The sequence below is a fragment of the Melanotaenia boesemani genome, chromosome 19, assembly GCF_017639745.1.
Source record: "Melanotaenia boesemani isolate fMelBoe1 chromosome 19, fMelBoe1.pri, whole genome shotgun sequence".
In the NCBI taxonomy this organism is placed as follows: Eukaryota; Metazoa; Chordata; class Actinopteri; order Atheriniformes; family Melanotaeniidae; genus Melanotaenia; species Melanotaenia boesemani.
The window spans coordinates 25,121,499-25,193,587 of record NC_055700.1 but is presented as its reverse complement, the minus strand read 5'-3'; the positions used below and the strand labels follow the sequence as shown (position 1 = coordinate 25,193,587).

At 39.4% G+C, this 72,089-nt stretch overlaps 2 protein-coding genes across 6 annotated transcripts; one reads left to right on the top strand and one right to left on the bottom strand.

The window, feature by feature from the left end:
• Positions 1-44,473: 44,473 nt before the first annotated feature.
• On the bottom strand, positions 44,474-52,356 carry LOC121630481 (zinc finger protein 260-like). Of its 4 annotated transcripts, none has more exons than XM_041970784.1 (5): positions 51,753-52,356; positions 50,684-50,861; positions 50,514-50,609; positions 50,276-50,335; positions 44,474-46,187 (listed from the first exon to the last, which is right to left on the bottom strand). In XM_041970784.1, exons 1-5 carry the CDS (start codon positions 51,975-51,977, stop codon positions 44,875-44,877), a joined length of 1,872 nt encoding a protein of 623 aa, XP_041826718.1. In that variant the 5' UTR covers positions 51,978-52,356; the 3' UTR covers positions 44,474-44,874. The 4 variants fall into 4 exon arrangements, with proteins under 4 accessions (XP_041826718.1, XP_041826717.1, XP_041826716.1 ...); XM_041970783.1 differs by having other exon boundaries at positions 44,475-46,190; positions 51,753-52,355; XM_041970782.1 differs by having other exon boundaries at positions 44,475-46,187; positions 50,276-50,338; positions 51,753-52,354.
• LOC121630482 lies at positions 51,477-71,592 on the top strand. 2 transcript variants are annotated; one of them, XM_041970787.1, is made up of 5 exons: positions 51,477-51,494; positions 69,106-69,543; positions 69,752-69,952; positions 70,123-70,243; positions 71,183-71,592. In XM_041970787.1, the coding sequence occupies exons 2-5, from the start codon at positions 69,253-69,255 to the stop codon at positions 71,188-71,190; spliced, it is 621 nt and encodes a 206-aa protein (XP_041826721.1). In that variant the 5' UTR covers positions 51,477-51,494; positions 69,106-69,252; the 3' UTR covers positions 71,191-71,592. The 2 variants fall into 2 exon arrangements, with proteins under 2 accessions (XP_041826721.1, XP_041826720.1); XM_041970786.1 differs by lacking the exon at positions 51,477-51,494 and having other exon boundaries at positions 69,067-69,543.
• The last annotated feature ends 497 nt before the right edge of the window (positions 71,593-72,089 follow it).

The following is a 72,089-nucleotide window of genomic DNA, read 5'->3' as shown; positions in this document are numbered from 1 at the left end:
GAGGACTACCTGGACAACAACAACAGCAGGCAGGTGTGGCAGGGAGTCCAGCAGCTCACTAATTACAGGAGCAGCACTGGAGCTGCTGAAGGAGATGCCACACTGGCTGAGGAGCTTAACTTCTTCTTTGCCTGTTTTGAGGTGAAGTCACCAGAGGCAGCCACACCATACCTCACAGCCCACATCAGCTTAACCCTCAGTGTTGAAGAATGTGAGGTTAGGCGTACACTGAGGGCTGTCAACCCGAGGACAGCCGCGCACCTGATGGTGTCCCGGGACAGGTGCTGAAGGACTGTGCGGATCACCAGGATTTTCAACCAATCCCTGGCCCAGGCCACAGTCCCTTCATGTCTGAAATCCTCTACTATAGCCCCCCTGCCAAAGATACCTCACACTTCCAGCCTGAGTGACTACCAGCCAGTAGCACTCACACCAGTAGTGATGAAGTGTTTTGAGAAACTGGTTCGTAGTCACATCACATCACTCCTGCCTCCAAGCTTCGACTCCCACCAGTTTGCCTACAGGGGGAGCAGATCCACAGAGGACGCCGTGGCCACAGCCCTGCATGCTGCTCTGTCCCATCTGGAGTAGAGAGGGAGCTATGTCCAGATGCTTTTTGTGCATTTTAGTTTGGCATTTAACACCATCCTCCCCTGCAGACTAGTGGACAAACTCTGAGACTTGGGGCTTCCTGACTCCACCTGTATGTGGATTAACAGTTTTCTCCAAGGCCGCAGCCAGAGGGTCAGACTGGGTCAACACACATCTACAGCCCTCAGTCTCAGAACCGACTCCCCACAGGGCTGTATGCTGAGCCCCCTACTCTACACCCTCTACATCTATGACTGCACCTCCTCTCACCACAACAACACCATAGTGAAGTTTGCGGATGACACCACAGTGGTGGGGTTCATCTCTGGAGGGGATGAGTCGTTGTATAGGGACGAGGTGGAGCAGCTGTTGATGTGGTGTAAGGAGAATAACCTGCTCCTAAACACCACATAAGACCAAGGAACTGGTTATGGACTACAGGAGGAATAAAACGGACATTTTACCACTTCACATTGGGGGGGGGCCTGTGTAGAGAGAGTGGAGGACTTCCGGCTCCTGGGGGTCTACATTAAGGAGGACCTGACCTGGAGCACTAACACCCATGAGCTGCAGAAGAAAGCTCAGCAAAGACTCTACTTCCTCAGGGCACTGAGGGAAAACGTCAACCAGAGGCTGCTGCTGTCGTTCTACCAGTGCACCATAGAAAGTATCTCAACATACTGCATAGGTGTTTGGTTCTCCAGCTGCACTGTGGTTCAGAGGACAGCACTCCAGAGAGTCAAAAACACGGCCCAGAAGATCATTGGATACCCTCTCCCCACACTGGAAGAGCTACACAGTTCCCGCTGCATCAGGAAAGCACAGCATGTCCTAAAGGACACATCACACCCTGGACACTCCCTGTTTGAACTGTTACCATCAGGAAGGAGGTACAGATCTATCAGAGCTAGAACAAACAGACTGAAAAACAGTTTTTATCCTGTGGCTATAACCGCACTAAACAACCTCAAATGATTTACCATCTGTTTACACACTGCAATTAAATACTACCTCTGTTTACATACAATATGTGCAATATAAATGAGTATAAGGTCGACTGCGTGGAAGATGTTTTTTATTTACTTAGCTGTTTTTATTCAGGCTTTTACGGTTGAATGTTAAATGTATGTGGCTGCATTGCACTTTGACTGTTGGGCACTCTTTAATTTAGCTGTTTATGTCACATGTTACAATGACAATAAACATCTATTCTATTCTATTCCATTCTACAAAGTGGTTTAGTTATTAAGATAATTCCCTCATGCCCTTCAAACCACCCAGGCCCACCGCTCAGAGTGACACAGACAGGCAGTTTGTCTGTATTCAACCATTTTTATGACGTTTGTGTATTCAGTGTTTTTCATTTAGATCTGCTGCTACAGATCCAAATATTATTTTATAATCGTTACATAAAAACACATCATAAAACATAATAGTACTTGTTACGTACCCTTTGTGTCTAGGGGTGGAAAAGGGAAGTAGCACACGAGTTAGATCGAGGGATATATATTAAAACCCAATTTATTCACAAAGTATATACAAAACCAATAAAGCAATGGGTCAACAAAAACTATTCCTGGATATCCCCAATGGTAAAATGAATCAAAATCCAACAAACCTAAAGCTCACATTAACAGAAAAATACAAATATAACTAAAGGTGTCCCAAGCAAACAGGTTTCCACGCACACACTGGCAGTTAACAAATAGAACAAAAAAACAAAAGCAACTTAATATTACAATCAAACCACTTAATATATCAACCTTATCTTTACTTAACTCCACTCAGGAAGGATGTCATAGTCCAAAAACAGACAACAAACGAAACAAAAGAGCCAATATGTGAGAATTATCACTAATTGAAACCACCAAAAAGCCCACACAGCCTGTCCCAATCGTACACAGCTGCCCCGAATGAGGGAAATCCAGAGTATTTGATGGCGAAGCGACGTCTTGATTGGGCAGCCACTGAAGAGCCGAAGCAGCGAGCGTCCAATCCTGAAGAAGGAAGGCGAAATCCATGGAGCAGTCCCCCAGCCAGTTATTGGGAAGCGCTGGCACAGTCCAATTTACATACACAGCTTCAGGCTAGCATGCCTGGAGCCGTAACAGGACTGCAGTCATAAGTTGAATTAACTCAAATTCTTCACTGAGAGGCTCTGGTGAAGACAATGAGGCTGAGGCCTCCTCTCTAGCAGCTTCTACAGGTGCCTGTTGTGGCTGCAAAAATGTTCTCAGCTCATTTGGACAAATAAAAATTTAAGACAGTTTTATAGCAGTAGCATTAAAAAGCAGTAGCCAACCCGTCCAATAAACAGAAAAGCAGTTGAGTAAATATAATTACAAACATTATTAGATTGTATTAAAATTTTACTTTATGTCATTTTGAGATTATGACATGCATGCTATTTATTGCATAATATAGGTGGTACTTTAATTATTATGCTGTACAAATATGCTGTTACGGTACAATAGCATCTATCTTAGCTAGCGTTAGCCCACTGTCGATGTCAAAATGAACAGTCACACACACATTGCCTTAATGTTAATTAACTCAGACATACTTTTGAGCTTGTTGTTCCTCCTCTTCCCTCCTTCATTTTCTGTGTGCAGCTCCTGACGGCTTAGATAGTCTTTTCATTATAAACCTTTTTAATGGTTTTCTTGTTGGCAACACACGACAAGGTGACGTCGTCCATCACTATTATCAAATTACTCTATTATGAGCCAGGATGCGCCACTCCCCTCCCCCCACTCTTTTACCTTACCAGCCCCCAGCAGCAGGTCAGGCGAGGAGGTCGTCATCATCACAGAATATTGTAGCTTATTTTAGTTTTTATAATTTGTTTTGTCTAAAAATTGTAAAAATTTTCTGGTTATTATTTACAAGGAAATGGAAAGCCGTGAAAGCGTGGATACATCCTGCCATGGCTCAACTCAACTCAACTCAACTTTATTTATAGAGCACTTTACCACATCAGTTCAACAAAGTGCTGAACACTGCAAAGAAGCAATAAATTTAAAAGTAAAATAAAATGCAAAGTAAAGACACAAACAATAGCAGTAAAAAGATAAAACAATAAAACAACAAAAACAGGAAAGCAAGAGTCTCCTGCTAGATCGAAGGCCAGATCAAAAAAATAGGTCTTCGGGCAGGTTTTAAAAATGGACAGCGACCACAGAGGCTATATCCCCTCTGAGCTTCAACATAGACCTCAGGCTTCCTCATCAGCTGATCTGAGGCGCCGGGCTGGCAAATATGGAAAAAGGAGCTCAGAGATATACACTGTAAGAAATAAAATTTGCTTTTAGTTCCTCCAAATGTTTTTCCCCAGTTAGGTCAACTGATTTTTGCCAAAAAGTAGAGATGACTGAAAATTAGGTTTTTATCCTTTCAACTAATCTGACAATTAGTACTGTCCACTCAGATATGTGGGTTTGACCAACTTGAACAATGTAGTAAGGGGATTTGCACATGCTCAGAACACTGCCCCTGCACAGTGTACAGCAGGGCCAGACCATATTAGCATTTAAAAACAAATAAAAGAATCTTAAAAGAGTTCTAAAATACAAAGGCAGCTGGTGAAGCGATGCTAAAATAGGCATAATGCAGTCTCTCTTACAAGCTCCAACCAGAAAACAAGCAGCAGCATCAACTCACACACCATGTTCCTTTTCCTAATCTTGTTTAATCAACACAGAAAAACAAATCTAATCTAAAACCCAACTGACCTCACTTGTGGTAATTTTAACTCTTTGTTTGAGAGTGTTAGTTGACACTAGTTAAAGCATTCATGTTATTGTGCAGTCCAACATACATTAAACTGCATCCCACAAAAGGGCCCTGGAGTCAAACACTGTTATTTGCACTGCAAGGCCACCGCAGCGCTCTGACTTCTTTGACAGCGGCTGCATTGCAGGAGGCATTGTTAAATGGAAAATGTAGATTGCAGTGAGACATACTGGTCTGTTGGCCCCCAAGGACTGAACACTTTCTATTCTTCATGGACTTTTATGTATGTGGGATGTATTTTGGCTTTTATTATTATTCTTTTTTATGAATGGCTTCATGAAGACATAGGAAACCTTAAAAGAGGGATTCTTCCCTCACAAAAAAAAAAAAAAAAGATGCTTTTGGTTTTTCCTGAGGAAAATGGCTGCATCAGTTCAACTGAATTCCAGGATGGTCCCAGTGGCCCGTCCTTCTACTGCTGCTTTCATTTGCATTTCCCTCTTCGCCTGCATCTGCATGCTTTCTGAGTGAAATTAGCCCAATGTGACGACTGATGTGCCACCGGGACCCCGCTGATAGCTGCAGGCTTCCTTCCCAGCAGATAAAAACACAGGCATGAATTGTTATTATTTTTATCCTATCTTCCGTCTTTTAAACCGGCTCCGAATATTCAGCCTCCTTCCCCCCATGGCTTGTCAATAGAGGAACCAAGAGCCTGCAAATCTGTCTGTTTATATACATCACATCAAGAGCAAATATTAATACTCAATTTCCTAGCAGTGGGCCATCCTATAATGCATTTATCCTCTGCAAATAGCAATGTCACACTAACTCTAGGGAGAGGCGTCAGCTGAAATGTTATGAATAACTTGATCAAATTACACAGTCGGAGCAAGAGGGGAATAATAAGGCTGATGCTGTGGTGCTTGGCAGCCCTAAAAGGCCCAGTCAGGTTAAGGCACCCAGCCAGATGCCAAATGAAGCTGTTAGGAAATGCTTCAGGTGTTGGGGGTTCTCCTTCAGGACCCTGCATCTGCTGACACATGAAACATACAAAGTCCTAAAGTGCTTAAGTACAATTTGAGGGAAGCTAAATTTGAAGCAAACTATTAAACAAAGTGTTTTTTTTGTCTTTCACGAAGCTTATGCTTTAGTTATAATTAACTGGAGGAATCAACTAGTGACAATAGCAGCAATCATGTCACAGGAGCAGATAACTTTCAGTCCTTTTAGTTTCTCCAATGAAAAGTTTACAAGGTAAATGTTTATCTTTATTTTAAGCATTATTGTTATGTAGGGAAGCATTATTTCTAAAAACAAAGAAAGTTCTAGCTCCTTAGAAATGACTCATGAGACTGTTCTTTGAAAACTTCTCTCTCCCAGATTTATATTTAATCTTTTTCATGAGACTTTTGGGACTTAAATTTGGTAAAAGCAGCTCTTCGATATTATAAGTCACAATTATGGCTGCTCAACCAGGCTTTTGTTGGTTTGTTTTTTAAATGCACATCAGTCTTGCATCAGTGGTCTCATCAACAACAATCAGTATTTTTTTCCCCCACAAACCTTCGCCAGGACATGGTGTGAGTTTGATGGAGTCTCCACTCGTTTTCTGGTGGAGCTGCTCCTTGTTTGTCAGCCAGTATATTCTCAGCCTGATGCTTCACCAGAAACGGACCCAGCTTTTCATTTTTTATAGCCGGGTAGCGTTAAATTTCTGCCAGGCTCTTACCCATTGCTGAAGATCTGGGAAAGACTTTAGCCTCAGCAGTTCAGGCAACATTACACAGACGGAGGGTACAGGGGTCAAACTCATAAACTGGTGGGGACAACAGATCACACCCACATGAAGTAAATTCCACCATAATTGATGTATTACAATTGATTCCTGTTTTGTTGTCGAATTCCACCTTTCCATTTGTGTTTACTGCATGGCAGAAATCATGAGTTCTACTGGTACCTGGATAGTTACCTCAGAGCCATGACACCTGTCAGAAATCAGGAACACTAGGATTTGATGAAACTGTCTTAACCCATAAGAACCCGAGGTGACATATTTCTCACATACAGTTTCTGAGACATTTTGCTTCAATTTATGGTATAAACTTTGCTGGAAATCCTGTTGAACACAATCTGATACTTGTCTTCTGTCCCCTAATAGATACCCAGAAGCAGAAAACTATACTATAATATTTTTAATATATCACATGGTAATAAATGGTTGATCATTTATTAACACTTTGTTACAGGGCCAAATAAAGACTTCATATTTAAAAAATTGGACTTTTCTTACCATTTTTTCATGGGTCAGGCCTTAATGGATTAAAAAAAGATTTAATGAGCCAATTTTTCTTAAACTTGAGATAATATGTAACTTGTCTGTGTTGTTTTTTGTCATTCTGGACCCCCAATGTAGTCTTTTCCAGCCATAATTTCAAACCAACACATAACATGGTGTACAACTGTGGATCTGATTCAATCAGAAAAGATCCTCCACTTCTCTGCACTTGTCATTGCATTCTGAGCTCAAGTAAGGGAGGGAAAGAACACAGAATATGCAGAGAGACATATGGGGAGATAAAAGTTCCATACCAAGACCCAAGAAAGACCCAAGAAATGTTAGGCACATGGTGCTACCAAGACAAAAACTTTGTCACACGACAAATTTTGGGTGGCACACATAATTTCCCCCTGAGGTTTCTGAAGTAAGTTTTTATTTCTTCTCATGTTGTCATTTAATATCTTCACTGGTTTGGATGCTAACCAACTAGCGCTAGCATGTACCCTCAGGTATTATCACTTTGTACTACAAGATGGAGCCAATGCGAGATCTAGACTAGCCTTAAGGCCCATTTATGCTCTCTTATATGTGTAAATATCGACGTCAGTTTCAAGCGTTGTCATACAATGTTGTCCTCATACTTCCTTGCATCTTTTGCATTGCCATGGTTGTTAAATCAACCTACTAAATCTACTAGTGGGCAGTGCTATGTTTAGAGTTCAATCCTGCGAGCTGATGTCAGCTTCAGGCACCATTTGACAGCGGTAGTACTTCACTACAAAGTTGTTTCCAAACGCCCAACACACCCTAAATACTCGCATATAGTCTTTCTTCAAATGCTCGCACAACTTCAACAGTTGTTGTGCTCATCTTCATTCTTTTTCTGTTTGTTTGTTTCCTTCCTGATCCTCATTTTCTTCTCTGGTTTGTTTCTTTCACTGGTCGCATATCAGCCATTGTGCTCAGCACTGCCCCCGCGATTTCCGGCGATATTGCTCCGTCTTCTGCATCAAGCGATAAATAACTAAGCTCCCAGAAAACAGACCAAATTACGTGCGTAACCGTGGCAGAAGACGGACGAACTGGTCAGTTTTGTTGAAAAACTTGTATGAGAAAAATTAGGAACTGTCATAGTATAGGATGCCATTCATGAACCTTCCCATAAATGAATTGTCTTTATCAAGAAAAACAATTTAGCTGGCACTGATTTAAACTAACATGGTGAAGCTTTACAGTCATAATAATTACACACACAAGCCAAGCTAGTGTAGCTGAAACTGGGGAAAACTAACATCTCAATTCAGCAGTTAATTGTCATCAGTATCTGGTTTTCTTGTTTTGTAATTTACAGACGTGAATGGATGTGTGGATGGATACTGATCGATACCTCCGATACCAGCTTGTCTATACCCAGTTCATAGGAACTACTTTTTCTTCCGCCCTCCATTGTCATGTGGGAAATAAGGTGCAGCATAGTGGACAGTCTGCAGCAGTCAGGCATGGAGCTGAACAATTATGTGTTTGGGGAGACATAGACGTATCGTAGCAACACCACAAACATCCTTAAACATCTGAGAGTCAATCATAACACAGTATATAATGAAATTATGGTGAGGAAGAGAAGGAAAGACAGGTGCTGCAAGGGAGAGTGCTTTGATGCTGTAAGCAGGTACTATCAGGTATTAACTACTATAGGAAAAGAGGGAGAAAATGTGGAGCTGTGTACAACTAATGCTAAAATTTAAAGTGGTTTTCATCTGTCTGCTTGGTTTAAGCTTTTGTGTTGATGTTCAAACAAGAGTTCCCCTCGTTCTTAAGACTATTGCAACCATGTTGTGTTATGTAGAGTAATAAATATGGTTGTGAAATAAGAAAGTGCTGCAATAAATATCTGTATGATTTCAGCTTGGGGTGATATGTGTCCCAGAGATCAGCTCACATCAATTCAACAGGCCTAAATTTAGTGATTTTTAGAGGCTGATTGTCATTAAATATTCAGTATTTAGCCATTATGAGTTTTTCAAAATTAAAAATATGTCTTTTTAATACTTGATAGATAGATAGATAGATAGATAGATAGATAGATAGATAGATAGATAGATAGATAGATAGATAGATAGATAGATAGATAGATAGATAGATAGATAGATAGATAGATAGATAGATAGATAGATAGATAGATAGATAGATAGATAGATAGATAGATAATAACATCAATCATTCTCAATCACTGATTTTTTTATTATTGACAAACATGCAATTAAAGTGACATTTATATATTTATTTATATATTTATTTATTTATTTACTTTACTGGTAATTTCAGTTTGAGACACAAAGTACTCTATAAAAATGTAACTATCAATTCTTTTCCTCTTAGCTCTGCTTTGAATGTGATTTTCCAAACACATTAAGTTTTGGTACAAAAATATCGGATCTGTCTCGCAGATATTGGCTTAAATTTTACTTGGTGTCAGGTCGGAAAGACAATCTGTGGTATCAAACATCATAAACAGAGATCATGGAAAAGCCGTGGAAACAGGAAGCTTCTAGCTTTATATCATATCTCATTGCTCAAAGACTATCATGCAACATACGAAAACTCTTTTATCCTATTTTATGGTTTTTAGGGATATTTTTAGTCATATTCATTAAGCTCCTTTTTAACTCAGCTTAATTAGATGTTTTAACTGCAACAGGTTTCTGGTTTCTGATGGTGTTTTTATGTTTTATTTTTAATGCTTTTATCTATGATCCAGTGCAATGTTTGGTTCTGCACTGCGTCTCTGGAGTTCCATTTGAATGAAAATAAAACAGTGGTTCTCAAACTTTTTTTGACTGTGCCCCCCTTTTGGAGGAATAAACATTCCCAGCCCCCCCAACCCGTCTTTATATACAGAACAAAGGGACCTGGTATATATATATATGTATATATATATATATATACATATATATATATACACGCTCAAGTCACTTTGAATGTGACTCAAAGAAACAGTTTCTAATTGCATGTTGCCTCGAGTTGTGTTTGCGACCAAAATACTGAAGACATTTGAGAATGTAAAAAACCAAGATGTGCTTCATTAACTTCTTTGTTTTTATTATTGCAACTAAAGGCTTTTAACATACCTCAAAGCATGGGGAAGATCACATGTCTCAGAGAAGAAGTCAACATCACATTGGTCCAAAATACTGTACAGACAAAAGGGTATGAAAATCCTTTGATCACAGTTTGATCACAAAATCTTATTTTTTTTTCTTTTTTGGAACAAACCAGACCTATAAAAAATGTTTTTCTGCACTTAGAGGGGTGGACTGCATAGAACTTTACCCATGGGACAGATGTGGAGAAAACTTAGGGTAATAGCTGTTGCAGCAGCAGATTAATGGTCATGGTTTCAGAAATTCATGCAACAAACAGAGAAACATGAAACCAGATGGACCTCACCATTAAGCGCCCCCCTTTATCTCAAACAGGGAAGTGTCTGTGCTGAACCATTATGGTTAAGCAAAACAGTTTCCTGAAACTTATTTTTCTCCTCACACTAATTCAATTATAAATCCAATATCTTTTCTCCCTATGCCAAATGTCAAGCTGTGCCAGAGATATTCCTGACTACGTGCAGAATCAGTTGGTTTGGCCAGAACGATGTGAACTGAGGCATGCTGGGATACTGCTGGCCCAGCTAGAGTTCTGCATGCAGACTGAAAAAGAGATCAGCCACCTAATATGTCTGACCTAAAACAAGGGAATTTAAGGTAGATACTGTACTTAAAACAACTGTCGTCATTTGTGTCTTCTCACACACTGCAAAAGAAAATATATAAACTTTCAGTAGCTAAGTGCTTAAAATAACTTCCCTGCAGTGAGGGCTCAATAAACAATGTTAACAGTTGACAAAAGATGGGTTTTAAAATCTGTTTCCAAGTACGCTGAATTAAAGAGGGAATATTTCATTTTCAGGTCAGTCCAAAAACATGTTAATGAAGTTCTGATGGATGGCTGACTTTTATTTCCCTCTTACCAGTGAGTATGTTGCAGTCTGGTCACTTTTAAATTTATTTTTCCATTTTAACTCAACCATTAATGACACCAACCACTGATCAGCTGCTTATTAACACAAAAATCTAATCAGCCAATCACATGGCAGCACCTCAACATATCTAGTCATGTAGACATGGTGAAGACGACTTGCTGAAGTTTAAACTGAGCATCTGGATTTAAGAGACTTTGAACGTGGCATAGTTGTAGGTCTCTTTCAGAAACTGCTGATCTGCTGAGATTTTCACACACAACAATCTCTAGGGTTTACAGAGAATGGTCTGAAAAACAGAAACACTCCCAGTGAGCAGCCCAGGTGTTGCGGATGGCCTGTGGTCCAAAAAGGCCAACGCCACCGTGGTTGTTTTTAGATCGGGGGAGCAGAGTTAGAACAGTTAGGTTTTAAAACAGTTTATTCTCATTCAGGTGAGCAATCTTCCAGTCTTTGTCCTTAAAATGTTCCCAAAGATGTCCATGCATGCAGCCTCTGGCAGCGTTCCGGGCGGGTACTTGCCGACACTTCCTCTTGCGTCCACGCGCCTCTTCTCCATCGGAGAGCCTAGCCCACCAACAACACCTGCATGAAGCAGGACCCCCACCCCACGCAAAACACAGTGAAAATAGTCTGAATTGTTTGTGCTGTGTTAGCGCTGGTTTGTGCTGAAGAAATTTATTTGTACCGCTTTTGTTTTTATGATATTAAAACATAGTTTTAAGGCCAGTCTAAGTTCACCCAACCCCCCACAATGTCCAAATCATTTAGGTGGAAACAACATTAAAGCATCATGGATGCACCAATACTGATACTAGTATTTGGTATCTCTCAAAAACCGTGTACTCGTACTCTATTTTCAAAAAACTGGTCAGACACTACAAAACCAAATCAACGGGCATGTTTTTTATAAAAATCCACTAACAAATAAACCACTAAACCAGGCTGAAATGACCGGGGCCGACACCTATGTAATCAAAAGCGACATTATTGCACTAAAGCTGACCACAGATCAGTCCTGCTCCCCGAGCTCAAGACATCCTTCCAATAACTTAATAACAAACTGGACAGAGTCCAACCATTGCTAGCTACCACAACAGACTGTCGACACTACAAAGAAAATGCTGACACTTTTACCAACGGCTGGAGGAGGTAGAAACTTTATGCGCTTTAAACTGATAACAGGAAGCCAATGGCTAAGCTATCTGACCTGGAGGGGAGAAGCAGACGGTCCAATGATTGGGCTCTCTGAGGGAATTGAAGGTGCACAACCTACACAGTTCTTTTTGAAACATCTGCAAGAGGCCATAAGGAAATCTTGTCTTCCGACTTGTTTTCCTCTGCTTCCACCACTTCCAGAGAAGGGAATGGCTGGTCCGGGAGGCTCGGAAGTGAGATACGAAGCTTTACCAGGGTCATCCGCTCCCAGATGGCCCCCGTGTCCAGCTCTGGTTAGTAATTGAGGCAGAGCAGTTCATCCAAGCATTTGGTAAACCCTCCTCACTCTTTACTTGATAGCTCGGAGGTTAAAAATGTAATCAGACCTGAAGATGATCACTGCTTGCTATACACAATTATAGCTACCTTAAATTTAGATGTCAAACACAATCATTATTAGTATCCTCCATTTTTATTTAACATTTTTCATTTAAATTTTTTCTACCCTACCTAACATTTTTGTTTAATTATATTTAACAAAGTTATTACTCATGCCATATAAAACATCTGAGTTTGGCATTATCAAAAATAAGCTAATTTTGGGCAGGTAGGTGCTTTGTCATAGTGGTGAACAAAATCCACCAAAAACCACTTTATCCTCTGTTGTGTCTCACAGACATTAATGGATTTTTCCTCGTGAAATAAACTACGGTCGAGAGAAGTTGCTGCATAGAACGAATTTTTATTAACTGGCTCGCATTTTCACAAGCAGGCATCAGCTTCCGGCTCCACCAACAAAAACATCTCCTACTCGTTGGGTGTATACCGACTTCCAGTCTTACAGTGCCCCCTTGTCATGAACAACAGTACAGCACTTACAACTCAGTACTTGCATACTGAAAAAACATTTTACTCTGTGTTCTTTCAAACATCCTCCTTACTCATGAAGATTCTGACAGTTTTCGAGCCTTACATTTAGAGGACGCTTGCAGGATGACCCACAACTGAACTGAGTGAACTGTAACAGGACTTATTAGTACTCACTATCAGCAAGTACTCAATGTTTGTACTCGGTTTGTAAAAATGTAACTGCGTGATGCTATCATGTCATTATGGAGCAAAATCTCTGAGGGATGTTTCCATTACCTTGATGAGTCTATGACACCAAGAATTAAGGCAGTTCTGAAGGAAAAGGGGGGTTCAACTGGTAAGGTGGACCTGATAAAGTGGAAAGTGAGACTAGCTTTCTTTCTTGACTTTAGCTGCAGCAGTTGAAGAAAAATGTGGCTAAAGATCCATGTTTGTGATTGGTCAGCTGATGCCACCATGTATATGATTGTAGCCAGAACTTGACTTAGCTGTTAACCAGCATTGTAACACTGTTCAGCCTGATCTTGAAAGGATTAGTAAAGCCAGGTAACAAACAGGAAACCTTTATATTGTGACTTTTTGACTTCACATTTAGCCAATAAATGCCAACGCACTAGATTATGTGTACATGTGTGATGAACAGTTAAGACAAATGAAGGAGTCTCTTAACGACTTGCCTCTCTTCCCCATTGTTACAGACTGTCACAATGATTGCAGCCTGCTCCTCATTGTTATTCATGAGCTGTCTCAACATGTGTGAGGATGCTTTATTGCTACTCCGCTATTCTGACTGCAATGACTCTGTGATGAGGCTGCGTAGCCTGTAGTCAAGTTCAAAGAGTAATTTGCTTGAGTGTTATTTCAGTAGAGTGCAGTGGCTTCTCATCACAGGCCTTTTCCTTCCAATAATGCCAGGATGTTGAGCTGTGGCACTCCTGGGCATGTGCATGTGTGGTACCTGACTGAAATGTGATGAGGTTGCTGTTTAACACACAGTTACACACAGAAACCTACGTACGTACACAAGACAAATGAAACTTGAGCATGTTTTACCGCAGACATTCATCAGTCCAGTGTGGACTGACATGTTATCAATTAGCTCGTTGTTTATAAAATATGTTTTTCACTGAGTTTGTCCTATTTAACTCTAGTCAAAATATACTGGCTACAAAAGCAAAAAAACAAAACACAAAAGATAATGAATTAATTTTAAAAAAGAAGAGAAAAGATTAACACAGAAATGTGCCTGCTTAACCCTTAATTTACAATTATGTAAAAAGAAACAGACACAGAAAAAAAATTAAGACAAAAATAGCTAAATGGAAAAACTGAGGTAAAATATAATTAAAAAATAAATTAAAATGAATAAAATCATTGACTGTATATCTAAATAAACACATAGATAAAAGTACTTAAATATATAAAATGAAATAAAACACAGAATTGGTTTGTTGTCAGTTTGTGACATTAGGTGTCAGGAGGTTAAATATTGAAATAAAACCCGGAAACTGGCCTCAACCTCTCCCAGGGGTGGCGCTAGTGGTGTGGTGGAGGAAAAGGACAGAAACATCCTTCCAGACACATATGGATTCTCACTGTCAGCAGTCTGTAGTAAGTTTAAAAGTGGTTTTCTAATAAGTTATTCTTTAAAAATATTAACATCTGGCCTCACATTTCTGGACAACATTTTGTCCCTGTGCAGGTACAACTACTAATGTTATGAAAAAGTATAATGTTAGCTTGAAGCTACAAAGACATGTTCTACAAGAATGGTTAAAGATAAAGTGGGGAAACCATATGTCATATGCCATATGATGTCATTGCTCCCACCAAGGTGAAAGTGATCGCTGCCAAAAAGAGAGCTCCATGGAAAAATGCCACGCTGGTAAGAGCTGAAAAAAGAATGTCAAAAAGCTGCACGAAGGTGGCGGAAAACAAAGTTGCAGGTTCACTATGAGATCTATAAAGAGAGACTGAGGATTCATAATCTGGAGCTGAGAAATCCAAACCATCTTTCTTTTCTGACATCATTGCTAAGAGCAGCATTAAAGCTTGTGCCTTGTTCGTCACTATTGACAGACTAAGAAATCCTCCAGTGTCAGTAACCCCATAAATTCTATCCAACCGAGCCTGTAATGAGTTTGCGTCTTTCTTTACTGATAAAATTCACAAAATCAGGCAATCAATCAGTGCTTCCATGCCAGGGGCAGGACATATGTCCTTGTGTCCATTCAGAGACACAGACACCATGACACATTTTTCTCTAATCAGTCCTAAAAAACCTGGATAAGATCATTGACCATCTGAAAAATGTATCAGGAATTTTTAATTCAATAGAGAGGGGTGATTTAAACCTTTTCACTCAGCATGAAAAAATAACCATGTATACACTCGCTCCGATCACTTCTGTGGTGTGTGTTGTTCAATTACGTAGAGGTTACGTGAAGTAAAGAGTTTTAGAGAAGGCTTGAAACATGGCGGCAGCAAAACAGAATGGGACTGTAGAGGATACGTTTTTGCTAGAAACCAAACGAGTGAAGGATCATTGAGCATTTCGAAAGTCAAAAGCTTAAAAAAAAAAAAAGTTCTTCCGAAGTAGTATGCACTGCACAAACCATGAATTTTGAGCACTCTGTAAATCAAAAGCTAGTTATCATTTTACCTGCAGGTAGGGCTAGGCATAAGCTAAATCTGATTATGTAAACACAAAATAATTATAAATTGGACTAATGTGGACCATGTAATCAATTTAGTTTAACTGGATTATCCCTGGATTACAGTGAAATGCATTGAATTGCATAATAAATTATTGGACTGTATCTTTATTAGTGCCTTGAGATAACTTTGTCGTGAGTTGACGATTTACAAATAAAGCTGAATCAGACTGAACTGAACCACAGGCTAATCTTAGTTAAATGTTATGTACTTGCTGGGAATCAATGCATTAATATTCACATAGAGTGTAACACATGCAGACAGATGACCTAATAGTGTACAAGTGTCAGAACTGTGACCAGAGAAGAGTAACCGTGTTTCATCCCTGACCATTCAATCAGTCTGGGCATAAATATTGCGAAAATCAGGCAGAAAGACGGTGGACTAGCAGAAAATTCACTGAGCTAGAAAGTCACAAGAAGAAGGGGGGAGAAAAGGGGTGAGAGCGTTTCTATGAAATCTCATAATTGCGCTGCGGGGAATTTTAATCAATTAGAACCGCAGAGCTAATTAAAGGCGGCATTGTGTTTACTGACTCTGAGCAGCAAGCTCACGGGGAGGAAACACAGAAAACACACACATACAAATACCTCGCGGTGACTCAGTTATGCCATACACATGCACTAAATCCTGGCTCGTAGCATTTTGCCTTTTTTTTTATTTTGCCTTTCTTTCTATTCTTAGAGCAACCAGAAGCTTTAAAAAAAACTGAAAACTAGCTTCCGGCGGTCAGATCTCTTCATGAACACAAAGCCCAGTCACTCTTTATCTGTCAATGCTCAGCAGAGACAGTTGACCCTCTCCAGCAGCCGGGTGCTGAATGTCTAATGGTGTCTGACAGTGTCCAAATGGACTCCCATACAGTTCAGAGAAGGTCATTTACATCATTTAGCGCTTCTGATGAGATGAATAATAAATGAATTACTGCCGTGATGATGGGAGCAGGAAGGAAAAAAGAGAGTTGATTGAGACAGGAAGCTCAAGTGTATTAAGGCGATGCAAACAGGTGCCATGTTTACTGCACGTGCTCAGAAAGGGGGCCTCTTCCCAGCTGTAACATTTTTCTGACATCCTCAAGAGTGAAGGTAATTTCATTACCCGGCATCCAAACCTTTGCATGCTTGACTAGTAGACGAGAGAAAGGAAATCAATAGACACCATTACCTTGGCTCTCAGTTAGGGTGTAATAGATATGCTGTGCATGTGTTGCAGTGTGCTGCAGTGTAAAGCAAACCTCATTTACGGTTGACTAATGAAGATTTAAGAACCTACTGTTTGTCCTTTTTTTTCTTTTTTTTTTTGAGCAGCTGTCAGGAGTTGATTACATCTTCACATCGTGGAAGGAGTCCTCGCTGCGGTATAATGGTATCGTCTTACGTTTCACGCCTGTCTCCTCCACCCCGGCTGAGGGCTGGGGGCCAGAGTGTGACCCTGCAACCCTGAAGGATGACAGGAGGGAGGAGGATGAGGTGATGAGGGAGGAAGTGGAAGAGTCAAATGGGTCACTGGAGGGAATCACGTCAAATCAGACCACCAGACTCCTCCATCTGCTATCAGACCTGCGCCAGTCTGCTTCTTAATTAAAATAAATTGCTAAAAATGAACCGCGGGCCTGTTTAACTCTGTCACTGCCATTTTACAGGTATGTAAAGGTGCAAAAGTTAATTAAAATCAACTCAGAGAGCTCTTCATTATCATCTATTGGTATGCTGATTCATCTCAAAGTACCACCTCTGTGCTTTTTATTTTAGGTTTTTAATTCAATTCACAACAAAGTGATCTCAAGAAACTTCTAAAGACACAGTCCAATTCAGCCAAAAAAATCCATTATATGATCACCGTTAGTTCTGTTTATAATAAAAAAATTATATGCATCAAAGGAAACCAATGGATTGCATCACATCTTTTCTTTGATTCAATCCACCCACCTTTCTCAGTATGCACAAGGTGGTCGACAACAGTAGAGAGGAAGAAGAACCTGAACTAGGAAGGCTTGCTATCTGCCTCGACCTACTGAAGATGGAAAAGAGGAGCCACCAGCACCATAACTCTTAGCCAGGGAGACCTGCTGAGAAGAAAAACAGAAAAAGGTAAATGACAACAATAATGTCATAGATTTTTATCCATGGAGAACAAACAGCAAAGAGAGAAAAGTAGAGTGAATCATGGGGCATCCCCAAGCAGTCTAAAGGTTAATTTATGATCCCTTTATGTATGTCTGTGTCAAATATTGTCGAAATTTCCTGTGCATCCTTTACGTTGGTAAGGCTATTATGCAATAATTCCACTGGAAGGCAGTGCAGAGTTTAGAGTTCACCTCTGAGTTCCATCCTCAGCTCAGACAATAACAAATATGGTAACAGTGGAATGAAATTACTCATTATCAGAAAGAGAGCTTAAACCAGGCAGCGCAGCAGGTGGAAATGATATGTACGGCAATTTCATACATTAAATACACATTCACTGCTTTTTCTTCTTTGTTGTATTTGCTGGTTGCACATCAACTATACTGCGCAACTCTGCCTGGACCCAAAAAATGCTCATAAAGGATGCAGAAGGTGCAAGCCAGTGTACAGAGCTGGGCCAACAGGGTTTGTACCTTGTTCCCATTATTCACAGAAAAGAAGTCAGACAGACTTAACTCAGTCAGTCAGAAAAGAAGAGGTCATGTCCATCTGTGTTACAGCTTACCATGACAGCAGCCAAGAACAGTTAGTGCAAGCTGGGCGAATAATTTCCTCATTATATCAACTGCTAATTATGCCATACAGCTAAATGCTGCTATTAAACAAGTTCATCTGAACTAATTTAAGCCATAAACATTAAACAATCTGCATTTTATTAGCCACAAGCAAACACATCATTATGTTATTACTTAATTAGAGAGAAAATCCATCATTCAGTATAACTGGCAATAACAATTACATCTGTGATGAACATGTAATTTACATAAACAGGTAGAAAATATGATGTACTGAAGCTTTTTTTTCTGTTTGTTTTTGACAGTTTTTAATGTGACTCAGTGAGATGATGTAATATAAATCAGAAAATTATTTTGGGGAATATTACATCCCGTGCTGCTGCAGTGATTCATATAGTAAAGAAAAGCAAAATATTTGTTACATTATAGCTTCTTGCTGTGAGGGGACGGTGCTGACAACCACAGCACGGTGGAGCCCTTCAGGCCTCCCCTCCTCCAGCACCCAAGGCTGAAAGCTGCCTAAAGTTAAACGGATCTCAATATGAGTTTTTTGTTGAGGAAAATTAATGTAAAAGTAAAAAACTTTTAAAAATAAAAAAGGTGACTTTTTTTTTAAACCAAACTTGATGCTATTTACGCAAGAGAAGGACCTGATAACTGAGGGCTCTGCTTTCCATTTTACTAGAAACTCTGGGAACCAAAAGCAAACCTGGAGCACAGACAGCATCATTATAAGAAGCAGTGCACTGGGGGAGCAACTAGTGTACCTGATAATATTAAACCCCCAGATGAGTCAGAAAGGTGGCTGACCACAGAATAATCTTAATTTCATAATAAAACCTGTCATTGAATAGTGGGAAAATGTGGCTGAGGGGATGGATCTGGCATGTATGCAGTCTGTTGTAACAGTGGTTTTACGACCAGTAAAATAATTAAATCCCATCTTGACTGTGACTTGTTCTTGAATAAATAAAGGGAGAAATGATAATGTTTGGATGCAGTCTACTCAATTTGTCCATTTATATAAAAGTAACAAAATGCTTCATAAATTATTAAATGTTATTAAAAAATCTGACAAAAACATTACCATATTTTTATTATTTTATTTTAATGAACTAAACAGCAGAAGACAATACAAACAGATTTTGTTCAAATATGTCAGCACCTAAATGTCTAAATGTCCCGAGTGTTCGTATGACTTGATAATAATTTCTTAAGTAAAGCCTTAAAATAAATATGTAAGAATGTTTGGTGGATCTGGCCCATTGACCCGTTTCTGCTCATTTGTTCTTCAGGTTTTTTATATCTTTACTATTTTTAAAGGAATGTTTTGAGGTTTTTGTTCTTGTGCTTTGGTGCTTTTCTTGGTGTACCTGTATGTTTTCCTCTAACATGCTTCCTATTATTTTTGTATGTGCTCAGAATTTTAGGCAAGACTGACAACAAATAAACCTTTTGCTGCAATCTGTTAAGAAAAATTGCATTATTTACAACTATTTTGTATAATTGTTTAGAGCATGTGTTTTGTTTAGTTGTAAGGAAGAAGATAACAGTTATTTTTACCCACCGAAGATGATGCTGTGCAGTCCATAGCTTTTCTTCTGTCAACATCTGCACAAAATTCTTCTGCACATCGTCTGCCACTTAGCGGCTGGTTGGGTAAAATTAGCTGCTGTGGTTTTCACTGACATTTTTGACAAATGATCTGATCAATAGAGCAGATTGGATGTTTCAGGAAGAGGGCTTTAAGGAAACGGAGCCCTTAATTCAACACTGAAATGGAAAGAGTTATGAGTGGTGCTGAAGTAATTTACAATATGAGAAACATTTGTGATTTCAACACAATATTGTAGTAAATCAAATTGATTCCACCTAAATTATGCTGACTACAATCAGAGTTTAAAGCATTAAAGGTACTTAATTAAAAGTACTCTGTTTATAAATTTATATCCAGGAGTCCAGAGAGTGCAAACCTGCCGCTGGAACCCAACTAAACACAGTGCAAACTCTGAATTATGTCTCCTTTTAGTTGCCTGTCCCTGTGCTGGTCTCCAGGACGTAAGGCTGCTGACAGTTTCGCCCTGCAGTGGAAATCAATACGACTTCTTTAAGTACCATGTGCGCGCACACACACAGCCCTGCAGTTAAAGGATAACCTTGAGACAGATCCCACTATGGGGCAGGAAAATAAATGGAAATTGTGAGGAAAACAGTCTGTGTGTGAGAAAAGACACAAAGGATGCAGAGAAAAAAAGTAGTTTTCCCTCCTGGCTCAACAGGCTACAGAAAGTTTATAATGGAAGAGCAGGTCAATACTAAAGAAGCAGAAAGATTGTAATCATAGAAGGACAAAAAAAAAAGACAAAGAGTTTTGAACTTTCTCTTATTCTGAGTGGCCTCAATGCTGCACTAATCATGTGACGCAAATTCAAATTAAACCCAATGTAAAATTCAGTCATGGAGGTTTTCTGCCCTTGAACCTAAAGTAAACTATTTAAGTACTAAATGTTTAAAATAACTTTCTAGAAAGCATGTACTTCAGGCTGTTAGCAGCTTACACAGCAGAATTACAAACTGGGTTGGCTGTGAAATCATTACCTCGGTCACCTGCTTCACTTTCCATCTTCACAAAATGTCTGGTTGCGTATAAGCTGGAACATCTGGGAGGTTGTAAAGTTTAACATATTTGCTACATGACTGAATGAGTCATCCCTAGCTCTAACAGATAACCTAAGAAGAGCCTGTTAATAAAACTCAGCTCTTGCCAATGTCAATCCAGAGAAGCAGGAATCAGCTGACATCATAGTACATAAATTAGAACAAATAAAGCACAACCATGAATCTCAAGAGAATCTGACCACGTCGCAAACGTTGGTGGACTACAGCAAAAGTAATTTACATGTATCTTGGAGGCTTCACATATAATAATATAAGAATTTGTACTTTATTAATCCTGATTAGTAAATTCGGTTTTGCATTTAACCCATTTCTAGGTGTAGAAAGCAGGGAGCTGCCATGTTTCTGCACCTGGGGAGAAGTTGGGAGTGCTTTGCTCAAGGGCACACAGTGCTTCACCTCTGTTAGGACACTGGGGACTCGAACCTGGGCCCTCCAGACCCCAGCTGACCTCTATAACCACTAGCAACCACGCAAGCTATAAAGCAAGTCCTACATCTGAACTTAGGTGTTTTGACAAGCGAATATTTTTTTTATATATATCATCAACATGCAAGTGCCAGAACTGCACATGAAAGGACTTTTACCACCACCCAATGTTTATTTTGAGGCAACTAGCTTACATGAAATGAACTGCATTATAGTAAACAGTTGTTATTGTTATGGGCTAAAATTTGAGCTCAAATGCCACAACAACACATTTTAGCTTTAAACCACATCATAAGGGAGACCCCATTAACTTTTATGTGCTGACTTGTTGACTTTCCATCAAAAAGGATCGATCATAAGTGTTGATATAACCAGTCTTAAAAATGATCTTCGCATGTTACCCCACCCACAGCTCGTTTGACTGACAGTAAATTAATATAGCCAAAGAAATGCAGTCACTGTGAAAAATCATTATTAACAGAAATGTTTAGAAACTTTAGGTTAAAAATTCCAGGAAAAATATACTTATGAAAAAGTGAGATCCACGACTAAAAAGTTAACAAAAGATGACGTTCATAGGGATGTGAAGGTCAAGGTTTAAGTCATTTATTTTGATTCATTGTAAGTTTTGTTGTTTGACTATGCAGTGCTGTCATGTGGACTGGGTAGCAGGGATTTTTTATCTGATGCCATATCAGATTTTGAGCCCCAGTCTCCTGGGTTGATGTCAGTTTAGTGCTGCGGGTCCTGAACCCATGAGGTCCCAAGATATTTTTAGGGATTTGCCAGATCATTGGAAAAAAAAAAAAAAGGTAAAAAGCCTACATTTTTCAAATAAATTCGGGATTCTCGTTAAGGCTTTCAAAATTAAGGCATTAATGCAAAGAGATTAATCTGTAAAGTTAGCATGTAATTTTTTTTAAATGCATAATCAACAAAGCTTTTACTCATGCCATATTAAAGATCTAAATTTGTCCTCATCACAGCAAGAGAAGCTGAGTTTGTGCATGTAGGTGTTACAGCAATGAACCGAATCCACCAAAAATCACTTTATCCTCATTTGTAAAGTTTCTGGTTGTTTTCCAGCCTTACATTTAGAATCTCCAGCAACCTCAGCAACTGAGATAGGAGAGACCACCCCTGGGTCCCCCAACTCTCCTCCCTCATCGGAAGACATGGCAATGGGATTTAGGAGGTCTTTGAAGTATTTCTTTCCACCAACCCACAATGTCCCGGATCAAGGTTAGCAGCCCCCTATCCCCACTGCTTCCCCTTCCTGTCATTCCGGATGGTAGACCAGAAACTCCTCAAAGCTGAAGTCGGAAGTCTTTCTCCATGCCCAACTTTTTGCCTCAGTGACCGCCGAAGCTTTGCGTGCAGATACCCTTCAGCTGCCTCTAGAGTCCCACAGGCCGATAAGGCCTGGTAGGACTCCTTCTTCAGCTTGATGCAATCCTCACTGCTGGTGTCCACCAATAAGTTTGGAGATTGCCGCCATGACTGGCACCAACAACCTCACAGCCACAACAACAGAGGTCCACTCAGTTTTCATTCAGATAAAATATCAGTGTGACGAAAACACAATCTCCACACGAAGCTAATATCTATTGGATTTGCCACAGGGTGATTCTCAGAAACATCTCTAAAAAATAGATTTATAAAAAGAGAAATACAGAGAGAGAGACTTTGTGCATACTGAACATGAGGGATATGGTCGCCCATGAAAACAGAGTCCTAATTGTTTCCTTGGAGACAGGCAGAAGCTGCCCATGAGCTCAGGCTCTGACATCCATGCTTTTCTAATTAACACAGTACCTGACATTCTGAGCCTGGAATAACAGAAGAAAATACAGCATCGGGAGGGTTTTCTTTTTCTTTTTACCTCAAAAAAAGGTTGACACTCAGGCAGACAGAAATTTGCTTCTTCATTATCCTTCTGCAATTTTTTGTTTAGCAAAGATACTCACCAACCACTTTATTAGGTACACCTATTCAATCCCTTATTAACAGATATCTAATCAGCCAATCACATGGCAGCAACTCAGTGCATTTAGTCTTATAGACATGGTGAAGACAACCTGCTGAAGTTCAATGTGAGCATCAGAATGAGGAAAAAATATGATTTAAGTAACTTTGAGCATGTCATGGTTGTTGGTTTGAGTTTTTTAAAAAATGTTAATCTACTGGGGATTTTCACCCACAACCATCTCTGGGGTTTACAGAGAATGGTCTGAGAAAGAGCTTGGATGTTTAGATGGTAGAGTCAAAACGTGGTGGAAGCTACATGAAAGCATGGATCCATCCTGCCTGGGATGCATGCATGTTGTGTGTGTGCATGAGTGCATTTGAGAGAAATTATGATCAAGTGTGTGTTTTTATATTTGGGCGTGTGCAAAAGCTTGTTTTAATGTGCCATTTTTATTTATTTATTATTTATTATGTAAAGCACTTCGTGCTACTTTTTGTATGAAGTGCTTTATAAATAAAATTCGATTTGATTTTTAATGCGTATCAACGCTTCAGGCTGCAACTGGTGTAATGGTGCATGGGATAGTTGCAACGTTGCATGATTTAAACACTTACCTCAGTATTATTGCTGACCATGTCCATCCCTTTATGTGTTAGTGTGTTTTCACATAGGGTGTATGTAAAGCGTGAAGTACTCATAGTAAGTGCAACGTGCATGCTCCCTGCTGCCTTCTGTTTGCAGCTTTTCTGCTTTCAGCCAACACTGCAGGGTAGCTCCAAGGCTGTGGGTGAAAAGAGGAGCTGAGAGTCTCCTCCGCACCCAATAGGCAGACCTAATAGAAAAGGTAGCCTTAAAATTGTCCACTCAACCTACACCTGGGCAGGTAACCACTTCTGTTGGGTCGTTCCATCTCTGCCATCAAAACAGAAGAGATAAGTCTTCCAAAATGAAACTGACAACATGGCTCATCAGGATCTACCTGGACTTATATGGCAGGACTGAGAGGTCCCATAGAAGGACAGCATTGATTGCGGCTGAACTGAGGCGCTATGACATAGACTTCGCCGCACTCAGTGAAACCAGGCTCTTTGATGAAAGGTCGATAACAGAGGAGGGATCAGGTTACACCTTCTTTTGGAAGGGCAACCCTCCAGGCAAGGCAAGTTTATTTCTGTAGCACAATTCAATGACAGGGTGATTCAAAGTGCTTTACAGAGACAAAACATCAGCACACAGCAGAAAATAAGAAACACAATTTACAATAAAATCAAAAGATAAAAGAAGAATAAAGAATTTTAGATAAAAACATGATCACGTTTCAATTCAAGCTTAAAAGAAACATTGCAGATTTACACTTAAATAAAAACAACTTTTCAAATGCAGCAGAGAACAGGTGGGTCTTTAACTTTGATTTAAATTAAATAAACTTGATTTGAAATGTTCCAGACATGTGAAGCTGAATGCAGCTTCTCCATGTCTGGAACTGACTGGATTCAGATGACCTGAGGGTTCTGGTAGGTTCAGACTAAGTTAAGGGTCACTGATGTATTTTGGACCTAAACCATTCAGAGCTTTATAGACCAGCAACAGAACCTAAAAGTCTATCCTCTGACAAACCAGCAGCCAGTATAAAGATCTCAGAGCTGGACTGACATGGTCCACTTTCCTGGTCTTAGTGAGGACTCGAGCAGCAGAGTCCTCACTACATCTGCACGGTGTGGGCCCAGCAGGCTGCTGCCAAAATTCACTGAAACACCTGAGAACATCAGTGAAAAATTTAATCCTATGACAATATTGTGCACTGTAGGTAGTACAACATTCAAAGCAATTTTACATTTAGGAACAGTAGTCTGAAATTGTGCCATGATTTGTAGTGTAAACTTTGCAGATTTCTGAACTTCTGTCCTTTTTTACTTCTGAGAGACTTTGCCTCTCTAAGGTGCTCCTTTCATGCTCAGTCATGTTACAGACCTGCTGTCTGTTAAGCCATTTAGCTGCAACTATTTACTACTACTTAGTGCCACTTCCTTTCCCAGATTTTTTGCTGCTCTCCTCTATATTATGGAGCTATGTTAACAAATACAAGATTTACTCACTTTTCATGTAATGGTAAAATGGCTTAAACTCAACATTTGACAGTTCTGAGTATAATATTGATTTATGAAATCACAAATCATTGCTTTCGGTTTTTATTTTACAAAGCTTGCTGACTGTGTTTCTTTTGTATTTTTTTTAATTATTATTTGACAAAATAATGTTTGTAAATCTGTCTCTTTATAGATTTTCTATGTGTATAGTGTAATATATGAAAACTATTTTATGTAGACTGTCACTGTCTAATAAAGAATGCAGCGAAAGATTTAATCAATTTTTTACTGTTCCATACATATTAAGCTTTTTGCTCTGTTTCTCAGATATTTATGTATATCCTTTGTATTCTCAGGCCAGCCTCTTCTCTTGTTCCATTACTAAAAGTTGTGCAACTCTCAGATTCAATTTTATAGCTCATGATCAGTGGAGCTTCTGCTCTCTCTTCTATGAGCTTCCATGTGGCCATGGCAACGTTTCACTTTAGTATTGATTTTACCATTTGAACACTTTGCAGATCTTGTTATGCCTTATTATTGTCAAAGCAAAATGTCTTTCTCCAGCCACTGGACTGAGATATTGGTTTAGAGCCGCACAGGCTCTATTTAGGCCTCAATCTATTTGGGCCCCCAATGAAACACTCTTACCCCAGTTCATATCTTCTCAAGCTAAGCTCCTTGCTCATGCTGAGAATGTGGTCAGAGAAAGAAATGGAAAATGTGATCTTACAGAGATTTCAAAGAAAGTTTAGACTTAGTGGTTCAGAGAAAAAAAAGGACTTTTGCCTGTTATTATTCCCTTATATGGCTTACATACATTAAAACAAGCGGACCTGACAAGAGCGCATGATTGAGAGTGGGCATTCCTATTAACTCAGGCTGTCGAAATTCAGTAGTGGAGTTAGAGGAAACAAATAAGTCCACTCAAGATGGAGAGACGGAGAAACTTTATTAAGAACTGTGGAGATAGAAGCATAATTAAATACATGGTGACAGGTCTCAGGAAGTAATTTAGCAAAGGATAGTGACTCTGGAAAGCCTTTGCTGCTTCCCAGAGTTGACTCACTGAGGACAAAAAGCCAAATCTGCTTTCAATTTGAACGTTTTTAGAAATGATTTGTGATCTGTGCCAGTGCACATACCTGCTGCAGCATGAATGAATCATACAGGGTTGAACATCAAAAGTCAGTCAGCTTCAAAAGTGACTATTTCCTAACAGTACTGAACAGCTGTCTTACGCAAGCCTGTGAATGTTAATGTTGACTCCATGTATGATTGTCAGGCTTTTATTGGAATACTTACTTGGGTCAAAGATTGTATTGCCCTTGGCCACCTGGAATCATTTCAAAACATGGACGTCATAAAGCTGTCTCCTCTGATCACCTCACTAATAAAAAAAAACAATTTGTTTACATTTCAGTCTGGCCGTTTTACAAGTTTCTCAACAAGAGATTATCTCATATTAAATTCTATTAAATTCGTAAGGAAATGTGGGTGAACGTTGAAGTCGCCTGGATGAACAGTTTTAATATTGTGCATCTTTCATTATCTTGTGAGGTACTTGGATTCCTGAAAGATTTGTAAGATGGCTGTGGGAGAATCTATCCTGTTAGGCTTCAAACATTGAGCGGATGCACCTGAATAATTAATCATGTAAGAACTAGATAGAGCTTCTTCATTAAAAAAGGAACAAGGAACAAAGGTGGAGGGATTTCATGAATGAGAATTGGCTGGCTTAGATGAGACTTTTCAACTACTTGGCTCTGCTGATCTGAGTGGTTTGAATAAAGTGGGTAGATGATAGTGGCCAAGTAGTGTATTCAATCAGAGTTTTTTTCTTTTTTTTTTTTTTTTTACAGCTTCCAAGAAAAACCTGCACTGCACAAGAAAAGAAATCTGGCTTTATAAAATACAAAAATAACCAGCAATCCCCGAGTTTAAGATAGTGGTAAGTAGTACAGATGACACAGCAGAGCAGTTTAGTCTGACCTGCTCCTGTTGAGTACCTGGGTGTCACAAGGCTGAAAATAAAAACCTTTCATTTGAACAATACTCTTTAAAGCTGTTTAGTGGGAATGCTAAGTTATAGAAATTGTAGGTAATAAATGTGGATAATGTACTGCTAAAGTAGATGGATGGATGTTGTAGTGTGTTGTGTGCAAGTGGTGTTGATATTTTATTTTCCTTGTTTCAGGACATGCCTCCAAAAGCTATTTATTTTAATGTAAGCCTAAAGAGTAATAATGAGGCTTCAGCACATAGTTTAATCTTCTGGTTTGTATAGGGTGAACAGATTTGAGTTAGTAAAACATTTATTTAGTGGTGGGGGGGGGCATGATTAGTGGAGCTTCAAATGTAGATACAAATGTGTCTACATTCAAGGCAACTGTAGTATGATGAAGATGTAACTGGAGTGCCTGGGACAGCTCCCTTTCTGACTTGTGATTAACCAGGACGCTGATGAAACAGTTCAGCCTAACAGGTGGTGTGTTTATTCTGGCACAGAATGATAAATAGCTCAGCAGAATGAAAAAGAAAGTTGCCCGTGACGAGGGCTCCCCGTTAAAGAAATCTGCCACACATTACTGATTTTATACTGATTTATTCTTATCCTGATTCTATCAATTACCTCGAAAGAGAATGGTCTTAACGAAATACCAGGACATTAGCATGTGTTCTTTGGTAAGCAGGAAAGGCAGTAATCAGAGGGAAAATAATCTCATTTTCGTCACATAAGAAAAAGATGGAAAGTTCAGGAACATCTGAACAAGAGCTTAGGATTAAATCTCTAGAAGATGCCTACAGGGCTTCTCCAGAAGAACACATGCTCAACAGTATAAGGAAAGCTAAATTTGAGATGAACAAAATAAATGACAAGAAAAATTTGCTTGTAGAACTTTGAACATGGCAAAACATTTGGAAGATTTCTGACTAACCAATTAAAACCAAGGAGAAAAAAACATCTCCTCTGTTAGGGCCACCCACCACCCTGGGGAGGGCTCGACACAACACCCGGGAGGGCAGGGCCAGTCCAGAAAGCAACCCACCTAGGGGCCAGTGCCCCCGGTCAGGCACCCTAGAGATCACAATGCCTCAGAATCTCTCTAAAATTCACACCTCAGCACAACCCATCCTTCCCACCTTCTTATCCACATCCATGCCTCCATCCCACTCCATCCTACTCCATCCAATCCCAATCCACACCCCTAATCCCATCCAGCCCCCAGGCTTCACCTCCAGTCCACCCTTGAGGGAGCAGCCCAAGCGGGCCAAATCAACAGACAGCCATACACACCTCCACTTCATCCATTTTGTCCATCCATACCAACATCCAGATGCATTCACCCTTAAGCAGTGTTCAGAACAGACACCCATACATGCATATGCATATACAGGGTCCATGTACCCCCCCTCTCGGAAGCACAGTACAACGGGAACTTTTGGGGCAGACAGAGCTCTGGCGTGATAACAACAACAGACATGCATCGCCAAAACGGAGAAAAAAAGCACACATATATATATATATATATATATATATATATATATATATATATATATGTGTGTGTGTGTGTGTGTGTGTGTGTGTGTGTGTGTGTGTGTGTGTGTGTGTTTTGAATATATTCTTGTGTCAACAAGTGAATTTTTTTGGTTAGCAGATGTGATGTGTCATAACACGAGTGAGTTAAAACTTTTTTTTATGCACTTTTTTTATGTCTATTAAAGATTTTTATTGATCTACAGTTTGGGTTCAGTGCGTCAGACCCTTTGGACCATACTTGCTCCAATATAATTTCTCATTTTTGGGGTTTGAAAATACAACTGCAGATTTTTTTTTACCTGTAATGTGGTCTTCATTTGATCATTAATAATGTTTTTCTAGTGGTTTGCACAGTAGATGAAATGCCTTTCACAGGCAGGGGAAATGAAAGCCGACTGGGAATTAAGCTAAATGACAATCAGAATGTCAAATTTGATCCCCGTTCAGCTCTCATCTCTAAGTGAACCCTTCCCTTTTTTTTCAGTCTCCTTCTCAAGTCAGTAGTACAGCTGTGTCTCTTCCCCCTCAGGATCCATTTAGAGGCCTTGTTTTGATTTCTTCACATGAAATATCACTCCATCTTTAAAGGCCTGGGGGTGGCGTTCCCCCTCTCTGACCTTTACCTGTCAATCAATAAAATGAACCCTCCTTTCATCAGAGGGACAGAGAGGAAACATTAATGCTTCATTTGATGTGGCAAATTTGCTATAAAACCATTAATTCTAAATAATGTAAAAATAATTTCTTATTTTTTTATACTTTGCCTAAAAATGCTGTGTGTTTTTAAAAAGAGTGGTTCAATAAAAAAATTATGTTTTAAGAGTTTCCTTGAGAGGACAAGTAGGGGGTATAATTACATATTATCTGTTTAAAAGTCTCATTCTACTCTGATAAGCCAACTCCAGTGGTCTGACGCACCTACCAATCTATATGACCTATGCTGAAATTTAACAAAAAAATGGGGTTTCTTTGGACGAAATGTTCATATACACCCACAGATGCGAGGTTAGCCGCCAACATTTTTAGAAGATTTTTAAAATCACATCTAAGGTCTTCAGAAAGTATGATACTAGGGTTGAATAGCTTCAATAGGGATACATGTTTGGAGGCTATAATCCTTGTTGCAGCCAGCCAGATTCAATTCCTGGCCTACTACCCTCTGATAGGTGAAATTCAGCAAGTTTCACAGGAAATGACAGGTCAAGGCTGCTGGAATCACTAGTGGTATCACTAGTTGTAGTGTGTAGCAGATCAGCAGCCTCACCATCTTCCTCCTCTGTCACAGGCACCTCCTCATGTGGGTCATCTCCAGTCAAGTTGCCACTGGTATCATGTTTCTTTATATAAGGCTCTAAGCAGGACATGACATGGAAATACTTCCATATCCTCTGATCACCAGCCGCTGAGCTACTCTTCTTATTTTTGAGTGCTTTACAGGTCCTCGTGAAAGTATCTCAGGTTTTTCCAGCGCTTTTTGACCTCTTTACCTGTGAAAACAAAGTCTAAACAAGTCAATGCCAAACTTTCATAAACACATATTCTGAACATTAAAAAGATCATTTAGATTAAAGTCAATAAACATTTGGTACTATATTACTGCTTTTCACTGTACCATAATTTTATATTATTTAATGCTTTTCCATATAGATTCCTTACAACAGGAGATTCCTTTGTCACTATTAGGTTCAACTACCGTGTGAGAAACTAAAGAACTGGAAAGATTGTGGATGAAGTCTCGTAGGCCTGAGTACATGCCAGAGCCAACAACGGATGACTGGAAAGCCATTGCAGAGGGTTTAAAAACAAGATGGAATTTCCCAAACTGCATTGGTGCACTAGATGCAAACTCCACTGTCTTATGGCTCCAAATATATTGACTTCAAAGGCTCCCATTCTATTGTCCTTTTAGCTCTAGCTGATGCTCACATCATGTGTAGGGTCACTGATGTGGGAGGATAAGGGAGAAACAGTGGTGGGGGAATTTTGTCAGAGTCTCCCCTATGGAAGTATTTGAAGGCAGGCACACTGGGTATACCTGAAGACACCCCAATACAAGGAGCAAAGGACTGCCAATGTCTTGTGGCAGATGAAGATTTCCCCCTCTGACGACACATCATGACAGCATATCCAGGACAGCTACAAATAAAAAGAGAGGTGCTACAACCACTGCTTACTGCACTAGGAGAATAGTCGAAAATGCTATGAGCATCCTTTCTACTCAGTGGCAAATGTATCGCCGTGTTTTAGGTATCTGCCCAAGAAAAGCCGATTCTGTCGTAAAGGCAACACATGCTCTTCAGAATTGCATATGGCAAAATGGAGCAGTAGAGAGAGGAATTCCACAGTCACCACCCACTGACAACATGAGAGATGCTGGTTTGGAGCCCAACTCAAGCAGAGAGGCGGCTTCAATCAGAAAAAATACTGTGATTACTTCAACTCACCAGCTGGTGAGGTGCCATGGCAACATCAAGTAGTTTCAGATTCATTTTATTTCATTTTCCGCTGGTATGGATGATATCTTGAGGACTTTTCACCATTTTAACTGCCATGTTATTTGGGAATTCACTGAGAATTTATTCAGAAAAGTGACTCCACATTATCAGTTCAAGGAGTCTTTATTATAAGCTAACAAACGTTTAACAAGTCTCATTAGCTATTGTTGTATAATGTATCTAACCAATGAAATACCTGAACATGGTTTATTTCATGTTTACCTTTTACGTAATATGAATTAAACACATTTGTACATTATACTTTTATATGTGTTATTTGACTGTAAAAGTTTTACACATTTATTATAAAAGTTACTATCGATCGTCATATATGGTAAGGTATTTATAAACTAAACAAAGTTTGAGATGTTAGTCGCGCAAGTTCCATAGGAAATTAATAAAGAGCGACGTCGCCTCTCATGTGTAAAGCCCATAAAACTGCAAAATACAGCTCATGATTTGGTGAAGGATACAGTCTGAGCAGCCAATGAGAAACTGTCCCAGGATGTAGACATCTGAAAGGCTGGCTATATCTGCACGGAGGAGAGCCAATTTTGCATAGATGGAATAATTTCAAGAAACGTAAGCATCCCTACAAACCCACTGAAACACCGTAGTATATATTACAGGCCTGTAAGTGGTGCTGCAACACTGCCACAGAAACACACCAAAAGCAGAACATATTTTGCTGTCAAACCATTTCATGCTCAGTCGCTTCTGCAAAACTGTAATCCACCATTATTTTAGCTGTTGATGGGATTAGAGGATGTGTGTTAGAGAAGAGATAGCAATATGACATTAGTTCAAAAAGATGTGTCTCGGTAGTAAACATGCAAACAAATGTATCACTTGATCACATTTCCAGGCTTCCAAAATGTGTGTTCCACATGGATGTAATGTCCACACAATTCCAGGAGTTGTCTGAACTGCCAGATCCTGGATCCATTGTCCTTTTGGCCAGATTGTTCTGTTAAGGTTTGCAGGAGGACAGGCAGGAACCAGGAAGGAGCAGACAGCAGATTCAGTAAAGCTGTAACAGGTTTGTTTTAGTGAATCCAGAGTCCTTGGAAAGCAACTGAGGCGGGGGTGGTGGCAGGGCAGCAGGCCAGAACGACAGCTTGAGCTGGGTCCTTCATACTGGAAAGTGGCACTTTTCTGTAAAGGTAGGTAGAAAGGACAAAAATGTTACGAGTCAGACTGTACACAAAAACTCAAAAGAATCTCTTAATGGCCTGTGTTGTACCACCAGGGTAAGGCAACGATCTGGCGATGAGGGGACTGCAGACTGGCTCTTATGTAGGCTGGCAAAGCCAAACAGCAGCAGGTGAGTGGCATCTCCCATTACCACCACCACCACCATGCCCAGTAGGATCTCTGAATCACAAGTAGCAGAAACAGAACATGACAAAATAACAGTAAAATATAATCCTGACAAAAACTATTTCTTATTAGCTTGACTTAACAAATTTTTCTACAGCGCCTGATTGGAATGTTTCAAAAAGAAATCTGGAAAGAGTCACATAAACCCATTTTTATTTTTTTAGTGTTTAATTTCAGATTTAACACATTTAATTTAGTCATGCCTGTGTTCATATGTAAATAAACTAGAAATCCATTCCTTCCAGCGCCTTTCATACCATGCAGCCTCTGCTCCTCAGGGGCAAACTGACAGAGATGGGAGTTGGATCACATCTAGTGGCATGTATCAGAGACTACCTGACTGGCAAACCTCAGTCTGTATGACTGGGGGTCCGACACGATGACCAGCAGCACAGGAGCAATGCAGGGAACTGTGCTCTCTCCAGTCCTGTTTACTCTGTATACGTCTGACTTTCAGTACAACTCAGAGCTCTGCCATGTACAGCAGTTTGCAGACGACATGGCCTTCGTGGGCTGTAAAAGTAGTCAAAAGCAGGACGAGCACAGAGAACTGATCAAGGACTTTGTCACATGGTGCAACTCCAACCACCTGCTCCTCAACACCACCAAGACCAGGTAGATATTGGTGGATTTTGAGAGAACCAGGCCACACCCAGAACCTGTTCTCATCAAAAGTGACTGTGCAGAGGTGGTACACACCTACAACTACCTGGGAGTGCGGCTGGATGATGAGCTTGACTGGAGTGTAGGAAAGGACAGAGCCGTCTGTATTTCCTCAGAAGGCTGGCATCCCTCCACATCTGCAAGAAGCTGCAACAGATCTTCCCAGTTTGTAGTAGCTAGTGCCCTACTGTATGCAGTTGTGTGTTGGGCGAGGGGGCAAGAAAAAGGATCCCACACGCCTGGACAAACTGGTGAGGAGGGCAGGCTGTAGCAGAGCGACGGACAATGAACAAGCTCCTGCAGTCAAACTGCAGTAAACACAGTTTTGATGGCATCCAGTCTATTTCTGAGTGTAAACACTAGATTTATAAAGCATTTCAGAACTAGATTTTTATTTTCTGAACCCTGCATGACTCTGTCATCTTTGCAAAGCTGCTGGAAAAATGAATTTCTCTTAGAGATCAATTTATCATCGAAATCCTCCAACAGATGTGCAAAACTCATGTTCTGTCTATTCCATTTCTTTCATTTTTCTCAACAATGTGGAAAATGATAAACGTTACATGTGGACTGTAGAGAGACCACGTTGTGAGCCGGGATGTCAGGCAAACAAAGCAATGAACGGGTAAACAATGTCTAACGTCCTGCTCTGTATTACATTAAAATTCTTTTTAAATTCAATTAGACAGAAATCTGTATGTAGCTGAACTTCTTTTATTTTATTGTGCATGTATAATAGAGGCATAAGTCACAAGTCTGATCACAATATATGAATTCAGATAACACGATGTTTGCTAATATCACAAATTTTGCCATGATACGATTTCGGTTTGATTTAAGCTGACAAGACATTTATACAAGACGTTATGATTACTGCATTAAACTGATGAAAGCTAAACACATCTCTATGACGCCCACATCTGATGAATTAACACTTCCTGAAACTGATTTGAAGCGTACACATTCACATCTGCCCTGAGCTCAGATTACAGTTCAAGCAGCATGTTTGATAATGTTGCATAATGCAGTGATGCAAACACACTAAACTCTCACATTGTACCGCTAGCAGTTGACGGCCGCCTGCTGCTGCTGCTGACTGATGGGTCGCCAGCGTGAGGGGGTGCAGAGAGTGATAAAGAGCTCAGCAGAGTTTTAATTAATGGTGTCTATCCAAGGTCAGAGTCATCATGTCAGTGAGCAGTGGCCCCAGAACTGATTGATCACATTCTGCTCTCACATTCGCAGTCAGGTGATATGCATCGATCTGGGTCTGTGGCCTGTCCAACACTCAAGATACCACATCCAGCCAAACATATATCCTCTTACCTATCTTAGAATTCATCCATACATCTATTACTCCACACACAGACACATCTAATCATTCATTGGGTGGAGGTATGCACTCCATCAAGCCATCACATAATATAGCAGTTTAGTTTTATTCATAGATTGATTTACTTTATAAATAAATGACAGAATTATAACTTAAAAGGAATTAGGAGGAAACCATTTTTACAACACTCATGTCTATAGACAAGTCCCTCCAGAGTCTCGGACCTGGTGATTAAATCTGAGCCTGGATCAAATGATCAGGAGGAAAGCACATCACAATGATTGCATGTTCTCACCTACAATCCATCACCCTGCAGTCAGTGACACTCTGTCATCACATTCCACAAGCTGACCGTCAGGGTAGTGATCCCTGAAAGCGCCTTCCATTAATCACAGGGAGACGACACACTGGGAGCCATACTGGACATGAAATGGAAGATGCTAAAGGTCAGTGTGGTGGGCAGCAGCAGGTCCGTCAGGTGGAATCGGTTGTTGCTGATTCTAATATTAAGTGAAGCAGTAACTTCACTCTGTTTGTGGGAGGATTAATTCAGTCATATGTCGCTCTGGCTTAGCGGCTGCACAGTACTGCATGACAAGTAACACCCAAGATTCATGAAACATTATCCCACGAGTAAAGGATGGAAAATCACTAAGTTTTTAAGTAACTTTATGGGCCGGTTGTTGAAAAAATTTTATCTGGAGAAAAGCTATCCGGATTTGATAATCCATTTTTTAGGATGGTGGATCGCGTAATCCGGTTGTTTAAAGCAAAACAGGACTGGATCACCCTGATCCAAAATCCCGTTTTTCAGGATCACGAAATCCAGATTTCCAGCATGTAAATCAGTGTGTGATGCCAGCCATGTGAAGAACAACAGGTAGAAGAGCTGGTTTGCATGCCTTGCAAGTGGAACCACTGGGACCGTGTAACATAATACATGCATAACCAGGCGGAATCGCCCTCTCTGTGACAATGTTTTCAGGTTAATATTTTCCTGGGTTCAAACTCGGGTCTCCGACATGGGAGACGGATGCCCTGCCAACTGAGCTAAACAGGGTCTGACCTCCTTGTGGCAAGGAGTAAGATGTAGAAGATGCAAGTGAAGAATTGGGAAGTGCAGGTTCCTCTGAAGGTAGTGAGGAGGTTGAGGAGCAGAAAGAAAAGGAACAGGAAGACAATAAAAGGCTGAGCAATGCAGAAGAGTGTCTGCCACATGAACCGGGAAAATGATCAGAGAGGCCATTTAGAGGTTGAGCTGAGATCATTTTTATTACCTTAGTCCTATACCTTGGGAAAAATTTGCATGAGAACTATCGAACAAGTCTACATAGGGGCTTACCAAGAAGGTTTGTACATAAGGCCCAGAATTTCATGCTAGGCCCCTGATTGTAGATTATACTGTTTCATTTAAAATTTAGATGTAGCCAACTCATAAACAATAGTTACGAGACTAAATGTTCTGTTTAAAATTGGAGAAGAATAAATATTCACACCAGCATGAGAGCAGGAAGTTTCAGAAGATGTGAAGCCCTTTCTTATATATTTCAGAAGAAATGGGAGAAGGGTTACAAGAGCAGCTTTATGTCTCAAGCATGAGCTAATAAAATCCTACAAGATTTTCATGTTGGATAGACATGTCTGTATATAACTACGGACTGATGACAATGACAGAGAAGGGAAAGATTTTTTTGTTTGCTTCTTTATAGTTCCCATGGTCCCTGCACTTACATCCTTCTGTCTGGGTATGCACATATGTACGGGACTTTTCCTCTGTATGCTGTTGAAGAAAACCTAAATGAAAGACTTTCCAACCTTAAAACTGTGATCCTGACTCGTTTGATAGCACATCAATATTTATTAGCTTTTCTGGAGCTGTCCATGCTCTTCAGGCTGAGAAACTGCACTTTACAACGTTTGCTTCTGGGATGCCACATGATGTTGCAGCCGACTTTCGCTAGCAAGCGAAAATAAACATACCGGTCGTTTTGAACGCGCACCATGGCTGAGAAAAAAAACACAAAAGAGAAATTATCGGAGGAAAAGAGCAAAAGAAAGAGAGAAAGATAAGACAACAGGCTGATCCCATCTCAGGTTCCTTCCCGCCTGAGAGGTGATGTTCCATGTCCCTAGAGCTAGCTTCTGCAGCCGAGGATCGGACCACCAGGGTCCCGTCTTTGGGACTCCCAGCTCGTCAGCACTCGACCCCCACAGCCCCTCCGCAGATGGAGAGCCCACAGGAGGTAATCCTACATATTTCTTGTTTTCCACATTTTTTTTTAAATAAAAACACTAAACTGCAACATCTTCTCAACATTCTCTTTTTCAGCAAGAAACAAAGTAACTTTTGCTCTGAACCCTTATGAAACGATTTACTTTAAACTTGAGCTTTGTAGAATTCTTACATGAATTTGATAAGAATTTTGGCTGTCTGGGCAGTTTCGTGGTTTTTCACAGTCTCCACCTTAAAATTATTTGTCCTAACAATGAGGCGGGGCGGATCAATCCACATATCAATAGTATTAGTAACAAGGCTAGTATCAGTATCGTTCGATACCAGCATGAGACTGATATTTTTCTTACAGAGGGCTTTGAAAGCAAAAGGCCAAAGAATGTGAATAAGAGCAAACCAACAGCAGGTTTTGCTTTTGTTTAGGTAATTTGCAACGTTGACATAATTTTTCTAGAACAGTTGTGTGTAATAAAAGGGAATAATGGTTATTTTTATATTTTTGTTACAGTGTTGATGTTATTTTATATTGTTTACAAACAAATTTCAATTTCAAGCTAAAAGTGTTGGTATCGGTACCAGCGATACCTGCCCTGAATCTACATGGTATCAGACCAATACCAAAATTTGCGCAGCCCAACCCAACGATGAAATAGTTTGATTGGTTGTTGTTTTTCTGTTTGTTTGTTTGTTTGTTTGTTTTTTCTCGCTTGGTCTTCTTTCATTGACATTTTCCCCTGCCTCCTTTCTTTTCTTGTAGCCAGCCTTGTTTTTTACACTGTCCACTCACTTTTTGTTTACATTACCACATATTACTTACTTTGGGCAAAGTAAAAACACAGCAAATGGATGTATAAGACATTCATGGAATAGTATTTGTGAGTTTCATTAATCAGTAAGTTTAAGTTGAAACCCACCAAAATTAATTTTAACTGCATTTGGTAGATTAGCGGTTAGCGAATGCTAATTTAGAAACCTTTTTGTAGCATGAAACAGCCCTTTTGCCTGTTTCTATCCTTATGATTCCACTGTTTGTGTGTGTATATATATATATATATATATATATATATATACAATATTTATTCCATAACCCTTCCTCTGCAATGAACACTGTGTATGCTTGTAGAACACTAGTTACTGGGGTGTTTTCTTTTTTTTTTTTTCATTTTACTGTATTTGTATTTAATATTAGTATTTTATATTTTCTTAATCTGCATTTCCTACTCTGTTTTTCTGTAGTTGAGCGGTAGTAATACAAATTTCCCCGTTGTGGGATTAATAAAATCTTATCTTATCTTATCTTATCTTATCTTATCTTATCTTATCTTATCTTATCTTAATTAAACCATGTGGGCTGACAAGCAGAAAGAACACACAAGGGGAATAACTACATAATAAAACAGGGAATACACAACTCAAATCGACCAAACAAAACCCCAGAACCCACCGACCACAACAGAGTAGTGGGGGGCCTATCCCGCCAGCTAGGCGATAGACAGGGTACACCTTGACAGGTTGCCAGTTCACCAGGCCAATAATAAGTCAAATTTCACCACTGGGGTGCAATGTGTCATAAGCTACAGCATGCAATGTAGACTGGCTTGATTATTTGCAACAATTTGCAATTTGACCAAATCAGAATGTACTAGTATAGCACACAACTCCTAAAACAGCCTTTGTCACTGAAAAATCAGTAAACATTAGAAATATATTGTCCATGACTGGCGGGACTGTTTACGAAGGCTCGCCGCTGCTGACCTGCATAAATAACCCCTTACATATCAATAGACAGTTTATTGATATGCATATGTTGCTTCAAATTTCCAATACACACCACTACATCAGTGGTACCATCACCCATGTTCTAAGCACTGACGCATGAGTCCACAGGTTCCTCATGCAACGCTGCCTGAGGCCCTGAAGGTCATGCACATCGAACAGTGGTTTCTGATCTTGGCCTTTACACACTGAGAGTTCCCCAGACTCCCCGAACCTTTTCAGAATATCCTGCACTATGGATGATGAAAGATCTAACTATTTAGCTAACTTGCTCTGAGAAATATTTTTTTTAAAGATTTTCTGACAGATTTTGGCACAAAGTGGTGAGATACAGTCCAACAATGTTTGGAAGTGTCTGCCAGTCCTGCAGCTTTTCAAGATGTCCATGCTGCTGTACACCTGATTTAAATAATGGGTCGGTAAGAGTTTGGTGCAGACCTTAACAAGAACTATTTCATTTTAACCGGGCGTGTGGCCTTTGGGACTGTATGTAAATTACTGTGTTTGGTTGCATCTAGGTTATTGGCCAGCTGTCTGGATTTCCTCAGCATGTACCTGGCTGTGCCATCACTCGTCCGCGATTGTCTGACGTCCACCTGGAGCTCCACTGTTTAAGCAGGCTGCAGACAATCATTCAGGTCAGCTGTGACTGTTCAGAGCAGCTTGCCATTTGAAGTCTGCGGACTTGGGTTGTGTTTTGCTGAACTGTGTATCAGCTTGACCCGCTTTGTGATGGCTTTGAAAAGCCTTAGGTAGGCTGATGTTGGGTCTTTGTTGCAATTTGGTTTTGTTAACAGCTTTAGACCCTAGGTTTGATTGTTGTATAGTGCTTTTGTTGGGATTTATCTTCAGAACTGCCTGAATTGTTGGTGTCATAGATCCAACAAGGTGGTGGAAATCTTCCTCAGAGATTTTGCTCCATATTGACATGAGAGCATCACACAGTTGAATCTCCCGTTCCACCACATCCCAAAGCTGCTCTACTGGACTGAGATCTGGTGACTGTGGAGGCCGTTGGAGTCCAGTGAACTCATGGTCATGTTCTAGAAAGCAGTTGGAGATGATCTGAGCTTTGTGACATGGTGCATTATCCTGCTGGAAGTAGCATCAGAAGATGCTCCACTGTGGTCATAAAGGGATGGACATGGTCAGTAACAATATTCAGGTAGGCTGTGGTGGTTAAACCATGATCAGTTGGTACCAAGGGGCCCAATATGGGCCAAGAAAATGTCTTCCACACCATTACACCACCAGCAGCCTGAAACATTGATCCAATTCAGAATGTTCAGAAGACCAGGAAACATTTTGCCATCTTCTATTGTCCAGTGTTGGTGAGTCTGTGTGAATTGTAGCCTCAGTTTCCTGTTCTTAGCTGACAGGAGACACCAGGTGTTGTCTTCTGCTGCTGTAGACCATCTGCTTCAAGGTTGGACGTGTTGTGTGTTCAGAGATGGTTGGAACTAGTGGTTCGACCATCGGTCTTTTCTCACACCTGATTTGAGGTTGGAGAAAGTTTAAGAGCAAAGCAGAAAGTTAATTCTTATCTTAGGATTACATTTAAAGTAACAAAACTACTTTATAAATGTCGAAAAACAGAAGGAAAAGAAAGACAGCGGTCATCTGGTAGACAGTCTTTAAAACTGTGACAAGGCAAACATTTACTCCAACTTCTCCCTGAATAGAGTGAGAGTGCATCAAAACTGCACAAGAAGAGCTCAAATATGAACCTGATCAGAACTAAATGGAACCAGATGGGTGATCTGGTGAGGGATACAGATGTTAACATCACATCTTTGTTAGTTTCAGAATGAAACAGCACTTCACATCATTAAGACCGAACGCGTCATAAATAATAAACTTCCTGCAAACAGAACTTCAGCTCTGCCTCAGCAGGACGTTAATCCCCATGAAAACACTGGATTCTTCACAGCATTAAGCACAGCTGTCCTGAAGGTTTTACTGGATGCAATAAACTGGTATTAGGACATGAGGTCTGCTTAGTGTTGCTCCATACAGAGTTTTTGGAAGTTAGTAGATGCTTACAGGTGCGTAAAAATAGAAGACTTTAATCTAGGTTTTATTCTCAATCCTGGTCCTTGGGGACCACTGCCCTGCATGTTTTGGAGGTGTCCATCTTTAACACACCTGACTCAAATGAATGGCTCGTTAGCAGGCTTGCAAAGAACCTGAAAAGCAGTTCAATTAATCTGAATCAGGTGTCCTGGAGGTGGACAGAACTAAAACACGCAGGGCAGTGGTCCCTGAGGACCAGGACTGAGAAACACTGATTTAAACAGTCTGCAGAGACCAACTGTGACAAAACATTTTTTACGCCGTGCACAAAGCTGTAAACTTGACTTTTCATACAATGAAAGTTGCTGTCACAATTTATTTAGTTATTTATTAGTACAGAAACTTTTAAAACAGTTTCAGCACGTCCATGTTTTACTAAGATTATTAAAATAATTCTGGAGTGGGGTTCATATGTGCTTGAATTGATGTTGTTTATTGTCTTGATTTTAATGGAACTGAAATTCTTCTTTTTTCAGTTTATAGCCTTTTTCAGTTCTTTAAATGAATGCATAAATCTCCCAATAAAATTATAATAATCTCTCTTATTATAATATATATTTATTGTAATTACAATATATTGGTATAATGTATAATAAAAATAAATATTACACTATATAATAATTATTATACTATGTTATTACTTTGATATTTTTTGGTATAACAGATATAAAATAATAATGAATACAAATACATTAAACACTTTATTTATCCCAGAGGGAATTTAAAAAAAAAAATTCCTTAAACTGATAAATTAAAACAAGCTACATAAATACATTTGCTTAGCATAAATTAATAATAATAATAAAAATAATTTCATAAAAAGTCCTGAGTCAAACTAAAGGTCTTATAATGCCTTTGTCTTTGTATAATACGTCACTAAATATGTTTAAGTTACCATCATGTTGCCCAGAAAGAAGCAGAACTACGTTTATTTGTTGCTGCATGTTGATCCTTTACCACCATCTAGTGGTTTTACAACACAATAGCTCTACAAAGCCAAGTTTATTAATTCTAATAAATAAATAAATAGTCGGAGCATCATTCCCACCAGCAAAACTAATTTCAGTCCTTGCAGCTTTTCCTCTTTTATCTCCTTTCACCAGTTAACCCATATGAGCCAGTGGTAAATAAATCTGAGACCTCAGTCTAACTGAGAATCTGGAATAACCTGGAGACTGATCCACACCAGCAGAACTGTCCTGACTTCAAGGAGAAGGAACAGTTCTTAAGAGAAGAGAAAGTTTTTAAATTGATCATTTAAATGCTGTTAATAAAGCTGGTTGTAGAAAACAAAACAGAAAATGAGGATGTTTTGGTTTCTAAATTTAAGAATCACTTGTTTTATTATTTTCTGTTCCAAGAAATGATCTTCTTTTAATCTTTTTTTATTAATTATGAGCCAACTCTTAAAAATAACTTAATCAAAAAGCAAAAATTCTCATGTCAAGTTAGTTTGTCTTAAAGATGCACTACAGGACTTTTTACCATCAACGGCTGATTCAGGAAGCATCGTACATCCAAAAACGAACCATATTCAGTAACTTCCGGGGCACATGATTATGGAAGCATGTAGTGGGGTGAAGAACAGGTAGAAGAGCCGGTGCGGGGTTACTTTAAGTACTAAGGAAATCATGAACATCCACTTCTATGTATAATTTTATGACTTCTCATTGGAGTCACAACAAATATAAAACTAATCCATTAACAACTACATTGTTGGGGGTTTATTTCATGGGGACGAGGTAATGGTATGTTTTATTGCTGACAGGCTTAACAAGTAGCCTGAACCTATTTTAACCACTTTATCCCTGCAACAGTTAAACAAGTCAGATGCAACATATAAATATTAGCATATGCACTGACTAAAAAGATTCTGTTATTTGTTTAAATCAGAGGTTTTACCAGTTTCCTCCTGAAATCCGCCCTGTAATCCCGCCCTCTGTTGGGATCAGAATGATCCTGTTCTCTTGGATCAAAGTTATCCGGATCCTACTCAGAAGTTTTGAACAACCCAAACTGAGGGTTTTATCTGGATTTTGAAGAACCCATTTTCAAGATTTGATCCTATCCGATAACCAAAATCCGATCAGATTCTGTTTGAACAAACGGGCCATGATGATGCTGCTGTTGTGTTTTCATTGTGTTCTTCAACACTATGTTCTTTAAGTTTAAAAAATTAAATTAATTTAATATTAATTTGTAGTTTAATTACTTTAATTATAAGTCATTTATTTCGCTATTATTGGTCTGCCTGTTGTTTTTTTTATGTAAAAATTCTTACAAGGATTCGTTGAATCCTTCCAGCAGTCAGCATACAGACATGATTTACTCAGGACAGCCTCAGCTGTCAGATTATGAGGTAAAAATGATGTAAAATGAACGTATTAACAGAAATAGCAGCTTAAAGGCCAACCAACACAACTAAAACAGAATTTATTACTAACGGCACTTTGAAATAAATAACCCACAGATCAACCGTGACCAAGTCTTTTCTGTCAAGTCGTGCTTTCAGGAGAAACATATTAGCATTGAAACAAACAGAAACTACATATTTACCCTTTTTCCTCCAAGACATTTTTGCCATTTAGTGATGCTGTTTACCTACCTACTGTCCACAAACCAACTCAGCTCATTTTGGCGCCACTGTTCATCAAAAACATCTTCTTGGTTTTATTCCAGCCATGGAGGAGTGTTTTTTTCTTCTTCTCAGACACATATAGAACTTTCTGCTCACTGGTTGATCTTTGGCTGCTTCTGATTGGACAATACCGTCAATTCAAACTATTTAATTAGTCTAAAATTTGACAGGAACTTTCCTCACCATAATTTCCAGGTGAAAATACAGGTATTAGCAAGATAAATAATGTTGTCGTGGATCGTTCATTGTGCATTTACACCATGTAGAATCTTAGAATAAACACTTCATGTCTGGATTGTAAACCTCCTGGATGGGATATAACTACCTGGAAAACTTTCTTAGATCAGGGGATGAGCTCTCCATCACAATTTACCCCACAGTTAACACCCCTCCTGAGAAATTGTTGACAATGTAAATGGTGCTTGGGGGCACCAATGGTTTAACAAAGTTTTAAGGATTAAGGGTCAAAAAGTATCGGCATTAATGGAAAGTAGCATTAACTAATAGCATTTTATGGAAAGGAGAAAGTTATCACACTTAAAAATGCTGAATAATATCACAGATACAAAACCTCTCACCTTCAGAATATATCAAGGGTAAAAGATCTGATGTCTCAGCAGGACCTGGAAAAACTAGTCCAGCTTTCATCTTTAGTCGGCTTGATTATTATAACAGTGTTTTCACAGGTTCTACCTAAAAAAATCAGTTAGACACCTGCAGCTTATTCAGAACTCTGCTGCTCGAGTCCTCACTAAGACCAAGAAAGTGGACCACATCAGTCCAGCTCTGAGGTCTTTACACTGGCTGCCTGTTTGTCAGACGATAGACTTTAAAATTCTGCTGCTGGTCTATAAAGCTCTGAATGGTTTAAGACCAAAATACATCACTGACCTCTTGACCCAGTATGAACCTACCAGAACCCTCAGGTCATCTGGATCCTGTTTCTTCCAGTCAGAACCAGACATGGAGAAGCTGCATTCAGCTTCTATGCTCCACATGTCTGGAACAAACTCCCAGAAAGCCTCAGATCAGCTGAAACACTCAGTTTATTTAGATCCAGGTTAAAGAGCCACCTGCTCTCTGCTGCTTTTCAATAGTTTTTATTTAGAGTCCAGATCGGTTTCTTCTAATGTTCTTTGTCTTTTCCATTTGGTTTTTCATTTTAAATTATCATTATCTCTATTATTATCGTTTACATTAGCTTCTTGTCTTTAAATTCTTTTATTTCTTTTTAAAGTTTCTTTCTTCTGCACCCTGCTGTAATGCTGGTAATGTTTTATGTAAACACCTTAAATTGTCTTGTAATTAAATGTGCTATACAAATAAACTTGCCTTGCCTACTTTTACTTTATTATTTTATTACAAAACAGACCTGATGATTTATTTGAAATGCAACACAGCCAAATGTATTTAGCTAACATGGACAACCCATCATCCATCATCATGTGTAAACTCATCTGCTATTTACATTTAAACAAAGTGGCCATGCAGCAGATATATGGTCTAGTTCTTTCCAGAAGTTTCTTCAGTGTTTTTGTCTTTTCTCTCCTCCAGCAGGTGATCCCTCTCATGCTTCTTGAAACCAATACTATGCAAGAATCCCTTCCCGCATACTTTGCAGTAAAACACCATTTCTCCTACGTGGATCCGCCTGTGCAGCTTGAGGCTGGTGCTCTGAGCAAACCTCTTGCCACAAACGTTGCACCCGTACATCTTCTTCCCTGAATGACTCACCATGTGCGCCTTAAGATTACTGGGTTGGCTGAACTTCTTCCCGCACTGGTCGCAGGAGTACGGCTTCTCTCCCGTGTGGACTCTCATGTGACGTTTGAGCTTTCCCAGGGAGCTGATTGTTTTGCTGCACACGCTGCAGACCGGCTTCTGACCCGGTTTCCTCCCGGTGTGGATCCTCATGTGGTTCTGGAGGGCGCTGGGGTGGCCGCAGCGCTTGCCGCAGGTCTCGCAGACGTACGGCCTCTCCCCCGTGTGGGTGAGCATGTGGTGCTTCAGGGCGCTCTGATGACTGCAGCCTTTGCCGCAGACGTCGCAGGTGAAAAGCTTTTCTCCGGTGTGTCTGCTCAGGTGGGTTCTCAGGACGCTCATGTCGCTGCACCCGAGGCCGAGCATGTCGCAGCAGTTTTCCTTCTGCATGTGAGTGACTCTGTGGGTGGCTAAGGATGAAGACGACAGGAACCTCTCGCCACACATTTCACAGACAAAATCTCTGTCTCCTGAATGGAGGCTCTCGTGATCAGCCAAACTCTGCCTGCAGCTGAAGGTATCTGGACAAAGGGAGCAAACAAACGTCTTTTTCAGCGCACCGCATCTGTGCCGCTCGAACGCAGGCTTTCCTGAAAAGTGGCTTTCACACAGCGTGCATGTATAGGTTTGCTTTGGAGGTTGGAGGCTTGGTTTCTTCATGCAGTGATTGAGCATGTGTCTGTGAAAAGTAGATTTGTAAGCAAACTCCGTCCCGCAGTCGGTGCATTTGTAAAGCTTCTCTCCGGTGTGTTTTCTTAAATGTGCGTTAAGCCCTCTGAGTACGGCGAAGCGTTTGCCGCACTCAGAGCAGAGATGAGGTTTGGTGTGAACCAGGTAGTGTCTTTCCATCAAGCACTTCTTTGTAAATAATTTATCACAGGAAGGACATTTTAAAGAGCCAACAGTCTTCTTCTTCCTCTTCTTCTTGACCTTTGATGCGGTATCCTCCAGTACAGCATCTCCTTCCTTGACATCAGGTTCTTGACAAGCCGGTTCTGGTGACACAGTCTGAGGTGTCTGAGGTCCACAGCCACTCTCCTCAAATGAAGCTGCATCTGCTGAAGCAAAAGCAAACCTGAAATGAAGCGGTGGAAAGATAATCTACATGAAGTCATGCTATATTTCACATGCTGCTAAAGAAGAAAAGTGTAAGCACCACTTTAGCTCAAAAAGATTACTTTTGTCTTCTTTTCCTAAAGGCTTCTTCTTTCAAAGGTCAAGGTAGACGATGTTTGTTGTTTACCTTGACATGTTGCAACTGTGGCGGGGGCGTGGCCAACCTGGCAGCTCAGTCTTTTAGGTTGGCGGCGCCTAATAACAGCTGAGAAACGACACGTCGCCGGTGTCACATGACGCTTCTGAGGAAGACTGCAGCTGCCAGTCAAAACATGCCAAGATAAACAACGAAGATCTTCTAACTTAACCTTTGTATGAAAGAAGAAACCTTTAATATGTTTGGAATAATTTAAGTCCAGTGACGTGGCATGTATTTGGATTTTGCTGCCTGCCTTTGTGGCTGCCATACGCAGACAGGAAGTATAATTTTTTGCTCTCTTTACTTTTTGAAGTTGTACATGGACGAACAGAGAGCAGCGACTCATTAGATGGTCTCTTGCTGCTCGTATGGTTATAAAATGGTTATTAATTGACTCTTATTAAAAGTGAAGCACAGGATGGGAAATCTCCACTATAAAACAATACAATTTATATTAGTACAAAAATCTGCAAATCCCATAAACCATTATTTTATTCAAAAGAAAAAATAGAAAACCTTTAAAATAATTTTAAAAAATTGATATTTTACTACTTTATTGAAAATTATAGCTCATCTTGGATTTAACTGCAGTAAAAAGTTAGGAAAAACTGTGACACAGGGATACAAAATGCTGAAAAAGTAAGTGATACTAAAACATCTGATGAAACATCTTGAAACTAATCAGGATAAACTGCTAACAGGTCAGTCACATGACTGAGTATAAAAAGAGCACCTTAGAGAGGCAGAGTCTCTGACCAAAAAGTTGAGCAATCAAAAAAAAAAAAAAAAAAAGAAAAAGAAAATGCACCAACAAGTTGTTTAGCAAGTTTAGGATAATGATAATGTTCCTCACTGTAAATTTGTGAAGGCTAAATATTCAATTAGTTACAGTACAAAAAATTTGGAGACATCTCTGTATGCAAGGGGCATGGGCAAATATTAATATTGGACATCTGTGGCCTTTAAGGCCCATTTATACTCCGTTACGTCCATAAATAGCAACGTCCGTTTCAAACATTGTCATACATCGCCGTCCTCATACTTCCATGCATCTTTTGCCTTGCCATGGTTGTTAAGTCAATTCTTCCACTAGCTGGCAGTGCTGAGATCAGAGTTCACTCCTCCAAGTCGACATCAGTTTCAGACACCGTTTGGCGGCAGCATCGCTATAAAGTTGTTTCCAACCGCCCAACATGGTTAGATGTGTAAATTTCTTTAATCAGGTTACAGTTTCGATCAGACTTTTTCTGTTTACATGGACCCTGAAACAGTTATTCCCATTTTGACATCTGTTTACATGCATTACACATCTGAACAGAATAAATCTATTCTACATGAGGAGAGTTGTCGGACATTCTAGAAACGGCAGTAGAAGAATAAATGGTGATTTCTGAGTGTGCGCAACTGATTCCAGTTTCTCCCCCCTTACAAATTTTAAGTTATTTTAAAAGCTCAAACAACGTTAAACATGCAAACCAGTTCTGTTTTGGTTCCGACAAGTCTTCCACTAGCCGTAACGTAAAGTGCAGGATTACGTTACGCTAACGTACAGCTGATGTCACCCCTAACCAATGCTTACAAGCAGAAACGGCTGCAGTGGGACCAGAAATACATGAAGACTGATGTTCAAACAGTCTTGTTCACTGAGGAGTGCCGTGCAACCCTGGATGGTCTAGATGGATGGAGTAGTGGATGGTTAGCAAGGAGGTGGCGGATTATGGTGAGAGAGCTAGTCAGCCCTTTTTAGGGTCCCGGAAGGTGTGAAAATGACTTCTGAAAGTGGAGTGTGGAGTTTCTGACTGACTACTTTCTTTCTCTTCATCATTAGCTGCTATGTGCATAAAAGGAGAGAAACTCATGGTGTTTCTCATCCTCCCCTCATCTCAACCCTATTGAAACCTTTGGAGCATACTCAAGCAAAAGATCAATGAGGGTGAGAGGCAGTTCACGTCCAAACAGCAGCTGTGAGAAGCTACTCTGACATCCTGCAAAATAAATTCCAGCAGAAACTCTCACAAGTTTAATGAATTTAAAGAATTGTGAGGCTGCTATCAAAGAAGGGGTCCTATGTGAAGTGTTTTAGATTGAAATTGCATCTGACCTCCTAATGCTGCAATTTCAACAAATTACTATGTTCAGTTCTTACAACCTATAAAAGTTTTTAAAACTCGGTTGTGTTTAAAAATTTTGAACAGTGTGTTTCAAGTTTATTATTTAAGAAAAAAACACTGTTATCATTGGGAGGTTTGTTTAATAACATCTGAATTATACTCTAACAGCTGATGACTTGAAAATTATGCTGTCATTTGCATCAACTATTGAGGGAAATCAGAGAAAAACATCGTTTGCATAATAATTTGGAACATGGTGTGACCTGAATACTCACATCTATGTAAACATGGCTATTGTCTGTAAACACAGTTTGACATCCACAAATGAAGGTCAAAGCTCTATCAAGCGAAGAAAGAGCCATAATCCAGAGATGCCACCACCTTATCTGGGCTAGCTGGTTTAAAATAGATTGAGGCAACACAAAAAAAGAAAAGAAAAAAATGATCTGCGGTCAAATGAATTGAAATTCTTTTTGTCTGCAGTGGGTAATTAATTATGTAAATTTTATGTGTGCAGGTGCCAGGTGAGGATTGGTGCATGCTCTCACTGCTCTTCAGAGATTGGACTTTGATGAATTTGAACATCTTAAAGCTGGATTTGTGTAAGGTCAGTCATGGCGTCACCGCCGTATGCTCTGCACAAATCTCAGAGGCTTGACGTTACGCTGAAACCAATCTTATGATTGGTCAATTTGTGATTACGTGTTTCTGGATTTCTAGAGCTTCTCGCTGAATTTGTATGGAAATTGTAGAAGAGAAACTGCAACACGACGGCATAACCCTACACATGAGTGCAACAGCTCATTATACCGATGTCAGCTACGCTGATACGCCATCAGCTTAAGCCCCACGCAACTTCTGATTGGTTAGTGATGTGCGGTTTAGAGCAAAGCTGCCTTCTTCTTATACCACTGGTGAATTAGCTCAACGTGACGAACATTATTGCACACATCAAGTTGTTAAATTGTTTTTTTTTTTTCTTCTCCTGCAAGGCCTCTGAACTGCCCGGGAATACAGCATCCATTACAACAGCATGGCTTCATCGTGAAGCAGAATTTACCTTCCCCTGCTCCATTCGAGTAAAATGTTTCCTAAGTTCGTCGCTGTAAAACATGTATGGGATCAACTATGCATATTCTTGGGGAATGCAGAAAATTAAGGCATTTCTGGAAGGCTGTACAATGTCTGACTTTGTTTGTATGTACTCAGACTCCCTTCTAAAAAGCTTGTGTTAGCTTCTCAGGGAGATCTGATTCACACATAACTCATAGCTAAATTTCTATGTAAAGGTGAATGTTTGTAAATATAGTTGTGGAGACCCCGCTGGACATTACACCAACAAACTATCTCTTTGGTACAGAACTGGACAAGACTCAGCACCACACAAATGAGGATCAACATAATATCCTATGTAGTAAAGAAATGTATCCTATTCAAATGGAATCAGCAAGATCTCCCATCATTTATTCTGTTTAAACAAATGAGAACAAAACTTTAGGCCTGGAACAATGATTGTTCATCTTAAAAAGTAAGGGGGACATCTTCTTAAGGATGTGGGAAAAGCTTATAGACCTCTCACACCCACCCTTCAAATGTGAAGTTATTACATGCACATGGTGGCTCTCTCCATCATCGTTACAGGCATGTGATAAGCATTAATTGAAAAATGGCCATCGTCTGAATGACTGAATGTCGCCTTATGACTGATGACATCAGTAATGTTTTGTGTCTCATGGCTGAAAACAGCAAAGGAAAGAAGATCCATTGTTTCACTGACCAGGTTCTGTCTCTGATTCCGAGTCAGCTGCTTCTGCTGTTGGATCTTCAGCCTGCTGTTCTACTGAAAATACATAATACAATAATTGAAACAAATACTTTTGTGTTTAGAATTGAGAACTGGTTCTCAAACATTTTGCCTGAAAGAAAAAAAAAAGGAGTAAGTGAGTGAGAGGACTGAACTTTTTAATGGTATTTCATAGTGATCGCATCAAACATTGTATGAGCTAAGCAAATACCTCTGCAATATATATGATCATTCTCCTTTATCATAGCTGGTGGGGACACTTCATGGATTTTTCTTCGTTTCTGGTGACATTTCCTGGCTGTGGATTCTGCAATTTACCAACAAAAATCAGGTTTAAAATTAAAAAAAATGTGTGAATATTAAAACCATTAGATGACTTACTTTTACTGGGTTCAGAAATTTGTGTTGCCTTTGGACTTGTGCTTGTCTGTTGGATCTCATCATTAGGCCTGGCTCTCTGCTCTGCAGGAGGCAGCTCACACATGGACACTTTCATCATCAGCAAGATTTTCTCCACAACGTTTCTGGTGCATGCTTCCATGAGGGATGCAAACTGCCTCTAAGAAGTCATCGGTTAAAGAGAAAAAAAAAGAAAACATGGATTCTTTATATGTTTTATTTTATTGTTTAGTTGAGGATGAACTTTTACATAAAATTGTAACTAAATTCTTGATGGTAATGCCAACCAATGCTCATTAACATGCATTTTGTCAATTATCAGAAGTGCCTCAGGACTGATATTTGAAGCCATTAAAGCATGACAGAGGCAGGGGGTAAAGAGTGGAAGAATGGTAATAAAACTAGGAAAATTCATATTTCTGCCATTTTCATCCAGCTGTTTTTAGACAGACTAATAACAAAAATCCCTCCAATGACACCAAATGATGTTACCTTAAATAACTCAAATTAAACAATGATATCATAGACTATTACTTTGAGTGAAAGTAAAATTATAATAAAATAAATAAACAATCATAAATCAGCTATGACACTTGAACAATAAACCAAAATGCATTTTTACACAAGGCAAATAACGGTACGTGATGATTCTCGGTTTTAAACTGCAACAACCGAAAAGGCCCATGGGTAGTGTAGTTCACATACAGAAGCGCACTAAAGTAGTTCGTTGTTCATTTTTCTTTTGCCCTTTTTAGTTCAAGAAAAAAATCACATTGTAGTTTAACTGCAAAAGGTAAGCTAAATATAAAAAGTAACTGATGAAATGCAGACTAAATATAAATAATATAATTTTTTACCTAATATAGTTTACGTCTAAAGCCATTTAAGCTAGCAAAACAGCTAGCTTTGCAAAGAAAATTTATCGCGAGGTCTGCAGGAGTACCCATACAACTAAAAGTTTTCAACCATTACATATTCCCGTCACACAGTTTGTAACCACAGCTAAATAGCAGCATATTTATTCTGCTTTGGCAGTGTATGCGTATATTACCGTGATATCTTTTAAAAACTGCTGCTCCTCCTGCGGTGGCGTCACTTCTTTCATTATCACTAAGCTCTTCGAAACAGTCATTAGAGCCGCAGCTGAGCGGTGCTGAGCGGCCACAGCGTTAGCCGAGCACTCATTCAGAAGTCTTCCGAGCTCCGCCACCGCTGCTTCCACCAGTGCCTTCATTACAGCACATATCCGACTTTCAAATATCTCCAGGCTGAGCATTTTGTGTGTAACGTGGCAGTCTCTATAGTTTTTAAGCTCCAAAATGGAAATGCCACTGAATGCTATGTGAAGGCGTTGCTAGTTTCTTCTTCTTCTAAATTAGAGGTAGACTGCATCCAGTCTGCTCTCTGGTGGAGATGAAGTGGTACAGCATCAATATCAGCTGTTTTTTTACTTTTATTTATTTTTTTTATTTTTTATTTATTTATTTATTTACTGGAAATATAAATGTCATACAAATGTCACCAAACATTATACAAACTTATTAAATTAAACATTTTTTATTTTTTCCTTTGGTATATTAGTAAATAATGTCATGTTTTAGTTTTTGAACACTAGAGAGCACAATTGTGTTATAGATAAGAGAATATTATACAGTTATTTTAACCATATCGAATAATTTTTACATAATATTAACCCCCCCCCCCCCCCCCCCTTCCTGACTGATAACTGCGTGATTATAATAATGCTGTTATACATTAATAGTTACAATTATCTTGCATAATACATGTCAGCTTGCTGTTTACTTGGAGGTCATGATGAAGTTATTGACTGAACTCTTGCTCCTGCTGAACTGAGCCAGTGTGTTTGATCAAACTGCTTTCAGCTCAGAAGGCACAAGAGGGAGGCCAGAGTTGTCTTCAGAGTCACAACTGTTGAAGTTTGTGCTTCATAATGATCCAGAGGGGTAAGGACAGTGTTTGCTGCATCCCCCTAGAGAGAGTTCCTGCTTTTGAGCTTGTTTAAAGGAAGAGAGCAACGATTAGTTCTAACTGCAATGAGTTAAAATGCTTGTCCAGTCCAGCATAATCTCTTTTATATTAGAACAAACATCCATGATTTTCAAGATGTGAAACAGACTCAGAGAGATGATGAACACATAAACATTTATACAAGCCTGGGTTGTTGAGGAAGTTTCCTAAAGTAAATCAAGTGAAAACTCCTGTTTAGTTCATGGGACTTTGCAAAACCCAAAAGCCTGGTTTTAATTTCTTCATTAAATGTTTTTAAGTTTTGTGATTCTTTAAAAAAAATCTTCAGTAAAAAATTCTGATCTTTTTTTTGATAAAGTCAACAATACAACTATACAAAGCAGTCAACATTCAAAATAATCCTATAAAGAGTCCAAATTTCAGCAGTGCTTATGCTACCATCTTTATGAAATCAAGCTGAGAACATGTCCCTGGAATTTACAGAAAGGGTTTTAAATAAAGGGACAAAAAAAAGTTTTTAGTTGCATCAGCTCTTCTAGGTGTTAGTACACCAACCTTATCGACATGACCCAAATATAAACTTGGTCAACACAGTACAAAACACTTTCCATGGAAGAAAATTACCTTTGAATTTAGAATAATTGCTTTTTGGGAAATAGACAATGAAGATACTTTTAAAAGAGAGATTTTTAGGTCTGAACCAGATCTGAGGCAGCCATGTTTTCCTTCTTTTTCCTTTTTTTATTTTTATTAATACAGGACTGAATTCAATCATTCATTCATTTAAAACAGCTGCATCATCCTGTTCAGAGCCCAGCTGTCACAGGGCAAAAAATGGGTCATTCTCTGATAAACCCATACAGGTACAGCAAGTAAAATTCCACACAAACTTCCAGCTGAGATCCAAACCAGGAAACATGTTGCTGCGAAGCAACAGCCACACGGACAGGATCAGACACTAAATAGTGTTACAGTAAACCCAGATGTGTTAAAACGTAGAGGGATTCATTTTCCAGTTAGAATATTACCATTATTAACACAAAGGTGTCAAACATTCAGCAACAGCTGGTTGGTTGTATATAATTTTTTTAAATATAGTTCAAGACTAAAAACTAACATCCTCTGCTGTACAAAAATTTTATTTATCCAAGAGATTAAACTTAGTCTAAGACATGGGAAGGACGTAAATATCTGATTCCTGTAAACAAATCCCAAAAGAAAAAATTACAAAACAATAATGCAACTCTTCCAAAACTAGCTGCAGCAGGCTGGTTTCTAAACCTTCCACAAGAATTTTTACGTGACATTTGAATCTTAAAGAAAACAAGTTAACGGTGTGTTCGGTTGGGAAGTGTTTCCGCCTGCAAATTAACAGCCAACATGTTTGGTTACAGGTGTGTGTGCTGTTTAATAAAATATATACAGTTACAACGACAGGAACAGAGTGATGTTTTTTTGTTTTCTTCAGATAATTTAACTGTGAACTTCCTGCAGACCAGAAGAAACACACATACAAAGGTAATAAAATTAGCTCACATATCAGTGTGTTGTCTCTCTTACTTGTTTATAGGAAGAAAAACGTGATCTTTTCCAGAGTCTTCTGATTTTAGGTTAAGAGCTTTCAAAGAGTTGTAAAAATATCTTAATGACACGTCCATCATTTCTGTACAAGTGAAGAACTTGGCCACTGTGAACACATATGTAAGACTCCCTGTTCAGCAGTCGACTAAGCTCTGCACCTGATCAGAAAGGGCAGATACACCAGCATCACCGCTGATCTTCCCTCAGATGACCTCTTCTTTCAGACTGATCTGCAGCCTGAGGAACTCCCGTCTCAGAAATCAGAGCAGAAAAAAGACAAAACAAGAGAATCGTCCTGTTATCAGAAAACAAGTTGGTGTATGTAATCTCCCCCTGAGGCTCCAGCAGCAGCAGCAGACGCCGCAGCAGTGTAGTAATCCCTGGCAATGTGATTTTTTTAAACTATCTGTCCCAAATCATCATGCCAGAGACCCTCACAGCCACGGCAAACAGCTCGGTTGTCCAGGGGGAAAAGCCACAGCTCCGTGAAGTCATCTCAATCCACCTCTCCTGCTACTTTTTCTTTCTCGTTCTCTCTCCGGCACTCCCTCCTCTCTCAGGCTCCCATGCTCGGTTTAACTTTGGGTATTTCCCTCATTAACTGTTACGCCTATATGAGGGACTCCAGAGAGGCCTGAAGTCTGGCTCTGAAACAAAACGACAGCATGCTCCTCTGATAGTAACTAAAGATAATCACCCCCCTCGCTCCTGAGCCACTCTCATGGCAGGTGTGAGGGCATTCTGGGACACAACTGCTTACACCAAAACAAGGAAAACTTTTCTACCTCTTTCGTTTCTCTGTGGATCTTTTCTTCATAGATGCAGGAAGTCATTCAGACCTTCAATTAGATCCATAATTTGATTAAGGTGCACAACAGAAACAGTGTAAAGGTAGTTCCTTACAAATTGACTGGCTAATGTCTTAAATAACCTGTTAACTATAGATAATAAAGAGCCAGATTATGCCATGAATCAATTCCATTTTCCATAATAATTGTGTTTAGAGTCTGTTACAAAGCACAAAAGTACCTACACACAGTTGCATCCTACAATGTCTTACGTTATCCTAAATGAGAGTTTAGTTACAAACAGTTTGCTGGGGCGCGGTGGCTTAGTGGGTAGAGTGGTTGTCTTGTAGCCTAAAGGTTGCCGGTTCGATCATCGGCCTTTCGAGCTCATGTTGAGGTGTCCCTGAGCAAAACACAGAACCCCAAATTGTTCCTGATGGGTTGTGGTTAGTGCCTTGCGTGACAGCTTCCACCATCAGTGTGTGAATGGGTGAATGTGATGTCATCATTCCTGGTACAGTAAAGCGCCATATAAATACAGACCAATTACCATTTTACAAAAGTCACATAAAAGTAGATGGAGGCCAATCAGATGAAAGAGATGAGAAATATTATGTTTGATTGTATTACTCAATATGTGATAAAAATGGGCTGAAAATACAGAAGCAGTGTGTGAAAAACCAACCTACATAACAGCTTGTAGCTTAGCAGGAATAACTTGAAGTAGCATCTTCTGCTGGTTGTTATCAGTAACTCGCATCATTGTGCAGGATTTTTTGCTCTTCTTGATTACATTATTTCAGGTCGTTGAAGGTCTGTTAATGCTCAGCTCCATTAAAAGTCCCACCACAGATTTTAGTCTGGTTGAAGTCTGTACTTTAACTGGATCATGGTGCCTTGATTCTTTTCTTTTTCAGTCATTTTGAGATTCATCTGCTGCCATGTTTGGGATTATTGTTCTGCTTCATGACCCCGTTTCAGGCAACTTTTAGCTGTCAGACAGATGGACTCAGGTGGACAGATTAGCTAGAATACTTTGGAAGACAGAGGAGTTCATGGTCAACTTAAGCCCCATTTCCTCCAAGGAGGTCTGGCTCAGGAGGGGGCAGTTTGGTTGGATCTTTGTTGCTTTCCACATCCAGCTGTAGCCTTACCTGGTAGGTGGAATATAAGCCAGACAACAATATTTGCATCAAATGACATGAAAGGTGGACCTGCTGGACGAGGTGGACCTCTTGGCAGAAACAGGGTTTTAATGACTACAAGGTGTCCAGGTCCTATAGCTGCAGAACAAGTCCATATCATGAGCCTGCCACCACCGTGCTTGACAGGTGTGAGGTGTTTATGCTGATATGCTGTGTCAGGCCATAAACAGTGATGGGAGCAACAGCATTAAAATAAGCTGTTACTTTTTTCCATCGTTACTTTGTGACAACGCTGTTACCGTTACTGAGGATAAAATGTTACTGACAGTGCGGTACTGTTGTAAGATCTGATTTGTTTTTGTTTTGGGTGAAAATAAGTTTCACATTTGTTGGGACTATATTGTGCTGCTTGCTGTAGTGGAGAGGAGGTGGAGTGATACGGCTGAAACTAGAGAAAACTCTCAATGTTTGAGTAGAAGAAGAGTTGCCTAAGCCACGATGATTGACTGATGAAATGTCGTGGCAGACTTGGATAAGCCTGTGCACAGCAGAACACACGCATAAACGGTGAGTCTAGAGAAAACAGAGGAAGAGTTTTAAAGTGGAACCACAGACATCGGTTTTCCCTAACAGATAAAAGACAAGAACGTTATGAGAAATGTTCATTATGACCGTAAACGAGTTTCTTGGTGTTGGCTGCAAGCAGTTAGAATCACGTGAAGCAGCTTCTCCTGAGGAGGAGACAGAGACGCAACATCCAGCAGCCTCAGAGTAGTATTGAATATGTTTCTGTTAGTAATTTATTCCATTAGGTTTCCATTTCATTCATTAGTCAGAGCTAATACTCGGTGTTATCATGAATAAATGAACATGCAGATTAATTTGAAATTCTATTAAAGGGAACATATCTGAACATTTTTTTAAAAAATAACAGAATAATTACTTTTTTGAGTAATTAGTTACTTTTATGATGCTGTAACTCCGTTACTAACTCGGTTACTATTTGCAAGAAGTAACTAGTAAATATAATTAATTATTTTTTGAAGGTAAAGTGCCTAACACTGGTTATAACCAAACATCTCCACTTTGGTCTTGTTTTCCCAGAAGTCATTTTTCCAGAAGTCTTGTGATATTTTTAAGGTGCAGCTTTGCAAAGCTAAACATTGCAGAACTTGTTCATTTTAGAGAGAAAAGACAACTCTCCTGCAACCTTTCTAAACAAGCCAAACATGTTCAGGTTTTTCCTAAATGTACCATCTGAGATAGGTCAGACTGAGACATCCACTCCTGGGAAGACTGGCAGCTGCCTGGAATATATTCTGATAATAATCTTTCTCACTGTAAAATGATGGACTTCAAATTGTTTCGAAGTGGCTTCGTAACCTTTCCCAGCTTGATGCAGAGCAACGCTGCCTTTCTAAAATCATTACTCATCTCCTGACCTTTACCCAATAGAAAAGTTATAGATTGCCTCGGAGTGGTCAGAGCAGATGCTGAGAGAAAAATAGCTTTGCCAGCGTTAGTTAATGTTGGGGTGAAGAGCTGTTCATGTAATAAACAGAACAGAAACATACCAGAGTTTCGTCCCTGAAACAAATCGATCCACACCTCCTCTTGCAGTGACAGAGGGAGCAATCAGACCTGTTAGCAAGACTATGGCTCCCCCATCCCAGTCGTTTACTGGACTCAGTGCTGATAGCATCATCTCCTGAGGATGGACTGTCGACTGAAAATGAGATTAAGAATAACAAACTATCAGGGTTTTTAATTTCATCGCACATTTGAGACACATTTTTGCTATCTTGGCTTGTGAAAATTTGGTTTAGACCAAGCGGCAACCTCCGCCTGTATAATGTGAAGCTTCTGCGCAAGTGCAAAAAAATTGCAGTTCACCCCTCATCCACTAGGGGCTGGCTCCAAACCAGAGCAAATCCCCATAGACTCCCATGTTAAAAAGACCAACTTCTCAGCAGAAATAAACATGTTTAAAGCCTGGTACAAAAATCCATTTTAGGATTAATAGGTCAAGTTTATCTTCATGACAACTGTGAGGGGGGTGAATTTTTTTCTAAGTCATCCGTTTGGATGGTATTTAATCTTGAAATTAGGCATAATTAGGGGCGTGTCCTTTTAATTGACCATATCCAATAACCGCAGCAAGAAAGGAAAGTGTAGAACAAAGAAGCCGACTAACAGTGCGCCTTCGCTATAGCCCACATACCTTCATTAGCTTTAGCTCACGTTAAAGCTGAGTTGTCTCAGTTAGTTCTTAGCTACAGGCAGCTCGGAGCCCAACGAGCTTCACTTTTGCTCTTCAGAAACTTATGGGTGACGTCATGGAGGCTCCGTCCATCTTACAGTCTATGGTTTAGACAAACCATTTCTCTGCAAGGGAAAGAAATTGAGACCTGGAACGCTGTTTCAGGGCCCTTACCCTGTTGACCCATCTATGTATTCCATCACTCTCCATATTAGCAAAATGATCTTTTAGAGTCATGTATCACATTGATGAAGACCTATGTACCTATTATTTTATCTCTGGGTCTGCCCCCACCAAGATCTGAGGGGAAAAAGTTTCTAGCTGTTTAATTCTCCACCAAAGCCAGAAAGCAGAATAGAGTGAGTGTGCAAAAGTACTTTTTAAAAAATCCTTGCACTACCTTTTAAGGACTTTCTATATTTTGCTTCCAGGCAGCCAGACTTTCTTCTAATCTTTAGTCCTTTAACACCATGCATATTATATGTAACATATAGTTTCTAAGACCTATTGCATGATTTTATGGTAAAAACTTTGCTCACAACCCTGTTGTATACAGTCTGATACTTGCCTTTTGCTCCCTGGTGGATACTTTTTGAACTACAATAATTCAGACATATCACATGGTAATAAACAATACATTAGTGTTTTTTTTTTCAAAAATAGTTTTTAAAAATCTTTTGGAGTAATAGTTTACCAGGAAGTTGTTCTTTGGAAATTGGCTGTTTTTCACTCATTTTCAGTCCAGCTGAGAAAAATTTACTTCACTGTTTGTTTGTTAAGCTACTTAATACTTGCGTATAACTCATTTAAGCATGAAAAAAGGGCCCTAAATCAAGGGAAGAACCACTATCGTGTCTACACATAACAGACCATTAAGCAATTATCTAATTTGCACTTATGGCATTTTTGACTTGTTACTAAAGCAGTGTGAAGTAATCTTGACAGAAAACAGAACAAAAGGCAGAAACATCCAAAGAAGAGCTTTGAAATGTCTTAAAAGAAGAATTTATTCAGACTGTGGTGAAGAATAAATGTGGTAGAATATATGTTTTTAGTCTTTTTTTTCTTATGTTAAAGCTCAGGATAATTGTACAAACTACACTGTTTGCTTTATAAACCGTTCATTTCCATTTATGTTGGCACATTTAAGTAAATAACTCCACATTTTTTAATTTCATTGCAATATAAAAGACATTTGCATAGTATGGGTATTATTCTACCTATGTGATTTGTTTAATTGAAATGTATCCCACGTGGTGTGAAGACATGATCCTGCAGGGAAGTTGGTAGACATCATTGAGCCTAAAGGGAAATGTCAGCCACTTAACATACCCTGTCAGCTCAGCAGGCATATTTTAGGATTTTTCTGTTGTTTTAGTCTTTCTAGAAGGAAAGAGTAACTTATATGATAGAGTTGAGTGTATTGTCTCCTCAGCCAGCTGGTGGTTGATTTATGCTTCATGATTGCATGCTGCCTCTTAAAGCCGTCACTCACCCCAGTTTCTCATGTCACGTAAAGCACTCTCATAATACATTCTCTGCTTTTACTCAATCACTCCTTGCTCTGAGTTTTTGGAGTGCTCCAGCTCAAAGCAAACATGCCAGACTATAACAGAAGCCTGCTGTATGGCGAGCGGGTTGCAGCACATGTGACCACTGGAGCTGACTTAATGGGAATCACACTATAAAAACACACTGGATCCTGCTTGTGTGGATTTCAGTTTTTACATGTTTGATCCGTAGAGGCATGACATACCAAGCGTGATCTTGGCATGTGACCCCCACCAGCTGTTCGGCCTCTCTACTTTTGACCTCTAAACCCCAGTGCGATCATGCTTGACTTGCTGGGGCATTTATGGAAGGTGGAGACCCGGTGACTGAAAGATTGTACCAGTATTAGAGCAACTTGGTGGAAAAAATTCCAAGCCTGCAACAGCACATGACACCAACATTAAGCTGTTTTGGATAACATCATGTTTTTGGTAAAGTATATTTAAACACGTGAAGCAGCATATTAATAACTTTTTTAGTTTTAGACAGTTTTACTTTTTTCAGTCCTTAAGATTCTTAAACAAATTTGCTCAAACCTTTTGCCATTTTCCCATTCCTTCTTGGAATGACAAGGGATTTTTGTGGGCTTAGAGTCATTTGTAATTGTGAAAAATGCAATCCTAATTCCAAAAAAAACTTGGACGCAGGGTCAAATGTAAATAAAAACAGAATGCAATAACCAGCAAATCTTTTTAACTCATATTTTATTCCTGGTAGAACACAAACAACATATCAGATGTTGAAACTGAGACATTTTAACGTTTCATAATGGGCTCATTTTAAAGCTGATGGCAGAAACGCGTCTGTGAAATGTAGTTCTAGGGTGATGTTCAGCGTTGTGTAGCATCTTCTCTTCTTTTAACATCTGTCTGTAAACATCTGGGAAGTGAGGAGACCAGTTGCTGGAGTTTTAGGAGAGGAAATTTGTCCCATTCTGGTCTGATGCAGGATTCTAGCTACTCTACAGTCCTGGATCATCATTGCTGGATTTTTGCTTCCGTGATGCTCCAGATGTTTTCTATTGAAAGGTCTGGACTGCAGGCAAGCCAGTCCAGCACCTGGACTCTTCTCATGTGAAGCCATGCTGCTGTGATGGATGCAGGATGTGGTTCAGCATCGTCTTGCTGAAATCTGAAAGGCCTTCCCTGAAAGTGACGTTGTCTGGATGGGAGCAGATGTTGCTCTAAAACTGGACTTTTTTGTACTTTCCAGCATTGATGGAGCTTCACAGATGTGGAAGCTGCCCACGCCATAGGCACTAATGCAGCCCCATCCCATCAGAGATGCAGGCTTTTCTGAATTTCTCTTCAGACAGTGCTTCTCCATCACAAATTTACATCTTCTGCCTCTCTGAAAAGCTCTTGTTATACGATAAACAGTCATGACTCATCTGTTGCACATTAACCCATAATTAGATGTCAAAATTTCTTCCATTTGTTTTTGATTTTGCAATATAAGTATATTGCAAAATCCAGCCTGTTGTTGCCCGTGTTCCTTTTTTTTTGTTGTTGCTACCAAATGTTCAAATTTCTCAGTTCTCAGCATTTTATATGTTGTTTAAAATCATTGCATTGTGTTTATCAATTGCATTATTTAAAATAGGGATTGTTTTATATAAATATGCATGTATTATTGTATAAAAAAATTTTAATGTAATATTATATTGTGTTACATGTGTGTTGAAAATCATATGTGAGTTAAATTAGTAAATACTATAAATGTACTGTTTTATCTGAAGTAACAGTTTTGCTTTGCAGTTTGGCTCATTTAAGCTGATCAGGTGGTCCATTTTACCTGAACACCGTTCATCTAAAAAAATATGGGCTACCTGATGTTCAAAAGAAATGAGACCGGAACAGTTGTATTCTATCAATTCAACACAAAATATAAAGAACAGTCCATATTAACCACGGAAAGACAATTCAGTGTCATAGAATGCTTTTCTTATTTTATTAAGCGATTAATCAAATTTAGCTGATGTCACCCTAAAAGTAATATTCCCCTGATTTTGATAGATTTTCATCCAAATGGAAACTAAACTTTTTCCCCCTCCTAACAAACCTTTACAAATGAAAATAATGATAATTAAGAAAAAGTGGAGTAATTTTTACACACACCCTGCTGTCACCCTGCCAGGCTCCAGTAGCAGCTTGTGTCATTTCAGTCTGCCAAAGTTTTGGATCATTTGATGTGGCCCTGAGGGAACGACACAGGTATAAACAATAAAATTGGTGATAGCTGGGTCTTGTTTAGCTGACTACGACCAGTCTTTACATTTTTAGTAATTAGTTACCAGTACTCTCCACTTCTCCTGGTCTGACAGGTCAAAACATGGAAAAAAAAAGTAGTGTAGCGGTCCTACAGTGATGTTCCTGCTAATGTTACTTGTAACACTCAAGTTCCCAAAGAAAGATACTGTAAATTGGTTTATGATAGGCATTTGTGTATACAATGGCTGCTAATGTTTCATCTGACTGGCGGATTAGTTGGTTCGTTCTCTACGAATGTCAAGTGTCCCAGTGTCCAGGTAAAAAATCATTGCAGTCAAGGAAAATATGTGGTGACTTGACAAAATATCAATGGAAAATAAAAAATACTGATATTGTTTTTAATTAGTTTATCATTAAAGAGAAAAAAAAATTGCACAGAATCTGTGATTTAGGAGTCTTTTAAAACCATCTACAACACTGCCGTATTTAATGTTTTATGTATTCTGTAGTGCCCCCTAGTGGAATTCCCCACAAACAGCAGCTTAACCAGCTACTGTTCTGACCTCCTTCAAAAGGTTTAAAAATGCAAACATATATCTGGTTTTTGTGGTTAATTTTTTTTTCTTATTTTTGTGATAATTTTCTGACAGTCTTCTTAAACCTTAAATCACAGATGACGGTCACCTGGATCATTGCAGCCAAAAAAGCTCACGTAAGATTTATATATATAATTTATATATGTTGAGTACATGTTTGACTTAAGCTGCATGTGTTAATATTCCAAAGCCCCCTGCCCAGTTAGACAGTAAATTAAGTTATCTTAGAGTTTGCAGGTATTCACAGTCTTTTTGTTTCCATAAAAATAGAAAAAGAAGCTAAAAATGAGTCTGAGAGTGGATCACAGTGAATCAACATGCCTATCTCGGATTGAGGAGGAGCACTGTGGTTTTCGTCCCAGTCATGGAACAGTGGACCAGCTCTACACCCTCTTCAGGGTCTCTGAGGGGACATGGACGTTCGCCCAACTAGTCTACATGTGCTTTGTGACCCTGGAGAAGAGGGATGCAGAGCTGAGCTGAAAGGCAAATCTACGTTCCCACCCTCACCAATGGTCATGAGCTGGGGGTAGTGACCAAAAGAACAAGTTTGCAAATACAAGCGGCCTAAATAAGTTTCCTAGGGTTGCTGGGCTCTCCCTCAGCAATAGGGTGAGAAGCTTGATCAGCCTGGAGGGGCTCAGAGTAGAGTCACTGCTCCTCTATCAAGAGGAGCCAGATGAGGTGTCTCAGGCATCTGGTCAGGATGCTTCCTGGACGCTTCCATGGTGAAGTGTTCCAGGCATGTCCTTCTGGGATGAGACCCCAGGAAAGACACAAGATGAGGTGGAGGGACGACATCTCCCAGCTGGCCTGGGAATGCCTTAGGATCACCCCGGATGTGCAGGAAGAAGTATTCCTCGAGAGCAGTGGTGTAGTCTACGTGATACGCAGGTATACCCCGTATAACCACTAGAAAAGGTTTCGAATTTTATTAACATATTTCATGACATAACTTTCACTTTATAAATTAGCCAGAAGCCGGCCCGTTTAGACCATAAGGAATTCCATCAAATGTGACGTTGAGCCGATGCAGAGAGAAAGCAGAAAGTTGTAAGTTCTTTGTTTGGCTTGGCCTTCTGTCCTGATCCTGACCTGTGTTCCTATCAGCTGGTGGCTGGTTGCTAGACAACCGCGAATTAAAGAGCAGCGAGCGGATGAGAGGAAGAAGAAGAAACTGCAGCAGCAGGAGAAGAAGAAGAAGAATTTTTTTGGCTGTACGAGTAGTTATACGAGAGGGAACGCGGGGGAAAAAACATGAAAAGAAAAAGTCAAATCACAGTTTCAGTGTTTCAGTAAGCGTGCTGCTGCTTGTGCTGTTTCCTCTGTTAATTCAGGGGACTCTACAGTTAGTGCTGACAGTTCAGAAAGGGAGCCTGATGACTGCAAAGAGGCTGCTGCAGCTTCTCCTGACGGGCGGGAGGAGAGACGGTCAGGGATGCTGTCGTCCAACCTGGGCCCCGTTTTAGAAAGTGGGTTTAGTAAAAACTCTGAGTTTGACAGCTCAGATTTGGTCAACCCAGAGTTGTGCTTTTAACTCAAAAATTTCTGAAACGGGACCCTTGTGAGGGGAATTCGTGTGTTAAACAGCAGGTGATTGGCACATTAAATGATATAAAACTAGCTAACTAAACTAAACTGGTGGTTTCGTGGAAATTAGGGGAGGTAGTGCTGTTCTGTGTGTCTGTGTGTGCGTGCATGCTCATAGAAGAGAATTGGACCTGGCCGGCCTTGTGGAGTGAGTCAGATAGGGGAATTTAAAAACAGGCATCCTTGGTTACAGAGGAGAAACAGAAAGTTAGGCAAATGTTGGACATTTAAAGCTGGTAGAAACTATTTAAATGTACAAAGTTAACACTATATTTGCATGTTATAGTTAAATAAAAATGAAGACAAGTCATAGTCATCTTAAATACCCATTAATTAGCACACCTTGTACACCATCAAATAAATATTTGTCTCATTAACTATTCCAAGAGTGGAAAATTTGCCTGTATATATTTTCATGAATTTGTATTTATTGAAAATGGATTTGTTTTGTTCTGTCAGTGGCTGTTCAGTAGTTAATTAAAGTGCAGCTGTTAATGAATTCACATCAAACTTTAATTATAAAGCATTTTTCTTGCAAAAGACAAGGGTTGGGGGGGATCAGAGTAAACCCACTAGAATGAACTAGACTACACCACTGCTGAAGAAGGAAATCTAGGCTTCTCTGCCTAGGCAGCAGCCCCCGCAACCCGACCCCGGATAAGCAATAGAAAATGGATGGATGGACCAAAAAAAGTTAAACATCCCTGATCGCTGGAAATTCAATATTAAATGTTGTTCCCTGTGTGTTTAGAAGGAAGGCAGGTTCACACAGCTTTGAAATTCATACTGTTGCCTTGTTTTTTTCACAAATAAATCCTGAAACTTTTATCCTTCCTTGTCATATAGTTTATATTTGATTTGATTACATTAATGTTTAAGTTTAGATTTACCAGAGATATTTTAACTGAGTCTGTGTAAAGACAATGCTGCTGTTTAAAAGCAGCTTGTTTGATTAAAGAGTTTCTAAACGAAAAGTTACTCAACTTTTGTTCATGTAGCAGTACTTTTAATATATAAGTACACAATGCACTGTTTTTAAATCATTGTTGAATTTTGTATGTAACAAAATGATTCACAATAATTTCTCTAGCTATCTTTCTTTCTATATATCTATATCTCTCTATAGATAGATAGAGAGATAGAGAAAGAGATAGAGAGATACTGCCACTGCACATCGGTGCACTACATAATTAGTATCTTCATTATACTAAAAGTATAATAAAATTAAGTGTAGTTTCATTTTAGTGCAGAAAATCCCATGTAAAAAGAATAAAATAAACTTAAAAGCAAAAAAATAAAACAAATGTATCAAACTATATATTTTTTACACTTTAATCAAATATGTAAAAAATATAAAGTTCAATATTTGTTAACACAACAATCCAGCATAATCAACAAGCTAAAACGGGGCTTTTTTTTAGTTATGTAATATTTGATGATATAATATTTTTGTCATGAGATTTCTGAAAATTACAGAGATCTGCAGCATCAGATGTTAGCTGCATTTTATAAGCTTTGTTCCTTGCGGCAAGGAAGATGCTTCCATCATGCAGAGAGCCAATCCGTCCACACAAAGCAAAGACCCCATACAGAGCACCACTTATGGAGAGTCTTGTCATTTTACCCAGTTGAAAGAACAAAATAAGAACATCTTTGATAAATACATTTTTTACTGTATTGTCACAATACAATTACTTTTGGTGTAACGAAACGAAATGTACAGATTTAAAAACAGAGCACAAAAGAAAAAAAATATCCCCTTTTCTTATTACAAGTTATAGATTATCCTTAACAGGAACTATTTGAGCTTTTCCTAAACAGACAAAAGCTTATTGACTTACTGTAAAAGGTGGTGTGTCCTCTTCCTCACGCTGACCTGGTGACACTGCCTTCCTGTGGCTTTCTCCTGCAGGATGCCAGGAGGAAGCAGTGGGCCGAAACTGACGTCTTCCTTTCATAAATCAGGCTTTATGAGTTGACATAGTGTCGTTTGTGCAACAGGCCTGCCCCAACTCCACAACAATTCAAAGAGCAGTTTGTTGGCCTGACCCTCATCGACACAAAGCGGTTCTTTCAGCCTGAGGCTGAGTGTAGGAAGTCATGTATTGTACCCCGGTTCTCTCAATTCAGCCCACTTGGACAAAAGTTAATTGGCTTGGTGTTTTTAAACCAAATAAGAGGGGAAGAGATGGGAAAATGATGAAGCTGTGAAGCGTTTTTTCTCTCAGCTTTCTCATGTATAAAAACTTTTTAGATTTCATGTAATGAACTCCATCCTTTTAATTTCTATTTACTTTTTAGATGATTTTAGTTTTCACAAATAGAGAAACTGACGTTTTCCTTTTTGGTTGTACAGTACTTTGAAAAATTTACAAGTATTTGGTGTAGGTAGATTATACTGAACCATCACTATAAAATGTAACAGCTTTAATAAAATATATTTACTGGAACTTAATTTTAATCAGCTAAGATATTAACACTTGTGGTGTTGTTGGGGGTGTCATAGCACAATGCTGTCTACTTCTATTTGTAGACAGAATTAATTGTATAAAACTTTGGCCTTTCAGTTTGGGTGCTTAATATTTTGAATTACCCAGTAGTTTTGAAAGTACATTTTTTTTTTTTTTTTTTTTTTTTTGGATGATCAATAATTCATTTAAAACATAAATAATTTCAAGGAGAAGTGATGCATTTAAACTGTCATGCTCTTTTTCTAATCATAAAAGCTAAAATGCCTTTTAAAGTGTCTCTTGTTTAGCGTAGTTTTTTTGTTTGTTTTTTTTTTTTTGTCTTAAGCTGAACTCATCCTAGCTTGGCATCTTTGTACGAGCTGCTGGAGAAATTTTCTTGCTCTTCAACAGTGACCAGCGTGCATGTTTTTGGACGGTGGGAGGAAGTCGGAGTAGCCGGAGAGAACCCATGCATACACAGGGAGACCATGCAAACGCCACACAGAATAACCACTGTTCAACCGTCCCCCATCAAAGGTTCGAACCAGTGACCTTCCTGCTGTGAGGCTGCGGTGCTAACCACCATCAACCAAATCAAATCAAATTTAACAAATAACAATGGCAGCAATAGGTTCTATGTACATATTCTACAGTGTATTGTATGAAGAAATATATGTTGTCAGCCCTACTTTAAAGTTTTCTTTTTAAAATGTCAACGCTCCCAGATGCCCTCAGCTCCCCACAAAGGTTGTTCTGTAAAACAGGACCATAATAACTGAATTATAACAGAAGAGCAGAAAGAAGCCCTCCAGGACTTCTGCAGGAAATAGAAGCATGGATCAAGATCTGTATTAGCTTGAGAGGGGAACTGTCTCACATTCTTTAGATGAAAGAACCTGGTCCTTGCTGTATTGCTGATATGAGCTTTAAATCTAAGTCAGAGTAAAAGTTAACAGCGAGGTTCTTTACATCTTTTGAGGGATTAAATTAAAATATTTTCAGCATTAAAAATCGTCCCTGTGTGTGCCTCTGGACTAACTTCCATTTGATCCTGACTGAGTTGTAAAAACCATCCATGTCTTAATGTCTAACATACAGTTTAGAAATGTATCAATACTTAATTATTGATTATTGACATAATCCCTCTGTCACATCTCTGTCTCTCTGATGATGGTATTCCCTCTCTGTCAGCCCTCAATTTGTCCTCAAGCAAGTCACTGTTTGTGGTGTTAGGTGTGTAGATGATGTGCTTTATTGCATCATGATTTTATGTAGATAATAGCTACCAGTTTTACCTTAAAGTGATGTTTATAGAGTCACTGACAATGACAACAGTCTGCCGCTTTCATGTGTAGCTATTTATGTGATCCAGCTGTACACGTGTGCTTTTCACTTCTTTGTTTCCAAGCCATCAGATGTAATCTTTTTAAATGGCCTCGTGCAACAGATCACAAAGCTTTCTGGAGAGATTTAAAGATGTTTTTCACTTATTTCCAGTCCGGTACATGTGCCTGACAATTTTCAGAGTAATGTGTGTTTTTTCTTTTTTGTTTAGTAGCCACTGAAGAAGCTAACTCGAGGTATAAACCATCTGTCTACAGACTATTCATTCATAAGTAATTTGCACTCAAAGGGATTAATGAAAAACTCCAAAGATAAGAAAGTTTACCAGAAATTAAACAAACAAGTTGATGATTCCCAAAATTATGGAAAGTCTCAGCATTGTGTGGAGGAAACTGGACAAGTTGAGGAGAAAATAAGAAGCATAATTCTTAAAATTGATATGTAGTAGATGATTAGTATCTGAAAAGGAAAAATAACAATCAATACAAACATATTAAACACCACTGAAAAAGAACCCTAGCAGCAGCCAGCCAGCAGGTGTCCTTCTTGCTTTACTTTCATATATAAACCCAGCAGCAGAACATTTGCCTGAGAGGCAACGCCTCAGAGTTCAGCCCAAAAACTTTTAAAACTGCAGCTTATTAATATTAATATGCAGCAATGCATTCAGTTAACCCTCCATACATAAGTAATTTAATAAAGTTCTGTGTAAATATGTGTGGGTGCATTAATTACATTATATGAAAATAAATAAAACAGAATTATGACTCTGTTGTGCTTTTGAACACTCAGATTGGTTGACTTGTCTTATTTCCTCATTCATACGTCAGACTGGAAACACCATGCTTTAGTCTCCTCTCTGTCCTCATTTCTCTCTCTTTCACCACTCCTGAGTTTCAGACCTCCTCAGGGAACATCTGAGACACATCAGGACTCTGCAGGCTGGTCACATGACGGGTCATCTCTCCACAGCTCAGCAGCTGCCGTTCACATCTGGTTCCAGCTTCACAGGACTTAAATATCTCCTTCAGAGGATCATTTTACAATATGAGGCTGAGAAGAGTGCTGCAGCTGTTAACTTTGCTGGTGGGACTCTGCCAGGGTCGTGGGGCCCCTCCACCAGGTGACGGCTTAACATCACAAAAGCCAGGTGAGGTCCCTGCATCCCAGTTAAAGATGCTCGCTCTGGGCCTGGGCCACATGCTGCAGGGCGTGGAGGAGAATGTCCAGCGGCTGGAGCGCCAGGCCGAGCTGGTGGGAGCAGAGGTGGACAAAGCCACAATGGGTCTGGAAAGACTTAATAAGCAGAGTATACAGACAGGACGAATTCACAGGCAGGTGAGGAAGAGTCACTTTTACAACTACTGTTTCATTCTTTTCCTACTATGTGAGCCCTAAAACACCTAATATGATTGTGATATTGAAAAACCTGGACGCTTAGCCCATTCTAGCCTCACCTTTTCTCCCCTTTTCTTATTTCAGTCAACTGTAGTCACATTAGTGTGCATTAGTCTTTCATTAGTATAATTATTGAGCTGCTCTGCAGGTGAGAAAGGACCTTCAGATTCAGAGTGCCAGGAGGGACAGGCTACAGCGGCCTGTTGCAGATCTGCAGAAGGAGCTGGAGGATCTGGAGCGTGAACAGGGGGTCATGCAGCACCAGATGAACTGGATCATCCAGAGTGTGAAGAGCCTGACTGAGCCAAGGCCAGGGGGTCAGACTCAGCCTGATGCCAGCTTCATCAAGGTGAGGAAGAACGAATTATTTAATCAACCATCAGGAATTTGCCTTGGTGACACAAGCTTGTGATTGCTCTATTTGTTCTCCAAAAACTTACAAATATGAAGTAAGCCTGGTTCCTGTAGTAGTTCCAGATGTACCACTTCTTAAATGCAGTTATCTTTGATGTGTTACAGGCTGTCATTGATAAACAAGATGGACAGCTTGCCAATCTCACCTCAGAGGTTTTAATGCGGGAGCGAATCATTAACAGACACCAGAGGCTGATTGAACACCTGGAGAAACAGCTGTCTTCAGGTTGAAAATGCTCACTTTATTCTACAAAATCATTCTGAGCTTGTTTATGGAGACTGAAACAATTGGCCCTTTTCTACAGAAAACTTCCCAGGTGATTGTGCAAAACAAAGCATTTAGGTTAGGGAACAAAAGAACAACTTTTGCCCCAACTGTCCTTTAAAAAGGGAATCAATTAAAAAATGTTAGCTTGCTAGCAGTTTAACACTTAAACTAAATGGCAGGTGGATGGATGAAGCATCTATCTTCAAAAGTCAAGGGCTAACTTTACCTAACTGAGAGCGAGCCAGCAGTTAAATAACACAAAAAAGAGCATGCTAGTTTATAACAAGCAAAAATCTGATTGCTTGCATTGTAACTTAAACGTGCTGTGAGTAGTTTTAGCTACAGAATATAGTCCCACAATGCTGCTGATCCACACAAATGTTTTAATGCTCGATGGTGTGGCATATGTTGGTCACAAGATCAGACATAATTAACCCGATCCTTTGTTTAGCGGCTTGCCTTACCTGCATGGAAAAGTTAGCAACTTTCTTCTAAGCTAAGCTAAGCTAGCAAAATGAAGCAACCATTCTATTGTTTGGATTTTTTTTTTTTTGGTTTGGTTTGGTTTTTTTCAACAGTTTCATTTAGCAATGCAAATTCTCATCTTATTCAAAGTGAGCGTGTAGCGACACTAGATCCCTAAACATGAATTTGTAAATCCTTCTTTATGCCTGTAAGCTCGTAACCTGGCTTTGATGTATTTTAGCTTTAGTTAACACCTTTTTCAGTCCATTTATGTTGGGGATTGTTTGTATCTTCTGATATATATATATATATATATATATATATATATCAAGCACACTTAGGCTTAACCCTTAAATAGAAAGTGTGTTTATTTTTCTGTAAAGCTGCTGGGACATTTCTACTTATCCTGTCCTGTCTTCATGCTTGTTTAAGGTGCCTGAGAGTCTCCCAGCAGCACTGAGGCCATATTTCACCCCGACTGTGTCCCTGGAGCACAGCTGCATCAATACAGTGATGAAAATTAAAATGATGTCAAAGCTGACAAAGCTTGAAAATTACTGGAATCAAAGAAAGGATGTCAAGATTAAAAATGTTCTGCATTCATTTCGTAGTTATACCACATTTCAGGTGAACTTAAAAATTTTGCTCCACTACTCTTTGCAACAATACCTACTTGTAAGATTTAGATACTACAATGAAAAAGTGGAAATAAACATCGAATAAAGGGAACTGTTGACAAGGTCTTTCATTTTTAGAATATACAAACCTTTTACTGATGCTGCTTTTTCATTTAAGTTGCATTTTAAAAGCAGGACTTTACAAGATGATAAAACAACAAATATGTCTTGTAATGAAAGTGTGGTATTCTCTGTAAGATGTGCAGCTGTTTACCAAGGTTAAAAATTACAGTTAGATGATATTTAGTTGTCATGTTTTGACTTTCACAATATTGTGTGTGTGTGTGATGATGGTGTTGAAACATGCTGAGGGGATAGTTTTCACATATGCTGCCAAATAGAGGGAAGTGCAGTCAAGTCAGAGGACACTACAGACAAATAACAACCAGCTTAGAGCTTTCACAACATGAATGAGCTTTATCATGTTGTAATCAGGAAATTACTTCATTGGTAACAACATTTTAGACCCAAATAAAAGATGAACAGAGACTTGAAGTTCAAATGAAAAAGATATGCATGGCTGACTTTTTACATGTAAATAATTCAACTTGATGGGCTGTATGCACTGGTCACGTACCATTAGAGGGCACAAAAATAAAACTAATACCAATAACTACTAAAGGGAACTTTACTGATACCCGAAGGTAGATTTGTTTTGCAGT

What these genes read in the sequence shown, in the direction of transcription:
- LOC121630481 (XM_041970781.1), bottom strand. Translation starts at nt 51,977, where the DNA reads ATGCTCAGCCTGGAGATATTTGAAAGTCGGATATGTGCTGTAATGAAG. An exon ending in AATTTCTGAACCCAGTAAAA is followed by an intron (nt 50,610 to 50,683) that starts GTAAGTCATCTA and finishes GGTAAATTGCAG; the next exon opens with AATCCACAGCCAGGAAATGT. An exon ending in TGATCATATATATTGCAGAG is followed by an intron (nt 50,339 to 50,513) that starts GTATTTGCTTAG and finishes ATGTATTTTCAG; the next exon opens with TAGAACAGCAGGCTGAAGAT.
- LOC121630482 (XM_041970787.1), top strand. Translation starts at nt 69,253, where the DNA reads ATGAGGCTGAGAAGAGTGCTGCAGCTGTTAACTTTGCTGGTGGGACTC. An exon ending in CAGGACGAATTCACAGGCAG is followed by an intron (nt 69,544 to 69,751) that starts GTGAGGAAGAGT and finishes GCTGCTCTGCAG; the next exon opens with GTGAGAAAGGACCTTCAGAT. An exon ending in CTGATGCCAGCTTCATCAAG is followed by an intron (nt 69,953 to 70,122) that starts GTGAGGAAGAAC and finishes GATGTGTTACAG; the next exon opens with GCTGTCATTGATAAACAAGA.